Source organism: Heptranchias perlo, chromosome 14 (genome assembly GCF_035084215.1).
Source record: "Heptranchias perlo isolate sHepPer1 chromosome 14, sHepPer1.hap1, whole genome shotgun sequence".
Lineage (NCBI taxonomy): Eukaryota > Metazoa > Chordata > Chondrichthyes > Hexanchiformes > Hexanchidae > Heptranchias > Heptranchias perlo.
Window position 1 is genome coordinate 73,777,397 of NC_090338.1, and position 71,323 is coordinate 73,848,719.

The following is a 71,323-nucleotide window of genomic DNA, read 5'->3' on the forward strand; positions in this document are numbered from 1 at the left end:
GCGGCTCACCACCACCTTCTCGAGGGCAATTAGGGATGGGCAATAAATGCCGGCCTCGCCAGTGGTGCCCACATCCCATGAACGAATATAAAGAAATGCTGAGAGGCTGTTTCCCCTGGCTGGAGAGTCTAGAACTAGGGGTCATAGTCTCAAGATAAGGGGTCGGCCATTTAGGACTGAGATGAGGCAAAATCTCTTCGCTCAGAGTTTTCAATCTTTGGAATTCTCTACCCCAGAGGGCTGTGGATGCTCAGTCGTTGAGTATATTCAAGACTGAGATTGATAGATTTTTGGACACGAAGGGAATGAAGGAATATGGGGATAGGGCGGGCAAGTGGAATTGAGGTCAAAGATCAGCCATGATCTGATTGAATGGCGGAGCAGGCTCGAGGGGCCGTATGGCCTACTCCTGCTCCTATTTCTTCTGTTCTTTCCTGTTGATGTAGTTTGATGGGATTGATGAAGGGAGTGCGCGTAGGACTCCTTGCGCCTTGGGCAGTCCTGGCACCAATTGCAATTCCTATTCCTACTGGTGACTGGTGTCCAAGGTGAAGCTGATGTCCGCTCAAGGGAGCCAGTGCAACATATCTTTCATTTGTTCTTGGGACGTGAGCAACGAGAACGAGTCTGCATTCATTGCCCATCTCTAGTGCACCGAGAAGGTGGCGGTGGGCCTTCTCCTTGAACCACCGCAGTCCTTGTGGTGAAAGGTGTTGAGTGGGGAACGTCAAGATTCTGACCCAGCGACGATGAAGGAACGGCGCTGTACATCCAAGTCAGAGCAGTGTGTGACTTGGAGGGGAACTTGGAGGTGATGGTGATCCCATGACATTGCCTGTTGTCCTTCTCGGCGGTAGAGGTCACAGGAGAAGGAGGTGCTGTTGAAGTGACCTTGTTGAGTTGCTGCAGTGCACCCTGTAGATTGTACTCACTTCATCCACAGTGCACCAAAGATGGAGGGGTTGGATTTTCAAACTCGCTTGATACATCAGTGCACAGCTGATTGACGAATGTTGCTGATGCCCCTGCCCTCACCATCCCCACCTCCCCCCCCCAAACCCCGACCTCCATGAATCATCCTGGTGCCTGGGCTGGAGGTGGGCTATAAGTTGGGTTGCAGCATGTGACATATCTCCGTGATGGCTTCCCTTGTGAATTTGATCCCCCAGTAGCACCGGTCCTGGGTCAGCAAGAAATAGAAGCTCCTGGGTCTGTATATGGAATCATAGAAAGGTTACAGCACGGAAGGAGGCCATTCGGCCCATCGAGTCCGCGCCGGCTCAACGCAAGAGTAATCCAGCTAGTCCCCACTCCCCCGCCCTTTCCCCGTAACCCTGCACATTTTTTTCCTTTCAAGTATTTATCCAGTTCCCTTTTGAAGGCCATGATTGAATCTGCCTCCACCACCCCCTCAGGCAGTGCATTCCAGATCCTAAACACTCGCTGTGAAAAAAAGTTTTCCTCATGTATATTCAGGGATTGGGGGTGTACGTGTGTGGGTTCCATACCCCACTTATACTGCCTGACCAGCCTGAGCTCTGTGCCCTCCTCCATCCCCCATCTCCCTCCCCCACACCCACCCCATCTCCCTCCCCCACCCCCCTCCCTCCACCCCCACCCTACACCCTCCCCTTGCCCCCCTCCAAGGCCCCTCCACCCCACACCCGCCACCTCCCAGCCCCCTTCGCCCTCCTCCACACCCCCGCTCTCCCTCGCCCTCCTCCACCCCCCTGCTCCCCCTCGCCCTCTTCCACCCCCCCGCTCTCCCTGGCCCTCCTCCACCCCCCCGCTCTCCCTGGCCCTCCTCCACCCCCCCGCTCTCCCTGGCCCTCCTCCACCCCCCCGCTCTTCCTCGCCCTCCTCCACCCCCCGCTCTCCCTCGCCCTCCTCCACCCCCCCGCTCTCCCTCGCCCTCCTCCACCCCCCCGCTCTTCCTCGCCCTCCTCCACTCCCCCGCTCTCCCTCGCCCTCCTCCACCCCCCTGCTCCCCCTCGCCCTCCTCCACCCCCCCGCTCTCCCTCGCCCTCCTCCACCCCCCCGCTCTCCCTCGCCCTCTTCCACCCCCCCGCTCTCCCTCGCCCTCCTCCACCCCCCCCCGCTCTTCCTCGCCCTCCTCCACCCCCCCGCTCTCCCTCGCCCTCCTCCACCCCCCCGCTCTCCCTCGCCCTCTTCCACCCCCCCGCTCTCCCTCGCCCTCCTCCACCCCGCTCCCTCCTCCAACCCCCGCCCCCCCTCCAACCCCCGCCCCCCCAGCCCCCCTCGCCCACCTCTAGCCCCCGCCCCAAAGCCCCCCTCGCCTACCTCCAGCCCACGCCCCCCAGCCCCCCTCGCCCACCTCCAACCCCAGCCCCCAGCCCCCCTCGCCCACCTCCAACCCCCGCCCCCAGCCCCCCTCGCCCACCTCCAACCCTCATCCCCCCTCCGCCCCCCACCCCCCTCGCCCTCCTCCGCCCCCCTCGTCCCCTCGCCCTCCTCCGCCCCCCACCCCCCCCACCTCCCCTCGCCCTCCTCTGCCCCCCTCGCCCTCCTCCGCCCCCCACCCCCTCCTCCGCCCCCCCCACCCCCTCCTCCGCCCCCACCCCCCTCGCCCTCCTCCGCCCCTCCAACCCCCCTCGCCCTCCTCCGCCCCTCCAACCCCCATCTTCCTCTTCCTCCCCAGAGTAGATAGAGAAGGATCCTGATTACAGGGGTAATTGACACCGATGCGGCCAGGGCCACAATGTGGTGAGCAGATTGGCCGCCTGTTACAGACCACGGCGGATTATTATTTCTGTTGAAATCAATGGGGTGAACATCAGGCGGTTCTACAATGGGCCAACGTTCTGTGGAAATGACCCCGTGGTCTTTTGGCTCTCCATGGCCTCACCCCCGAGGAGAACTGATTCATCAGCTGAGGGACTCCTCCAGGCTCCTCCATCACTATCCCTGGGTATGTCCTGTCCCACCGGCAGGACAGACCGACCAGAGATGGCGGTACAGTGATATACAGTCAGGAGGGAGTGGCCCTGGGAGTCCTCAACATTGACTCTGGACACCATGAAATCTCATGGCATCAGGTCAAACATGGGCAAGGAAACCTCCTGCTGATTACCACCTACCGCCCTCCCTCAGCTGATGAATCAGTCCTCCTCCATGTTGAACACCACTTGGAGGAAGCACTGAGGGTAGCAAGGGCACAGAATGTATTCTGGGTGGGGGACTTCAATGTCCATCACCAAGAGTGGCTCGGTAGCACCACTACTGACCGAGCTGGCCAAGTCCTGAAGGACATAGCTGCCAGACTGGGCCTGTGGTAGCTGGTGGGAGAACCAACACGAGGGAAAAACCTACTTGACCTCGTCCTCACCAATCTACCTGTCGCAAATGCAACTGTCCATGACAGTATTGGTAGGAGTGACCACCACACAGTCCTCGTGGAGATGAAGTCCCGTCTTCGCACTGAGGACACCATCCAACGTGTTGTGTGGCACTATCATCGTGCTAAATGGGATAGATTCAGAACAGATCTAGCAGCTCAAAACTGGGCATCCATGAGGTGCTGTGGGCCATCAGCAGCAGCAGAATTGTATTCCAGCACAATCTGTAACCTCATGGCCCGGCATATTCCTCACTCTACCATCACCAACAAGCCAGGGGATCAACTCCTGGTTCAATGAGGAGTGTAGAAGAGCATGTCAGGAGCACCACCAGGCGTACCTAAAAATGAGATGCCGACCTGGTGAAGCTGCAACACAGGACTACATGCACGCTAAACAGCGGAAGCAGCATGCTTTGACAGAGGTAAGCAATTCCACAACCAACAGATCAGATCAAAGCTCTGCCACATCCAGTCAGCATAACACAATGGAGCCAGATATCAAAGTCATTAATAAATATAGTGAATATTTGAGGCCCCAGCACAGATCCTTGTGGGACACTAATAGTCACTTCCTTCCAATTCAAGCACATATCCTTTAGAAACATATCATAGAACCATAGAATGATTCTAGCACAGAAGGAGGCCATTCGGCCCATCAAGCCTGTGCCAGCTCTCTGCAAGAGCAATCCGGTTCGTCCCACCTCCCCGTACTTTCCCCGTAGCCCTGCAAATATTTTCCCTTCAAGTACTTATCCAATTCCCTTTTGAAAGTCACGACTGAATCTGCCTCTACCTCCCCCTCAGGCAGCGCATTCCAGATCATAACCACTCGCTGCGTAAAAAAGTTTTCCTCATGTTGCCTTTGGTTCTTTTGCCAATCACCTTAAATCTATGTCCTCTGGTTCTTGACCCTTCCACCAATGGGAACAGATTCTCTATCTACTCTGTCTGGACCACGCATGATTCTGAATACCTCTATCAAATCTCCTCGCAACCGTCTCTGCTCAGCTTCTCCAATCTATCCATGTAACTGAAGTCCTTCATTCGTGGAACTATTCTAGTAAATCTTTTCTGCACCCTCTCTAAGACCGTCATATCCTGCCTAAAGTGTGGTGCCCAGAATTGGACACAATACTGTTGGGCAGGGGCTGCAGAAAGTAACCTGAGATTCCCCAGCTGCTGACACACAGGCAAGAACAACTTTTGAACTGAAGTAACCTGAGTTCAGTCGCTGGCCTGAGCTGGCTGGAACCGGTTTGAATTAGCTAAGTTTTGTGAAAGACAAAGGAGATGTGATAAGACACAAGTCCTTATTTAGAAAAGGAGCAATGAGGTAATGCTGCCTAAGTCCTTGGGACAGAGCCAATGAGGAGAAGACACAGGGTAACCGAGAAAACATAAACCAACGAAAGAGAGAGACAGCACAGCTTGAAGAGATAAGATTCGGAATAAGAATAAAGGATCTGGGGCGTGGAGCCAGAGCGAAGACTCCGGAGACCAACCATCGCGGAAGGGGAAGACCCTACGTTAGGGACGTAGAGACGATGTCGAGAGAGAGAGAGAGAACGGAACGCCTGGGCAGCGTCAGCTCTCCTTTTCGGGTATTATTCTTTGTATTCTGTGACCACTCAGGGAGTGTCAGAGAAACCTAGTGGGTGTGCGTTTAGATCCTAGTTTGGGTATAAAACTGTATAACCTGCTGTAAACTGCATGTCTATATCTAACCAGACGTATAAACTATATGTATATGATCTAACGGCGTGAATAAAGTGAATTGAGAGCTAAGAGATAATTGACTCTTCTCCTCTTTGTACTAAGCCAATAACCGTAACCGGTGACCTCCGGTCAACAATACTCCAGTTGTGGCCGAAACAGTATTTTGTAAAGATTCATTATAACTTCCTTGCTTTTGTACTCTAAGCCTCTATTTATAAAGCCCAGGATCCCGTATGCTTTTCTTAAAAAAAAAAGCACTTTCTCAACCTGCCCTGCCAACTTCAACGATTTGGGCACATATACCCCCAGGTCTCTCTGTTCCTGTACCCCTTTAGAATCGTACCATTTAGTTTACATTGCTGCTCCTCATTCTTCCAACCAAAATGTCTCACTTGGCACATCTGTTAAATTTCATCTGCCACGTGTCCACCCATTCCACCAGCCTGTCTATGTCCGTTTGAAGTCTGTCACTATCCTCCTCACTGTTCACTACACTTCCAAGTTTTGTGTCATCTGCAAATTTTGAAATTGTGCCCTGTACAATTTATTAATATATATCAAGAAAGGCAGTGGTCCTAATACCGACCCCTGGGGAACACCACTGTACACCTCCCTCCAGTCCGAAAAACAACCGTTCACCACTACTCTCTGTTTCCTGTCACTTACCCAATTCTGTATCCCTGGAACTGCCCCCTTTATCCCATGGGCTTCAACTTTGCTGACAAGACTATTATATGGCACTTTATCAAACGCCGTTTGGAAGTCCATATACACCACATGGACCGCATTGCCCTCGTCAACCCTCTCTGTTACCTCATCAAAAAACACAATCAATTAGTTAAACGCGATTTGCCTTTAACAAATCTGCGCTGGCTTTCCCTAATCAATCCACAATTGTCCAAGTGACTGTTAATTCTGTCCTGGATTATCGTCTCTAAAAGTTTCCCCACCACCGAAGTTAAACTGACTGGCCTATAGTTGCTGGGTTTATCCTTACACCCTTTTTTGAACAAGGGTGAAACATTTGCAATTCTCCAGTCCTCTGGCACCACCCCCTTATCTAAAGGATGTTTGGAAGATTGTGGCCAGCACCTCTGCAATTTCCACCCTAACTTCCCTCAGCAACCTAGGATGCATCCCATATGGACAGGGTAACTTATCTACTTTATGTACAGCCTGCCTTTCTAGTACCTCCTCTATCAATTTTTAGCCCATCCAGTATCTCAACTACCTCTTCACTTACTGTGACTTTGGCAGCATCTTCTTCCTTGGTAAAGACAGATGCAAAGTACTCATTTAGTACCTCGGCCATCCCCTCTGCCTCCATACGTAGGTCTCCTTTTTGGTCCCTAATTGGCCCCACCCCTCCTCTTACTACCCATTCACACACTTCAGAAATTCCTCCCCCTCTCTGCCCTTTACACTATTACTATCCCAGTCTAAATTAGGATCGTTGAAGTCTCCCAATATCACCGCTCTATGGTTCTTGCACCTCTAATTTCCCTGCAAATTTGCCCCTCTATATCCTTCCCACTAGTTGGTGGCCTATAGGATACACCCAGTAGTGTAATGGCACCTCTATTGTTTCTTAACACTAGCCAAATAGATTCTGTCCTTGCCCCCTCCAGCACATCCTCTCTCTCCACCACTACAATATTCTCCTCAATCAATACTGCCACCCCACCTCCTATCTTTCCTGAACACCTTATACCCAGGAATATTTAATACCCAATCCTGCCCATTTTTAAGCCAGGTCTCCATTATTGCCATGACATCATACTCCCGTGTGACTATTTGCACCTGCAGCTCACCGACCTTGTTTACCACACTTCGTGAGTTTACACACATGCACTGTAAACCTATCTTAGACCTTCTTGTACTCTCTCTTAGACTGATCCCACCTAAATCCATACTATTTCTTGCTCTATTGCTGTCTGTCTCCCCCAATAATTTATGCCCCTTGTTTCTCCTTTCCAATGCTATATCCTGGTGCCCACCCCCCTGCCAAATTAATGTAAACCCTCTCCCACGGCACTAGTGAACCTCCCCGCGAGGACATTGGTCCCAGCTCTGTCCCTACTCTGTCTTCTACCGCCTAACCAATCTCCTAACCAGGTCAATAACTTGCCTTCAATTCCATGAGCTTTAATTTTAGCTAACAGTCTCTTATGTGGAACCGTATCAAATGCATTCTGGAAGTCCATATAAACTACATCCGTAGACATTCCCCTGTCTACTTCTTCAGTTAAATCCTCAAAAAATTCAATTAAGTTCGTTAGACATGACCTACCCTTTACAAATCCATGTTTGCTCTCTCGAATCAGCTCAAATTTCTCTAAGTGTTCAGTCACTCTGTCCTTAATTATAGATTCCAATAACTTCCCCAAAACAGACGTTAGATTAACAGGTCTCTAATTTCCTGTGTGATGGGGACAGGGGACTGAACATCCCAGCAGCCCAGAGACATCAAACCGTGCTGCCCAAGAGCATCTGCTTCCGGTGGGTTTGTTTTCAGGAGCCTGTGGGATTTAGCCTGGAAGAAGTTATTCGACCTCCAGCAGCTGCCTCACGGCTGCCGTGAACTCTGATTTTAATCTGAAGCGGGCAAGAGGGTGCCAAATCCACCCCCCCCCCCCTACCCACGGCAGCATGTGGCCTGGCCGATTTTAACTCGAGGGCCTCATCTGCATCTCCAACGCCCCCCTCCCATCCAGGAGCCCGCCCAAAACTGGCGAGAAGCAACAACTGGCTGGCAGGCAGGAGGCCGCACAGGGAGGGCAAAGTAAATTTACCTTAAACGGCCTCTTCTGGTCCCAGACCCACTTCTCATTGTCTTCAGCCTGGTGGGAAAATCCACCACAATTCCCCACCACCCCCCCCCCAACTCAGGCCAGGGATCAGTCAATCCCGATGACGTCATCAGACGCCGCTCTGCATATTTAAACAAAAGCAAAATACTGCAGATGCTGGAAATCTGAAATAAAAACAGAAAATGCTAGAACTACTCAGCAGGCCAGGCAGCATCTGTTGGAGAGAGAGAAACAATTAACGTTTCAGGTCGATGGCCTTTCATTGGAACTGCAAGCAGTTAAAGATTTAACAGTTGATCAGCAAGTACAGAGTATGGGGGAAGGGGGTGAAGGGGAGAGGAGGAAAGAACAAAAAGGGAAGGTCTGTGATAGGGTGGAGGGCAGGAGTGATTAAATGACAGAGGGATGTTGGTGCAAGGCAAGGAGGGTGGGAATGGGACAGGTGAAGAAACAAAAGATGGGTCTAGAGTAGCTGTAAATGGCAACATCAGAACCATTACCGGCACCTGCTGTCCGAGAAAATGGAGGGCATCCTTGCCACCTGCTTAGAAGGTGGTTAAAATTAACAACAGCGGGATCATGCGGGATATTGGAGGATATAAGTCTCCCAGACGATTAAAACCGTTTGGGCCTCTCAGTCCAGGCGCCTGGCTCTTACACAGTGCCGAGCCTGGGCCTGAAATCCAGTCGAGTCTGACAGGTGCCGAGTCTGCAGATACTCCATTGTGTGTCTGTGTGACCAAACCTGCAAAATACATCACCATCTGTAAACAAAACATCCCTTTGTCATCCCAGCATCAGATCAGTGAGAGTCCCTCCTGCTGCAGGGAGTGCCAGTCTATAGGAAGCCTCTTGTCGTCAATTCTCACTCTGCATCTGAGCTTTCTGGCCGTGTTGGAAATTATTTTTAGGTTTGCTGTCTTCTTAAACTGCACTGCATGATCAGTGGAGAATTCCCTAATCACAGAGAGACCCTAAACACACCAAGACACAAAACTGTGTGTGTTTCAGATACCCAGGGAGCTGCCACAACACTCTACCATCCCCCACTGTTCGACCCTGTGAGAGTCACCATATCCCTCAATCCTACCTACCCACATTCTCCCCATATCCCTCAATCCCACCTACCCACCTTCTCACCATATCCCTCAATCCCACCTACCCACATTCTCCCCATATCCCTCAATCCCACCTACCCACATTCTCCCCATATCCCTCAATCCCACCTACCCACATTCTCCCCATATCCCTCAATCCCACCTACCCACATTCTCCCCATATCCCTCAATCCCACCTACCCACATTCTCCCCATATCCCTCAATCCCACCTACCCACATTCTCCCCATATCCCTCAATCCCACCTACCCACATTCTCACCATATCCCTCAATCCCACCTACCCACCTTCTCACCATATCCCTCAATCCCACCTTCTCACCATATCCCTCAATCCCAGCTACCCACCATCTCACCATATCCCTCAATCCCACCTACCCACATTCTCACCATATCCCTCAATCCCACCTACCCACCTTCTCACCATATCCCTCAAACCCACCTACCCACCTTCTCACCATATCCCTCAATCCCACCTACCCACATTCTCCCTATATCCCTCAATCCCACCTACCCACATTCTCCCCATATCCCTCAATCCCACCTACCCACATTCTCCCCATATCCCTCAATCCCACCTACCCACCTTCTCACCATATCCCTCAATCCCACCTTCTCACCATATCCCTCAATCCCAGCTACCCACCATCTCACCATATCCCTCAATCCCACCTACCCACATTCTCACCATATCCCTCAATCCCACCTACCCACCTTCTCACCATATCCCTCAATCCCACCTACCCACCTTCTCACCATATCCCTCAATCCCACCTACCCACATTCTCCCTATATCCCTCAACCCCACCTACCCACATTCTCCCCATATCCCTCAATCCCACCTACCCACATTCTCCTCATATCCCTCAACCCCACCTACCCACATTCTCCCTATATCCCTCAACCCCACCTACCCACATTCTCCCCATATCCCTCAATCCCACCTACCCACATTCTCCCCATATCCCTCAATCCCACCTACCCACATTCTCCCCATATCCCTCAATCCCACCTACCCACATTCTCCCCATATCCCTCAATCCCACCTACTCACATTCTCCCCATATCCCTCAATCCCACCTACCCACATTCTCCCCATATCCCTCAATCCCACCTACCCACATTCTCCCCATATCCCTCAATCCCACCTACCCACATTCTCCCCATATCCCTCAATCCCACCTACCCACATTCTCCCCATATCCCTCAATCCCACCTACCCACATTCTCCCTATATCCCTCAATCCCACCTACCCACATTCTCCCCATATCCCTCAATCCCACCTACCCACATTCTCCCCATATCCCTCAATCCCACCTACCCACATTCTCCCCATATCCCTCAATCCCACCTACCCACATTCTCCCCATATCCCTCAATCCCACCATCCCTCCTCTTGCTGTAGTGCCCATCTGTTTGTCTCCCTTGGATTGTCATTGTTCTGTACCTTGTCTCTGTCGTCGAACATTCAGCTTCTGTGTGTAGGGTTTTGGCTCACTTCTGAATGCTGCAAAAATCTAATCTCTGCCGAGCTATTGACTCGGACCAGAAACCATAAATAACTGATGGGTTAGTGAGCTCCATTTAATAGAGGGGAACCTGAGCCTGTGCCCAGGGCTGACTACTTCTTTTATTTCAATCACTTTCAGGATAAGACCATAAAAACCATTGAAATCAATGAAAATAGATTCATAATGGACCCAATGTCTTTTTAAACTGATTTGATTGTGCAGAACTGATGTAATTTTTTTTTTCAGTAGCCTTGAGGAAAAGTTGCTGTCAGCGCTCAGTAGATGGGTCGGCGTCGCTGAAGAGAACTGAGGTCCTTATAGAGAGCAGCAACAGGCAGCTGCACATAAAGCAGATAGACAACAGGGAATAAGGTAAATCCAAGTGGGCGCTAAATTGGACCGTGTAGAGCCCATTGTTTCGGTGCTACACGGGCTCTCTGACATCCAAGATGGCGACTTGGATGCGCAGCCATGTTTCCAGCGTGACGTGCGCCGGACGCCATCTTGGTATAGGAGTTAGCGCGTGCGCAAATACCGAACGCTGGAAGCCATGTAAAGTCGGGAGAAAATGCGTGCAATCAGTGTGCAACGCTGATTTAAAGTGATAGACACCATTTTCAACCTTGACGCTCAACTCAACGCACAGTCTTAACCCTGACCATCTAAACGTTTCTTACAGTGCCTGAAGGGCCCCCCCAACCAGAGCTATTTAAAAGGGCCATGCAGGTGTTGCAGGTTAGTTGCTGGATTATTGCTTCTGGCTGCTGGTGGAGTAGGAAGTGTTTTTTGAAGCTCCCTGTTCTTACTGAGAGTTCCTGGGCTATTTTTGAGAGTGCTTTGGCAGGTACTACCTTGCAGGTCAGAAAGTTACATCCGTGGTTGAACAACATTCCTGCCAACCATGGCCGGTCTGCTAGGGCTCCCGCTGTACATTGAGCATGATTGGGAGCATGCAGAGAGGCCACACACAGCTGTGAGGAGACGGAGGACGAGGAGGCGCAGGGCACTGAGCAGGAGGCCCTACCCAATGAGGGCCTTCCGGGACCAATTCTCTTACCTCAACATGACCGAGGAGGATTGCATCCGACGCCTGAGGTTCACCAAGGAAGCCGTCACCAAGATCTGTCAACTGGTGCGGCCACAACTGCAGCCTCAGAGCAGGACGAGGACAGCATTGCCTGTGGCTATGAAGGTCACCATGGCCCTAAATTTCTAAGGCTCAGGAACATTTCAGGCCTCTGCTGGCGACATGTGCAACATCTCACAGTATGCAGTGCACTGCTGCATAAGGGAGGTCACAGACGCACTGTACCAGATGAGGAACAGGTTCATCACCTTCCCTCTCCACAGAGACAATCAGAACGAGAGAGCATCGGGGTTCGCCCGCATTGCTGGCTTCCCCATGGTGCAGGGTGCCAAGGACTGCACACATATTGCCCTGCGTGCCCCACACATCAACTCAGCTGTCTTCGTCAACCGAAAGGGCTTCCACTCCCTCAACGTGCAGCTGGTGTACGACCACACGCATCGAATCATGGAGGTCGATGCCCGCTACCCTAGGAGCAGTCACGATGCCTTTGTCATGCGGCACTCCAACGTACCAGCTATCTTTCACCCGACTCCGCAAGTCAAAGGCTGGCTACTGGGCGACAAGGGTTATCCCCTCACACCATGGCTGATGACACCGGTCAGGAACCCACACACACGTGCACAGCAGGCCTATAATGAGAGCCATGCTGCCACATGCAACATCGTGGAGCACACCATAGGCCTCCTCAAACAACGCTTCCGCTGCCTGGCGCGGTCTGGAGGAGCCCTGCAGTACTCCCCTGAGTGGGTGGGCAGATTTGTGGTGGTCTGCTGCATGCTGCACAACCTCGCCATCATGAGGGATCAGCCTTTGCCACCAATGATTGGAGAAGACCCTGAGCCAGAGGTGGAGGAAGAGGAGGCTGAAGAGGAAGAGACTGAGGAGGAGAGGAGGAAGCGGCTGAGGAGGAGGAGGAGGGGGTGGAGCCAAAAGAGGAAGTGGAGGAAGATGCAAGGGTGCAACAGGAACCACACGCCTTGTCTATCAATAATTGCAATAATGCAAATGCAGCAGTCAGACCTTGGATGGCAGATGCTTGTGCTGCAATGGAAGCTGTGACATCGGCCATCAGATGCTGCATCATGGTAGGTTCCACAGGTGCGCTGATGGAGGTGACCCACCCGTACCATGTGGGAAAGGATGGGCTCCAAGCTCTGCACAAAACCCTGTGCCAAGTTGCAGCTGGACTCCTCCATGCCCCTACTCGTTGTACGCAGGCTTTCCAGTGCCCCTAGCATTTGTTGGTCTTCTGTAGCCTGGCCCATTGAAGTCCTCATCTGATTCCTCTGCAGCAGAACCAGTGAGCGACCTCGTCCTCTGGTGAGCTGGCACCTGTGGTATCCGTTCCCTCCGTCCCAGCTCCTGGGCACTTGTGCTCGGTGTCTCACCATGTGCAGATCCCTCCTCTAAACTAGCCTCTAAAGGACGCGCAGTGTCAGTCTCTGAGCTGGTGGATGCAAGTGTCAGATTGAGTGACGGTGTGGCTTTTTGTTTAATTCGTTCATGACATTTTGGCATCGCTGGCGAGGGTAGCATTTATTACCCATCCCTAATTGCCCTTGAGAAGGTGGTGGTGAGCCGCCTTCTTGAACCGCTGCAGTCCGTGTGGTGAAGGTTCTCCCACAGTGCTGTTGGGAAGGGAGTTCCAGGATTTTGACCCAGCAACAATGAAGGAACGGCGATATATTTCCAAGTCGGGATGGTGTGTGACTTGGAGGGGAACGTGCAGGTGGTGTTGTTCCCATGCGCCTGCTGCTCTTGTCCTTCTAGGTGGTAGAGGTCACGGGTTTGGGAGGTGCTGTCGAAGAAGCCTTGGCAAGTTGCTGCAGTGCATCCTGTGGATGGTACTCACTGCAGCCACAGTGCGCCGGTGGTGAAGGGAGTGAATGTTTAGGGTGGTGGATGGGGTGCCAATCAAGTGGGCTGCTTTGTCCTGGATGGTGTCGAGCTTCTTGAGTGTTGTTGGAGCTGCACTCATCCAGGCAAGTGGAGAGTATTCCATCACACTCCTGACTTGTACCTTGTAGATGGTGGAAAGGCTTTGGGGAGTCAGGAGGTGAGTCACTCGCCGCAGAATACCCAGCCTCTGACCTGCTCTTGTAGCCGCAGTATTTATATGGCTGGCCCAGTTAAGTTTCTGGTCAATGGTGACCCCAAGGAAGTTGATGGTGGGGGATTCGGCGATGGTAATGCCATTGAATGTCAAGGGGAGGTGGTTAGACTCTCTGTTGTTGGAGATGGTCATTTCCTGGCACTTGTCTGGCGCAAATGTTACTTGCCACTTATCAGCCTAAGCCTGGATGTTGTCCAGGTCTTGCTGCATGCAGGCACAGACTGCTTCATTATTTGAGGGGTTGCGAATGGAACTGAACACTATGCAATCATCAGCGAACATCCCCATTTCTGACCTTATGATGGAGGGAAGGTCATTGATGAAGCAGCTGAAGATGGTTGGGCTGAGGACAATGCCCTGAGGAACTCCTGCAGCAATGTCCTGGAGCTGAGATTATTGGCCTCCAACAACCACTACCATCTTCCTTTGTGCTAGGTATGACTCCAGCCACTGGAGAGTTTTCCCCCTGATTCCCATTGACTTCAATTTTACGAGGGCTCCTTGGTGCCACACTCGGTCAAATGCTGCCTTGATGTCAAGGGCAGAAACTCTCACCTCACCTCTGGAATTCAGCTCTTTTGTCCATGTTTGGACCAAAGCTGTAATGAGGTCTGGAGCCAAGTGGTCCTGGTGGAACCCAAACATCAGTGTCCTCCTCCCCCTCCTCCTCCTCGGACGGTGCCGTCACGTGTTCTTGGGTATCTGCAATGACAAAAGGAAACAGGTTGAGTTGTGGAGTGGGGAGAGGAGCAAGTAAGACGTGTGTGCTGACAGCATCTACAGCACGTGAGTCAGAAAAGATTATGGGAGGAGGGAGATGTGGAAAAGGACAAGGAGCATTAGATATGCAGAGACCCCCTTCACCGGGACCTCCAGCGCGGCATGTTATGACGGCTGAAGCGACGGCCCGCCCAATGATCCGAAGCACTGTCTGCTCTAGGGGGGTGAGGATGTGTAAACGTGCCCGTCCATCCTCAGGTCCCTCCTGCTGCTGGCGGTTATGCACCACCTTCTCCGGCAAGACAGAGGACAGTGTGTCAGTGAGTATCCTGCAAGGTGTGTGGGTGATGTGCCTGTCATGGTCGAATAGCTGCCCGTTTGTGTGACTTGCGAGTGGTGGTTGAGTGGCCTGCAAGTGTGGTACTACGTGCGGGCGAGATGCAGCATGCTGAGTGCAGCATTGCGTATGGATGGGCAGTGTTTATTGGTGGGTGGGTGATGGGGAGTGCGATGCATGGAGCAGTGGTGCAGTTGGTTGGATGTACCACTTGACACTTGCATTCACTCACCTTGACCACTCGTGTCAAATCATTGAACTTCTTTTGGCACTGCACCCATTTGCGTGGTGCAATGCTCCTGGTGTTTACTTTCTGCGCCACAGCCTGCCAATGCCTGCGGAGTTGCAGTCTGGAGGGTCTCCTGCCACCCTGCGGGTACATGTTGGCCCTCCTTTCATCCATGCCTTCCACCAGGGCCTCCAGAGCATCATCAGAGAAGCGTGGAGCCCTCTCTCGTGCCGGTCCTGCCATCCTCGTGGCCATCTTTCCCTCCTGCAAGTAAGCCGTGTACCTGCCATTTGAAATGAGCAAGGTGTCCACCTCCCTGCCTGTTTTTGTTCGCCCAAGCACCCAAAAATCACTCCTCTGATGAAGATTTCCACTGATGCTGTTTCGATCCTGTATTTATTATAAAGCAGAGGTGCAGGCTGCTGATGACGTGCGCTGAGCACGCCCCATTTCCAACTTCCTCATTCTCTGTGCAGCCTCTCAGCAGCGCAGGTAGCACTGGTGGCACGGAGATATCATGGTAAGTAGCAGGCAGCACGAAGTTCACACGCTGCCTGTGTCGGGGTCCGTCGGGTACGGGGTATTCGTGCATCATGCTACCCCCACCCAAAAATGACCCTTAACAAATTTATCCCCCAGTGTGTTAAATGAAAGAGAAATTCCTCACAGTAACAAGTGACAATTTCTCAGGTTAGCAAGACCATTTATCCAGTTTATACCTTTACTGTCCAGAGGGCACTGGCTTGAACTGGGGTACGGGTTCTATGGGTTCTGGACTGTAAGATTCTCAAAATTCACAGATCCCCCAAAACTCAGAGAAAAACCCTAAAGAAAAGGACTTTGGACTCTGTTCTAACCATTTCAGGGTGATGAAATATTGGGCCGACTCACACACGCAACGCACCAGGAAGCATCAACCAGGGAAAAGTACTACTCGAGGAATCCACGTCCTTTAAGGGACTCGCTTCCTCGTAGGGGCAACTGTAAGAATTCTGGGAATTCCACCTTTTCCCTGAGTATGTAAAACTTTGGCCATTGACCAAAATCCTAAGATGGAAGGATAGGTGAGAGGTCACCAGATGAAATCAACAACACACACAGTGGAATGTGGGAGAATTACTGCTTCAGACATGTCCCTGTTTTAATGCAAAACCTACAGCAGGTGGTCAACACTCAGCACTAATTCGAAAGGCAGTCGGCCATTGAAAGAGGTAACTGCTCCAGACATGGTGGGGCCATGTCTTTGTTTTAAAGCAAAACCGATCAATACCTAGGACGTTGGATACAAAGGGAAGCCTTGTGTGACAAGCTCTAAAAATCGGAATTAACAATGACCCATCGGGAGAAGCAATTGCAACATGATGAGGGACCATCAAAAAGCCATCAAAGATTCTTAAGGACTTTGTAAGAACTGTTTAAACAGACGTGAAGTGTTTTTTTTTAAAGTGTCGAAGACCATTGTAAGAGAGGGATACACAAGTGGAAACTCGAAACCCCTCGCTCTCTCTCTCTCTGGTTCTTGCTGGCGCTTGTGTGCTGCTTGTCTTGGTTCTGCCTGTGCCTGGGAGGAAGAGCAGCTTCCAGTGAACAACAAGCAACAGGAAAGCAGTTCGACAGGGAAGGTCAGCAGCTCTAGAAGCAGGCCGACACATAAGAAGAAACCAGAGCAACAGTCCCAGTGACCATCAGACACCTCGCGGCAACAAGGGCCTTACAAAACAATCAACCGAATATTACCACCAACCAACCGGGTAATATTGAGCCACCGCGACCAAAGAAAACCAACTCGGGAGAAAACCGAAGATCCGCAAAGTTTCCACTCTACAATCTATTTCTGACTTACCTCTGGGTGAATTACTGTCAAAGATTCGTTTGGTGAGCATTATCTCTGGCCCTTTAGAGTCCAACCTAGCTAGTACAGTGGGATTGGGAGGGGTGAGGTATCTTTCTACTGTAATTTCCCTCGCGTGTACTGAAGTGTTCCCCATTTTATTAGAGTGTTAAGATTGTTGTGTTGTATTTCCTCTCTTGAATTAAGGTCAAAGTTTATTGCACCAAAACCAGTTGTCTGCTGCTCTTTGTCACAACCCCCAAATAAGTCCAAGGTCCAGAACCAAGGGAGTGGGAGCAATTCGGACCGCTCAGAAGTCAGAGGCAAAGCTGACACACACCACCACCCCCGACAACATTCCCGAGTTCAGAGAACACACAGCGCTGACACTCCCGAGTTCAGAGAACACACAGCGCGAACACTCCCGAGTTCACAGAACGCACAGCGCTGACACTCCCGAGTTCAGAGAACGCACAGCGCTGACACTCCCGAGTTCAGAGAACGCACAGCGCTGACACTCCCGAGTTCAGAGAACGCACAGCGCTGACACTCCCGAGTTCAGAGAACGCACAGCGCTGACACTCCCGAGTTCAGAGAACGCACAGCGCTGACACTCCCGAGTTCAGAGAACGCACAGCGTCAACACTCCCGAGTTCAGAGAACACACAGCGTCAACACTCCCGAGTTCAGAGAACGCACAGCGCTGACACTCCCGAGTTCAGAGAACACACAGCGCTGACACTCCCGGGTTCAGAGAACACACAGCGCTGACACTCCCGAGTTCAGAGAACGCACAGCGCTGACACTCCCGGGTTCAGAGAACGCACAGCGCTGACACTCCCGAGTTCAGAGAACACACAGCGCGAACACTCCCGAGTTCAGAGAACGCACAGCGCTGACACTCCCGAGTTCAGAGAACACACAGCGCTGACACTCCCGAGTTCAGAGAACGCACAGCGCTGACACTACCGAGTTCAGAGAACACACAGCGCTGACACTCCCGAGTTCAGAGAACACACAGCGCTGACACTCCCGAGTTCAGAGAACACACAACGCTGACACTCCCGAGTTCAGAGCACGCACAGCGCTGACACTCCCGAGCTCAGAGAACGCACAGCGCTGACACTACCGAGTTCAGAGAACACACAGCGCTGACACTCCCGAGTTCAGAGAACGCACAGCGCTGACACTCCCGAGTTCAGAGAACGCACAGCGCTGACACTCCCGAGTTCAGAGAACACACAGCGCTGACACTCCCGAGTTCAGAGAACGCACAGCGCTGACACTCCCGAGTTCAGAGAACACACAACGCTGACACTCCCGAGTTCCGATTGGAAGGGGTGAGGCCGTGGAGGGATTTCAACATGAGGATGAGAATTTTAAAATCAAGGTGTTGCTGGACCGGGAGCCAATGTAGGTCAGTGAGCACAGGGGCGATGGGTGAACAAGACTTGCTGCGAGTTAGGATACGGGCAGCAGAGTTTTGGGTGAGCTCAAGTATATTGAGGGTGGAAGATGGGAGGCCGGCCAGGAGAGCATTGGAATAGTCAAGTCTCGAGATAACAAAGGCATGGATGAGGGTTTCAGGAGCAGCAGATGAGCTGAGGCAGGGGCGGAGACGGGAGATGTTACAGAGGTGGAAGTAGACGGTCTCAGTGATGGACCGGATATGTGGTGAGAAGCTCATCTCAGGGTCAATAGGAGGCCAAGGTTGTGAACGGTCTGGTTCAGCCTCAGACAGTGGCCAGGGAGAGGGATGGAGTCGGTGACTGGGGAATGGAGTTTGTGGCAGGGACCGAAGACAATGGCTTCAGTCTTCCCAATATTACATCGGAGGAAATTTTTGATGCAAGTTCAGGGCGAGGGCACGGGGAACCATAGGGGAAGTTTGGCTTGGTGGGCTGGGAGGAGGGAGGGAAGCAGCAGAGGCAGCTGAACGGATGGTCTCAGCCTTAGTGATGAAGAAGTCCATGAGCTCCTCGCACTTGTTGTTGGAGTTGAGGGTAGAGGAGGCGGAGAGAGGGGTTTAAGAAGACGGTTTGTAGTGGAGAAGAGAAGCCGGGAGTTATCTTTGCATTCCAGGATGATCCTGGAAATTGAGCAGTTTTGTCAGAGGAGAGCAGGACCCGATAGTGCTTTATGTGGTCCAGCCAGATCTGGCGATGAATGGCTAAACCAGTTGTCCACCATAAACGTCCCTTGGACTGAAGGGAGTAGAGATGAGGGACGTCCCAAGAGGAACAACCAGGCAGGGTGAGAGAGAGTAATGGTTTTAATGGGGACAATGGCATCAAAGGGGAGGTGAAGATGTGATTTAGCAGATCAGTAGCTGCAGAAATGTCGTGGTGAATGGAGGGCCAAAGGATAGACAGTTGGGAATTAGAAAGTGCCGTTGTGACTTGGGGGAGAGTTTTTTCCAGGGGTGGGCACGGAAGGAAGTAGGATTGGGAGGGGAAAAGGGGATTTGGGAGGAGAGGGATACAAGGAAGTGATCAGAAATGGCATTATCCATGATTGAGATGGTGGGAGTAGGGAGGCCACGTGAGATGGTAAGGTCGATGGGGTGGCCGTGAATATGGGTCAGGGAGTTTATATGGAGGGAGAGATCAAGGGAGGATAGGAGGGCAGTGAACTCAGAGGGGAGAGGGCACGATGAGTTGAGGTGGAGGTTGAAATCACAGAGTACAGAGGCTGAGGGAGGAAAGCAGTGAAGACATTTCTGTGCCTGCAATTCAGGATAGCAAGTGGGTGGCCATCCGAGAGGGTGAGTAGAGGCAGGCAGTGCAGGAATCTTCTGGGTGTGTGCCACTCTCAAACCGGTATTCAGCATTGAATACCAGAGAGGGTGACGACACCTCGAGGAGTGCAGTCCTGAGCATGGCACCATGGGGCAAAGGACTGCACAGGGGGGCACAGTGAAGTGTAGAAATGCAGTGGTCATAGAGAATTCGATAGTCAGGGGGACAGACAGGTGTTTCTGTGACCACCGACCTGAGTTCTGCATGGTGTGTCACCTCCCTGGTGTCAGGGTAAAGGACATCACAGAGAGGGTGCAGAACATTCTGCGGGGGGGGGGGTCTAAGATAGGTTTAGAGTGCAGGGCCCTGATTTTAGAATGGAGGGGGGATGGCAGCCGGGGGTGAATGGGTGCGTGGGTAATCCGACCAATAAAATATCTCCGTTTCCCACCGATCACAAGTGAATCGGTGCCACTTAACGAGGCGCCCGGGTTTGCCGTCCGAGAGCTGCGCAGCGGGCGGACTGCGCACCCACATCACAGGCTGTCAGCTGGAGGAGCTCTATTTAAAGGGACATTCCTCCAATGGGTTTTGCTGCAGGAAAGACCAGAAAACACACAATATGGAGCAGCACAGGGGCGAGGCTGCTCCGAGATTCAGCGATGTCTCACTGCAGCAGCTACTGGACGGGGTGAGGAGGAGGAGGGAAGTCTTTTACCCCCCAGAGGGGAGGAAGTGCCCTGTCTCTGCCACCAAGAAGGCCTGGCTCGAGGAAGCGCTTCAATGACCTAACTGGGTCAGCGAAAGTGAGTACACTCACTGATTCTCCTACACTCCGTCTTCCACATCACCGCCCCCACCCCCAACTCATTCTGCACTGTCAACACTACTTCATCACATCACTCCTCACTCCCACTTAAAGCTCATCCTCAACTTACCTTCACTTCCTCAGCACTTCCTCACCTCCCCATTAGTCCCCCCACCACTACCACTCACCCCAATCCTCATCCAATGTGATGTCTCTGTCTGATACTCACCCTCTGATGCACCTCTTTCACGGTCAGCCTCACCCAAAGCAATGCATTCATTGGCTGACCACTTCACCCTCACTCACTCACACGTCTGTACTTTCTCCCCTTCGAGAAGAAAGAGCAAAATGCACGGGAGAGGGTGAGGACTGGAGGGGGGGCCACAACTCATAGTGGTCCTCACAGAGGTGGAGGAGGAGGCCCTGCAGATCAGACGCACCCTCGAGTGCCTGTCCATCGGGGACGGCGAGACTGGCCCCCCACAAACATCTGGTGACACAACTTTAACATTCATCACACACAACATGAATTGATGTTAACAATGATTGGCATGTTGAACACCTCAGTGTGCTCATCGCAACATGACACATCTGTGATGATGCTTAATATTGCCTTCTGTTCTCTCACAGGCCCTTCAACGACCGAAGTGATGGCAGAGGGCGATTCCTCAGAGGAGCTCCCGGCCTCTGAGGGTGCACCGTCACATCTTAGTGAGCCATCCACCAGCACAGATACTCACACCTCGATGGTCCCAGTAGTGAGTTCGTTGGGTTGGCACCTGGTGAGTCACCAAACACAAGTGAGCACGAGCAGACACTGGTGGCAGAGGCAGCTGTGGAGAGTCCGTGTCGGTGGGAGCACTCCTCTCCAGGCTCTGCTCAGCTGGACGCAGATGCTGAGCCCTGGGGGCCATCTTTTAAAAGGAAAATGATCGAGGGATGGCAGCACATTTCCGAGATACTAGAACAGGTGTCATGAGCACTCTCCACAATAGCGGAGAGGATGGAGGAGTCCAACTCCTGCATTAGTGGAATGGTGGCACAGATACAGGAGGGAATCTCTGAGACAGTGTCGCAGGTAAGTGTGGGAATGTCTGCGATGGACAGAAGGCGAGCCTCTGTTGAGCTTCAAGCACGGCTCACAAATGAGTCCATTCAGGCCCTGACAACGGTCATTCGGACTCAGGGTGAACAACATTCTGCCGCCTGTCAATGCACTGGGTTCAATTAAATAATAAACTGTTCCACATCGAAAACATTTCAGGAGCAGTATTTCCATTTTCTGTTTAAAACAGCCACTATCTCCCCCCTGTCACCCCCAGAATGTAGTATTTTCGGTGTTTCAGATATTGCCTACAGCTCAAAAGAATGGAAGGAATTGGTACAGTGCCTATTTGCTGCAAGAGTTGCCTCTGAGAGTCTCTTGTGAAAGTTTTCCCACCTCACTCTCTGAGCTCTCGTCATATTCTCTGTGTCTTTCTCTCTTTTCTCTTTCTCTGTATCCACTCCCTGTCTCCAACTCTTCCTCTGTCAATGTCTTCTCTCCCTCTCCAAGACTTCTATCCTCTCCCACTCTGCTGGTTCGGTCTATTCTAATCACAATGAGGAAAATTAATTTTGAGTTTTTTCGCTCAGGATCATCGGTTGAGACTGCCGTACCTAGAATCATAGAATGGTACAGCACAGAATGAGGCCATTCGGCCCCTCATGTCTGTGCTGGCTCTTTGAAAGAGCTCCCCAATTAGTCCCACTGCAATGCTCTTTCCTCAGAGTCCTGCAAATCTCTCCTTTACAAGTTTATATCCAATTCCCTTCCCTTGGGCCGGTGTCAGGAGCGGTGGGGCAGCGATGGGATTGTTTGCCTTCTACCAATGATGTTAAGTAGTTGTAAACATTTACAGCAACTGGAGTGAGGCCCAGTAAACATTGGTAACTGGTTCCCACCTTCCAGACTACCTATGAGCAATGCCATGGGAGATCTACCAATGATAAGTTGTTGTCTACATTTACAGAACAGGGAGTGAGCACCAAACTCAAGGACTGGGAGCAGCCGGCCAGTGAGGGACAACAGGGAGGGAGGGACCTGAGAGTGGGGCTCAGTCACCAGCAGTAACCAGGCTCCAGGCCCCAGACTACCTAATGAGCAACGCCATGGAAGATCCTTTAGTGACATTACATTGAACTATTCCACCCGACTGTGCATCAATATTACTGGGTCTGTTAAACTGTCCATATTACTCGTTGTGACTTTCACAAATAATGATACAAGATAAACACGTTGAGACAAACCTTTCAATGACCACAACCTTCTGTCTAATTGATGATGTTTCCATGTGTTCTCTTCACAAAGTAAACCTGTTCAGATCCTCTACCCGACCCCATTCACTCTGAGATAGATCAGCCAGTTAGTCCCAGTCAGTGCAGCTCCCTTTCCTTCACTTAAACTGGTTGTCCAGCCTCCTGCCTCAAATTGACCCAGTTTACAAACCTCTTGTGATGTCTGATCTCACTGTGATGCTCAGTGTGAGGGTGAGGCTCGCTCTGTGACCTCACGGTGTGACCCGTCCAGTTAAAGGGGCCTCACCTTTGATGAAATGGTGTTTGGCAAAAACCCTTGGTCTTCATTTAGGTTACAATGACTTGATGGGATTGTTTGCCTTCTCCCAGTGATGTTGAGTAGCTGTATACATTTACAGCAACAGGAGGAGGCCATTCAGCCCCACGAGGCTATTCCGCCATTCAATTGGATGATGGCTGATCTGTATCATAATTCCACTTACTCACCAATAACCTGCTCACCGATGCTCAGTTTTAGTTCCGCCAGGACCACTCGGCTCCAGACCTCATCACAGCCTTGGTCCAAACATGGACAAAAGAGCTGAATTCCAGAGGTGAGGTGAGAGTGACTGCCCTTGTCATTAAGGCAGCATTTGACCGAGTGTGGCACCAAGGAGCCCTAGTAAAATTGAAGTCAATGGGAATCGGGGGAAAAGTCTCCAGTGGCTGGAGTCATACCTAGCACAAAGGAAGATGGTAGTGGTTGTTGGAGGCCAATCATCTCAGTCCCAGGGCATTGCTGCAGGAGTTCCTCAGGGCAGTGTCCTAGGCCCAACCATCTTCAGCTGCTTCATCAATGACCTTCCCTCCATCATAATGTCAGAAATGGGGATGTTCGCTGATGATTGCACAGTGTTCAGTTCCATTCGCAACCCCTCAGATAGTGAAGCAGTCTGTGCTCGCATGCAGCAAGACCTGGATAACATCCAGGCTTGGGCTGATAAGTGGCAAGGAACATTCACGCCAGACAAGTGCCAGGCAATGACTATCTCCAACAAGAGAGAGTCTAACCACCTCCCCTTGACATTCAACGGGCATTACCATCACCGAATCCCCCACCATCAACATCCTGGGGGTCACCATTCACCAGAAACTTAACTGGACCAGCCATATAAATACTGTGACTACAAGAGCAGGTCAGAGGCTGGGTATTCTGCGGCGAGTGACTCACCTCCTGACTCCCCAAAGCCTTTCCACCATCTACAAGGTACAAGTCAGGAGTGTGATGGAATACTCTCCACTTGCCTGCACGAGTGCAGCTCCAACAACACTCAAGAAGCTCGACACCATCCAGGACAAAGCAGCCCGCTTGATTGGCACCCCATCCACCACCCTAAACATTCACACCCTTCACCACCGGCGCACTGTGGCTGCAGTGTGTACCATCCACAGGATGCACTGCAGCAACTCGCCAAGGCTTCTTCCACAGCACCTCCCAAACCCACGACCTTTACCACCTAGAAGGACAAGGGCAGCAGGCACATGGGAACAACACCACCTGCACGTTCCCCTCCAAGTCACACACCATCCCAACTTGGAAATATATGTAAGGAATCTTACAACACCAGGTTATAGTCCAACAGTTTTATTTGAAAATCACAAGCTTTCGGAGGCTTTCTCCTTCGTCAGCTGAATTGTGGGATTCCTTGAAAGTTACAGCATTTATAGTCAGAGAACAATGCCTGGTGATTGCAGATAATCTGTCCAAATGCCCGTTGTCAAGGCAATCAAAGTGTTCAGACAGAGAGACATTACGTACAGGACCGAGTATACAAACGGCCAGAACAAAAGACAGAGAGAGAGAGAGAGAGAAACATCCGAAAGGAAGAGATAGAGAGAGAATGACCCGTTGTATTAAAAACAGATAACTTTTTTTCGCTGGTGGGGTTACATGTAGCGTGACATGAACCCAAGATCCCGGTTGAGGCCGTCCTCATGGGTGCGGAACTTGGCTATCAATTTCTGCTCGACGATTTTGCGTTGTCGTGTGTCTCGAAGGCCGCTTTGGAGAACGCTTACTCGAAGATCGGTGCTGAATGTCCTTGACTGCTGAAGTGTTCCCCGACTGGGAGGAACGGGCACTGCAAGATCACGGGGAGGGGGGCGGGGGGGGCTGTAACCGTATCTCTGAGGCTGAATTTGACAAATCTACAGCATTGACTATTTGACATAATCTGAGCTGCAAGGTTGGTTTAGTGAGGGCGCATTTCATTCACCGAGAACGGGTGAGGGTGACATCATTGGAAGTGATGTCACTGGCCGATCAAATACTGGAAATCCCCAGACTGTCACTAATCAGTCCGTCAAACTAAACACTGTGGGAGAGAGCTGGGGAGAGTGATGGGGCATCGTGTGTGGGCCATGGATTGGCTCGCTGACGTTCATGGTCAAGAGCGACATCGAGGTCTAATTGGGGGGAGGAGAGTGAGATCGAGGTCTAATGGGGGGAGGAGAGTGAGATCGAGGTCTAATGGGGGGAGGAGGAGAGTGAGATCGAGGTCTAATGGGGGGAGGAGGAGAGTGAGATTGAGGTCTAATGGGGGGAGGAGGAGAGTGAGATCAAGGTCTAATGGGGGGAGGAGAGTGAGATCGAGGTCTAATGGGGGGAGGAGGAGAGTGAGATCGAGGTCTAATGGGGGGAGGAGAGTGAGATTGAGATCTAATGGGGGGAGGAGAGTGAGATCGAGGTCTAATGGGGGGAGGAGGAGAGTGAGATCGAGGTCTAATGGGGGGAGGAGGAGAGTGAGATCGAGGTCTAATGGTGGGGGAGGAGGAGAGTGAGATCGAGGTCTAATGGGAGGAGGAGGAGAGTGAGATCGAGGTCTAATGGAGGAGGAGGAGAGTGAGATTGAGGTCTAATGGGGGGAGGAGGAGAGTGAGATCGAGGTCTAATGGGGGGAGGAGGAGAGTGAGATCGAGGTCTAATGGGGGGAGGAGAGTGAGATTGAGATCTAATGGGGGGAGGAGAGTGAGATCGAGGTCTAATGGGGGGAGGAGGAGAGTGAGATCGAGGTCTAATGGGGGGAGGAGGAGAGTGAGATCGAGGTCTAATGGTGGGGGAGGAGGAGAGTGAGATCGAGGTCTAATGGGAGGAGGAGGAGAGTGAGATCGAGGTCTAATGGAGGAGGAGGAGAGTGAGATCGAGGTCTAATGGGGGGAGGAGGAGAGTGAGATCGAGGTCTAATGGGGGAGGAGGAGAGTGAGATTGAGGTCTAATGGGGGGGAGGAGGAGAGTGAGATCGAGGTCTAATGGGGGGGAGGAGAGTGAGATCGAGGTCTAATGGGGGTAGGAGGAGAGTGAGATCGAGGTCTAATGGAGGAGGAGGAGAGTGAGATCGAGGTCTAATGGGGGGGGGAGGAGAGTGAGATCGAGGTCTAATGGGGGAGGAGGAGAGTGAGATCGAGGTCTAATGGGGGGGGGAGGAGAGTGAGATCGAGGTCTAATGGGGGGGAGGAGAGTGAGATTGAGGTCTAATGGGGAGAGGAGGAGAGTGAGATCGAGGTCTAATGGGGGAGGAGGAGAGTGAGATCGAGGTCTAATGGGGGGGGGAGGAGAGTGAGATCGAGGTCTAATGGGGGGGAGGAGAGTGAGATTGAGGTCTAATGGTGGGTGAGGAGAGTGAGATTGAGGTCTAATGGGGGGAGGAGGAGAGTGAGATCGAGGTCTAATGGGGGAGGAGGAGAGTGAGATCGAGGTCTAATGGGGGGAGGAGGAGAGTGAGATCGAGGTCTAATGGGGGGGAGGAGAGTGAGATCGAGGTCTAATGGGGGAGGAGGAGAGTGAGATCGAGGTCTAATGGGGGGAGGAGGAGAGTGAGATCGAGGTCTAATGGGGGGAGGAGGAGAGTGAGATCGAGGTCTAATGGGGGAGGAGGAGAGTTAGATCGAGGTCTAATGGGGGGAGGGGGAGAGTGAGATCGAGGTCTAATGGGGGGAGGAGGAGAGTGAGATCGAGGTCTAATGGGGGGGGAGGAGAGTGAGATCGAGGTCTAATGGGGGGAGGAGGAGAGTGAGATCGAGGTCTAATGGGGGAGGAGGAGAGTGAGATCGAGGTCTAATGGAGGGGAGGAGAGTGAGATCCAGGTCTAATGGAGGAGGAGGAGAGTGAGATCGAGGTCTAATGGGGGGAGGAGGAGAGTGAGATCGAGGTCTAATGGGAGAGGAGGAGAGTGAGATCAAGGTCTAATGGGGGGAGGAGGAGAGTGAGATCGAGGTCTAATGGGGGGAGGAGGAGAGTGAGATCGAGGTCTAATGGGGGGGAGGAGAGTGAGATCGAGGTCTAATGGGGGGGAGGAGAGTGAGATCGAGGTCTAATGGGGGAGGAGGAGAGTGAGATCGAGGTCTAATGGGGGAGGAGGAGAGTGAGATCGAGGTCTAATGGGGGGAGGAGGAGAGTGAGATCGAGGTCTAATGGGGGGAGGAGGAGAGTGAGATCGAGGTCTAATGGGGGGAGGAGGAGAGTGAGATCGAGGTCTAATGGGGGGGGAGGAGAGTGAGATCGAGGTCTAATGGGGGAGGAGGAGAGTGAGATCGAGGTCTAATGGGGGGAGGAGGAGAGTGAGATCGAGGTCTAATGGGGGGAGGAGGAGAGTGAGATCGAGGTCTAATGGGGGAGGAGGAGAGTTAGATCGAGGTCTAATGGGGGGAGGGGGAGAGTGAGATCGAGGTCTAATGGGGGGAGGAGGAGAGTGAGATCGAGGTCTAATGGGGGGGGAGGAGAGTGAGATCGAGGTCTAATGGGGGGAGGAGGAGAGTGAGATCGAGGTCTAATGGGGGAGGAGGAGAGTGAGATCGAGGTCTAATGGAGGGGAGGAGAGTGAGATCCAGGTCTAATGGAGGAGGAGGAGAGTGAGATCGAGGTCTAATGGGGGGAGGAGGAGAGTGAGATCGAGGTCTAATGGGAGAGGAGGAGAGTGAGATCGAGGTCTAATGGGGGAGGAGGAGAGTGAGATCCCAGTCTAATGGGGGGAGGAGGAGAGTGAGATCGAGGTCTAATGGGGGGAGGAGGAGAGTGAGATCGAGGTCTAATGGGGGGAGGAGGAGAGTGAGATCGAGGTCTAATGGGGAGGTTCCCTCCCTGCCCCCTGTTTCTGCTCCTCCCCCGCTGATTCTGCTCCCCTCCCCCCTCATGACGACCTGCATCGGCTGCATTTTTGGTGCTCGTCCTCCAGTCCGCGATTTTACTGACCGGCAGCGAGGGCAGTCGGTGACATACAATGAGCACGGTCGGCCAGATTGACGTCCCGCACATGGGCGTCATTGGAAGAGGAAACACTCAATCCCTGGCGATAGTCACAGTGTTGTTTTTTGGCAAGTCATGAGGTGAATAGTACAGATACATTTAAGGGAAGTAGATAAGCAAACCAGGGAGAAAGGAATAGAAGGATATGCTGATCGGGTTCGATGATGTGGGGAGGGAGGAGGCTCGTGTGGAGCATAAACACCGGCATAGACCAGTTGGGCCGAATGGCCTGTTTCTGTGCTGTGGACTCGATGAGCGCTAAATTGGGCCGTGTAGCACCCGTTGTTTCGGCGCTACGTGGCTTTCCGAATGTCCAAGATGGTTTCCGGGATGTGCACGCACGCTTCTAGCGTGACGTGCGCCGGACGCCATCTTGGTAAAGGGTTTCGCGCCTGCGCAAATAACGAGTGCCGGCATCGTGTAAAGTGGGGAGAATATGCGTTCGATCAGTGTGCAACGCTGAATTCGAGGGACAGACACCATTTTGGCATTTAACGCTCCACTCAACGCACTGTCTTAACCACGACTAGCTGAACACGTCTTAGACGGCCTGGAGGACCCCCCACCAGCGCTATTTAAAGGGACCGTGCAGGATTTACAGGTTAGTGGCTGGATTATTGCTTCTGGCTGCTGATGCATTTGTAACTGTTTTTGGAGGTCTCCTATATTTGAATACTGGGATGAGGGGACACAGTCTAACATTTAGAGCCAGGATGTGCAGGAGTGAAGTTCAGAAACTCTTCTCCACGCAAAGGGTGGGAGAGGTTTGGAACACTCTTCTGTAAATGGCAGTTGATGCTCCCTCAATTGTGAATTTCAAATCTGAGATTGATAGGTTTCTGTGAACCAAGGGTATTATGGGATGTGGGGCTAAGGTGGGTATATGGAGTTAGGTCACAGACCAACGATGATCTCATTGAATGGTGGAACAGGCTCGAGGGACGAAATGCCACGGCCACTTGCTGCCTCCTGTAATGCTCCACCGTTTCCTGCAAGGAAGCGAGAAGTGTGTCTGGGTGATGTGCCTGTCATGGTTGAATAGCTACCAGTGTGTGTCCTATGAGTTGTGGGTGTGCGGCTTGCAACAGTGGTGATGTGTGAGGGTGAGAGGAAGCATCTGATTGTAAGAGATGAGTACTGATGGAAAGAGTTTGTTGGTATGTGGGTGATGGGGGTGTAGTGGGTGGAGCAGTTGGTCGGAGATGCCAAGGACAATTGACCTCACTCATCTTGACCACTCAGGGCAAAGCATTGAACTTCTTCCTGCACTGCATCCATGTTCATGGTGCTGTGAGCCTGGCATTGACTTCGTCCCCCGCTGACCCCCACTGCCTTTTGAGCATATGTCTGGAGGGCCTCTTGTCCTATCGCTACTCCCACCCGCGGATAAAGAATGACCCTCCTTTATAATAGACTCCAGCATTTTCCCTACGACTGATGTTAGGCTAACCGGTCTGTCGGTCCCTGTTTTCTCTCTCCCTTTTTTAAAATAGTGGGATTACATTTGCCATCCTCCAATCTGCAGGAACTGTTCCATAATCTATAGAATTTTGGAAGATGACAATTAATGCATCCACTATTTCCATGGCTACCTCTTTTATTACTCTGGGATGCAGATTATCAGGTCCTGGGGATTTATCGACTTTCAGTACCATTAATTTCTCCAGCACTTCTTTTTTTACGAATACTAATTTCCTTTAATTCCTAATTAATAAATGCAAGCACAGACCAGTTGGGCCGAATGGCCTGTTTCTGTGCTGTGGACTCGATGTAATTCCATATAATCACTGCACCACACTTCACTAAACATCCTTCTCCCCATCCTCACACACTCAGCACTGTCACAAACTTCACTGACCCACAACTCACATCTCACACACACTCAGCTATTCCACCATGACAGCCATATTCTCCAAACACCTTCATTTCTTGCAGGAGAATTAGGCCCATTAGTCTAACGTCTGTTGTGGGGAAGTTACGAGAATCTGTTATTAGGGACAGAGTGACTGGAGGGTTTTTAATTTACTCTTTAGGGTAATCAGAGGTAAGATCAAACAAGGCTTTAAACTTTTCTAACCAATTGGTTTTATTAACATTAAAATACCAGTTTTACAGATAGAGATTGATACAAGCTTAATTAGGAGCACAACTCGAAACTCAGAATGGCCAATTCTTCTGCTTCGGGAGACAGAGAGGTTAATTCTCCATCACCATCCTGTGCTGTGATCTTCTGGTCTGTCTCTGGTCTCTCTCGTGGACTGTCTCCTTCGATCTCACTAAAATGGCTGGTTTTAGACCCTTCTTGCTGCTCAAAACACATTGTTGTTCCTTTTCCCACTCTCTCTCTTTCCCATGGTTTAAAACAAGTTGATACGACAGCATCTGATGTTTACAACAGCTTCTCACAGACTTTCAAGGCCTCACAGCTGTCTTATCTTTAACCGTCCAGACAGTCTGCTGAATAAGACTTTTCCAATGTGACCAACCTTCCCAGCATGCTGCCTTGAACAGTCAGTTTAACAGTTCCTTTGTTGAATTAATACTTTTAACCAAACTCAGCTCCTTTAGCAGGCAAGTAATAACTGGGATTGAAAAGTCCAAAATCCTTCAGTGAGTGTGAGCGATCGAACAACTGACTTTAAATCATTCAATGAATCTGAATTGCACTCACCACAGATAAGGTTAAAAATTGTTGTTACAAGAAGTTTAATCACCGTGACATCGACACAAAAGTTCTTTCAAATACAACAAATGAAAGAAAAGTGTTCCAATCATAACAAGCTGTATAATAACAAAAAGTATAGACATGATTTTCACCCAAGGATGCTGTCCCACATTATAGACGACCTCCCACCATTCATGATTCCCAAGGGGAGAGGTCCCCTTTTCAATCTCAGCATTACGTTGTTTCATGTGCACTGTCAGTCTATCAATATTAGGGGTTTTAAACTACAGAAGTAATCGAAGAAAGTGCTTTCCCTTCTTACTTCTCAGTCTCAATATTCAACAGCCCCTCCCTCCCCCTCCTTTGTGGGATCCTGGGGGCCATTATCACCCACGATCACCTGGGACACTGATTGTAGACCCCAATTGGTGGGGCAATTTTCCTGTTTATACCTCACACACTCAGTCACTTCCTCGTGTCTAATTCAGTTAAACATCCCATAATATTACCATTTCATGTTGGTCGGGAGCACTGGAGGAACCTTACTGTCCAATAAACTAAAAATCATTACCCCATAAACCATAGATTAAAAGTTCCCAGTCTGGTCCAATCTATCAATACATTGACTGAGTTTAGGACAGATGTGTTACCCCCCTGGGCAGTCCCAGAAGCTCTCAGCGATGCCCAGGAGACCCCGGGGGTGGAATTAGTCTCTGATGTTAGTGCAACACGGGCGATAGTGAATGGACAGCCCATTTTACAACCCGCACGATTTTCCTTTCCACTGAAGTCAGTGTAACTCGGGCTGTCGATTCACCATCGCTGTTTTGAGCTACGGCCAAAGAACAATTTCAACCCCAGCCTCAGATTTTCAGATGTAAGGAATCTTACTACACCAGGTTATAGTCCAACAGTTTTATTTGAAAATCACAAGCTTTCGGAGGCTTTCTCCTTCGTCAGGTGAGATCGTCACACTCACCTGACGGAGGAGAAAGCCTCCGAAAGCTTGTGATTTTCAAATAAAACTGTTGGACTATAACCTGGTGTTGTAAGATTCCTGACATTTGTCCACCCCAGTCCATCACCGGCATCTCCACATCAGATTTTCAGAGCAGCTCTTTAAAGGGAACGTGACCTGTCACTACTATCATTCACTACTGAGATTAATAGTCACACCTGTCACTACTATCACTCACTGCTGAGATTAACACTGTCACACCTGACATTTCTATGATTCATTACTGAGATTAATACCACGACAATTATGGAACTAAAGTAGTAAAATTCTACAACTGAAGTGGACAATCAATTGTAACACCACGAATTACAAGCAAACTCACCTAAAGTTACTATTTTTAGTGTTAGTGACAGACCCGCACAAAGAAAAGCACAAAGACCCCACGGATCCTTAAAAACAGCAAAGCTTCTGAGCTCCTGACATCATCCGAGGGCTGACCCGGGAGTGACATCATCCGAGGGCTGACCCGGGAGTGACATCATCCGAGGGCTGACCCGGGAGTGACATCATCCGAGGGCTGACCCGGGAGTGACATCATCCGAGGGCTGACCCGGGAGTGATACAATCACATCCAGCAACCCAGAAATAACTTCTTTCAAGTGGCAGATCCGGGAGTGATGTCAACAGAATCTCAGATTAATTTAACAGTTTTAGGGATTTGTTCCCACAATAAAATGCTGGAAACACGGGTTCAGTGAATGTGGTTTGAAATGTGTGTAAATGTCTCAGTGAGTCAGTGACCCGGTGAAATGACAGAGTCCCGGCCTCGTAGTCTAACTGAACTCGGATCCTGCTGATTGACCAGTTCAATGGGAGGACAGTGAACTCGGAATTGTGATAGGCTCTGAGAGGAGAATCATCATAAAAATCCAAACACCAGGATTTCCTGCTGAGCCTAAGATTAGACTCGTCCCCCTCCCTCTCTACACTCCCACACACAATCCCTATTCCCCAATCCTTCCCATCAGTCTCCACATCCCAGGAATGGGATCCTGAGGAGAAACTCTGGGAGCAGAGGACTTGGGGACAGTCTTTAAACCTCTCTGGGTGAGGTGGTTTGGGCTGTTCCCATTCAGTCCATGTTACTGATCTCAGATCATCAGACAGAACCAAGTTCCAGTTTACTGTCTTTGGATCCAGGCTCATCGGTGACCTTTGCCCTGGAGAGGAGAGAAGAGAAGAGATTGGTCAGACAGGGTTATTCCACTCAGATCAATGATTGACAGCTGCAGGGTGGGAGTGTCAGTATTTCCCAGACAGTGTCAGCCCCATATTACCTCTTACACTGGATTCATCCCATGTTAAATCAATGGCCTTCAATCAGAATCCCTGTTAAATAGCAGTGTGTGGGTCCCAGTGCTGTACACTCAGTGCAAACACTGCAGTGGAGACACACAGTAGCAGTCAGTTTAATCACACAAGCCCCTGGCACTGTGCTCACGTTCTCCCAGACACAATGGAGGGGATTCACCGGCACACAACACATCCCACAGACTCACAGTTCCAGCCCCACAATCTCAGCACCGGCTGTACTGGGAACACACAGCTCACAGGAGGGAGGATTCAGTGGGGAATTGAGGGGAATCTGATCTCCCTTCTGTACATTAAACTGTTGCTCCCTGTTCACTCTGAATTCACCAACACTCCCTCCGGACCCGGGTCTGAGACTCGGACCAATTCCGAGCTGTGAGGAGGGAACAGGAGCAGGAACTCGACCCTCGAATCCCTCGCACTGAAGAAACAGCACCGGGAAATAAAGGGTCAAATCAACAAATAAAGGGTCAAATCAACAAATAAAGGGTCAAATCATCAAATAAAGGGTTAAATAGAAATTAATGATCCCCGTTTAAGATTATAAACACACCTTGGAATATTCCCGCTCTCCCCCTGATCCCAGTCCCCTGCTCGATGACGATCCCTGGGACAGGGGCTGCCCCTGTTGAGCTGATTCTGCCTCCTCCCCAGAGCACAGATACTGACAGCCCTGTGAGGGACGGTGTCCCTTTAAGAGACACACTGATTGGCTGTGTGTAACTCCGATGTTAGCGAAGGGTTAATCAAATGGGACTGTTATTGATTCCTCTTTATATTAATGTAACTGTGTTCAGTAACTTTTCAATTGGAACTGATCTGACCAGCAGTTTGATTCTCCCTTTGATATGGACAGACCCTGTAACAAGACCTTCGGAGGCGTGTCGGTGCGAGTGGAACGGCATCTTGTAAACTCTTCGTCTTTGCACTTCACAGGGACATGAGAGAGGTGGGAATGGTGGTTCGTTGTCTGTAATGTTGAAGCTGGTTGTATTGATACATAAACAGCTGTCTGTAAAGGCCCCCCTGGAAGGAGAGACCCGTCGAAAGGAATACGGCCCAGTGTGAGGAACAGCAACACGTGCACTGGAGGGTTAGAATGTCTTTGATGGTTCTGTAACTGACCTCATCCTAAGGATTTGATTGACAGATCAATCAGGATGTGGAAATCATTGACAGGGGACATGAAAGGAACAAGAGGTAATACTAAAACATAACAGGATTGGGAAAAACGATAAACAGTCATAGTGGGAATAGAGAGCTCAGAATCTGATGGGGCCTGACCAGCCGACCATTTCACTGTTAACGTGTGGATTCTCCGGGTTAAAAACTCCTGAGTGCTGTTGTTGTGTGTGTTTAATTATTGTCAATAATAGTTATCATATGCTTAATAAACCTGTGACTATCCACCCGTATCATAGAATCGTTACAGCACAGGAGGAGGCCAATCGGCCCATCGAGCCTGTGCTGGCTCTTTGTCAGGACAATCCAGTTAGTCCCATTCCCCGGTCTCTCCCTGTAGCCCTGCAAATTTTTTCTCTTCAAATATTGATCAAATTCCGTTTTGAAAGCCACGATTGAATCTGCCTCCACCACCCCCTGGCAGTGTATTCCAGATCCCAACCTCTCGTCGCCATTGGTTCTTTTGCCAATCACCTTAAATCTGTGTCCTCTGGTTCTCGACCCTTCCACCAATGGGAACAGTGTCTCTTTATTTACTTTATCTAAACCCGTCATGATTTGAAACACTTCTATCCAATCTCCTCTTGTCCACGTGACTATTAAGTCACTGACCAGAGCGGAGCGGACCCCGAGGTGAGAGACCCGAGAGCGGGGATAAAAGGAGGGGCGACCCAAGACCCGAGAACAGAGCGGCGGCAGACCTGAGAGGGACCAGAGCCAGGACCATAGCGCCATGGGTGACTCGGCTGTACAGGGGGGGGGGGGGCGGGGGGAGAAGGTCAGGAGAGCAACAGTGATAGGGGATTCTACAGTTATGGGAACAGGCAGGCATTTCTGCAGCCACGGACGCGAGTCCAGGATGGTATGTGGCCTCCATGGCACCATGGTCAAGGATGTCACTGAGCGTCAGCAGACCATTCTGGAGGGGGAGGGTGAACTTCCAGAAGTCGTAGTCCATATCAGTATCGACGACATAGGGAGAAAGAGGGATGAGGTCCTGCAGACAGATTTTAAGGAGTTAGGAAAGAGATTAAGAAGCAGGACATCAAAGGTAGTAATCTCCGGATTACTCCCAGTGTCATGCGCCAGTGAGTATAGAAATCGGAAAATAGAGCAGATAAATGTGTGGCTGGAGAGATGGTGCAGGAGGGAGGGCTTTAGATACCTGGGGCATTGGGACTCGTGTTGGGGGAGGTGGGACCTGTACAGGCCAGAGGGGTTGCACCTCAATGGAGCTGGGACCAATGTCCTCGCGGGGAGGTACACGAGTGCTGTGGGGGGCGGTGGGTTTAAATTAATTTGGCAGGGGGATGGGCACCAGGATGTAGCATTAGAAAAGAGAAACAAGGGGCACAAAGGATTGGGAGAGACAGACAGCAATAGAGCAAGAAATAGTACAGTATTAGGTGGGATCGGACTAGGAGAGAGGAGAAGAAAGTCTAAGACTGGTTTGCAGTGTATGTGTGTAATCACACGAAGTGTGGTAAACAAGGTCAGTGAACTGCAGGCACAAATAGTCACAATTAGAATATGATGTCATGGCGATAACAGAGACCTGGCTCAAAAAGGGCAGGATTGGATACTAAATATTCCTGGTTACAAGGTCATCAGTGGAAGAGAGGGAAGGAAAGAAAGGAATGGGGGGGGGGAGGCAGTATTGATTAAGGTGAATAATGCAATGCTGGAGAGAGGATGTCCTGGAGGGGGCAAGGACAGAATCTATTTGGTTAGTTAAGAAACAATAGAGGTGCCATTACACTACTGGGAGTATTCTATAGGCCACCAACTAGTGGGAACAATATAGAGGAGCAAATTTGCAAGGAAATTACAGAGCGGTGCAAAAGCTATAGAGTAGTGATAATGGGGGACTTCAACTATCCCAATATAGTCCAGGATAATAATAATATAAGGGGCAAAGAGGGGGAGGAATTTTTGAAATGTGTTCAGGAGAACTTTCTTGATCAGTACGTATCCAGCTCAATGAGGAAGGAGACATTGCTGGACTTGGTTCTAGGGAATGAGGCGGGCCAAGTGGAGCAAGTGTCAGTGGGGGAGCATTTAGGGAACAGCAATCATAATATCATAAGGTTTAGAATAGCTATGGAAAAGGGCACGCACCACTCTAAAGTAAAAATACTCAATTGGAGGAGGGCCAATTTCAGTGGGATGAGAACAGATCTGGCCCAGGTAAACTGGAATCAAAGATTGGCAGGCAAAACTGTAATTGAACAGTGGGCAGCTTTGAAGGAGGAGATGGTTCGGGTACAGTCTAGGTACATTCCCACGAGGGAGAAAGGTAGGGCAACTAAAGCCAGAGCTCCCTCGATGACAAAAGAGATGGAGAGTAAGTTGAAACGGAAAAAAGGGGCGTATGGCAGATGTCAAGTGAGAACCAGGCAGAATACAGAAAGTTCAGAGGGCAAGTGAAAAAGGAAATAAGAGGGGCAAAGCCAGAGTATGAGAATAGACCGGCCAAAAAAAAATGGAGTCATAAAACTGAACAGACCACCCGGCATTGGACCACGAGGCACCGGACACGACAAAGGCAAACCAAGCCCAGTTGACCTTGCAAAGTCTTCCTCACTAACATCTGGGGACTTGTGCCAAAATTGGGAGAGCTGTCCCACGGACGAGTCAAGCAACAACCTGACAAAGCCATACACTCAGAATAATCCCTTCAGCCAACGTCCCAAACTCTTCCATCACCATCCCTGGGTATGTCCTGTCCCACCGGCAGGACAGACCGACCAGAGGTGGCGGTACAGTGATATACAGCAAGGAGGGAGTGGCCCTGGGAGTCCTCAACATTGACTCTGGACCCCATGAAATCTCATGGCATCAGGTCAAACATGGGCAAGGAAACCTCCTGCTGATTACCACCTACCGCCCTCCCTCAGCTGATGAATCAGTCCTCCTCCATGTTGAGCACCATTTGGAGGAAGCACTGAGAGTAGCAAGGGCACAGAATGTATTCTGGGTGGGGGACTTCAATGTCCATCACCAAGAATGGCTCGGTAGCACCACTACTGACTGAACTGGCCGAGTCCTGAAGGACATAGCTGCTAGACTGGGCCTGCGGCAGGCGGTGAGCGAACCAACATGAGGGAAAAACCTACTTGACCTCGTCCTCACCAATCTACCTGTCCATGACAGTATTGGTGGGAGTGACCACCGCACAGTCCTTGTGGAGATGAAGTCTCGTCTTCACACTGAGGACACCAAGCATCGTGTTATGTGCACTACCACCGTGCTAAATGGGATAGATTCAGAACAGAACTAGCAGCCCAAAACTGGGCATCCACGAGGCGCTGTGGGCCATCAGCAGCAGCAGAATTGTATTCCAGCACAATCTGTAACCTCATGGCCCAGCATATTCCTCACTCTACCATTACCAACAAGCCAGGCGATCAACCCTGTTTCAATGAGGAGTGCAGAAGAGCTTGCCAGGAGCAGTACCGGGCATACCTAAAAATGAGGTGCCAACCTGGTGAAGCTACAACACAGGACTACATGCATGCTAAACAGCGGAAGCAACATGCTATAGACAGAGCTAAGCGATTCCACAACCAATAGATCAGATCAAAGCTCTGCAGTCCTGCCACATCCAGTCGTGAACGGTGATGGAAAATTAAACAACTAATGGGAGGAAGAGGCTCTCTGAACATCCCCATCCTCAATGATGGCAGAGTCCAGCACGTGAGTGCAAAAGACAAGGCTGAAGCGTTTGCAACCATCTTCAGCCAGAAGTGCCGAGTGGATGATCCATCTTGGCCTCCGCCCGATATCCCCACCATCACAAAAGCCAGTCTTCAACCAATTCGATTCATTCCACGTGATATCAAGAAACGGTTGAGTGCACTGGATACAGCAAAGGCTACGGGCCCTGACAACAACCCGGCTGTAATGCTGAAAACTTGTGCTCCAGAACTCGCCGTGCCTCTATCCAAACTGTTCCAGCACAGCTATAACACTGGCATCTACCCGACAATGTGGAAAATTGCCCAGGTATGTCCTGTCCACAAAAAGGAGGACAAATCCAATCCGGCCAGTTACCGCCCCATCAGTCTACTCTCAATCATCAGCAAAGTGATGAAAGGTGTCGTCAACAGTGCTATCAAGCGGCACTTACTCACCAATAACCTGCTCACCGATGCTCAGTTTGGGTTCCCCCAAGACCATTCGGCTCCAGGCCTCTTGGTCCAAACATGGACAAAAGAGCTGAATTCCAGAGGTGAGGTGAGAGTGACTGCCCTTGACATCAAGGCAGCATTTGACTGAGTGTGGCACCAAGGAGCCCGAGTAAAATTGAAGTCAATGGGAATCAGGGGGAAAACTCTCCAGTGGCTGGAGTCATACCGAGCACAAAGGAAGATGGTAGTGGTTGTTGGAGGCCAATCATCTCAGCCCCAGGGCATTGCTGCAGGAGTTCCTCAGGGCTGTGTCCAAGGCCCAACCATCTTCAGCTGCTTCATCAATGACCTTCCCTCCATCATAAGGTCAGAAATGGGGATGTTCGCTGGTGATTGCACAGTGTTCAGTTCCATTCGCAACCCCTCAGATAATGAAGCTGTCCGTGCCTGCAAGCAGCAAGACCTGGATAACATCCAGGCTTGGGCTCATAAGTGGCAAGTAACATTCGCGCCAGACAAGTGCCAGGCAATTACCGTCTCCAAAAAGAGAGAGTCTAACCACATCCCCTTGACATTCAACGGCATTACCATCACCGAATCCCCCACCATCAACATCCTGGGGGTCACCATTCACTAGAAACTTAACTGGACCAGCCACATAAATACTATGGCTACAAGAGCAGGTCAGAGGCTGGGTATAATGTGGAGAGTGACTCACCTCCTGACTCCCCAAAGTCTTTCCACCATCTACAAGTCACAAGTCAGGAGTGTGATGGAATACTCTCCACTTACCTGGATGAGTGCAGCTCCAAAAACACTCAAAAAGCTCGACACCATCCAGGACAAAGCAGCCCGCTTGATTGGCACCCCTTCAACCACCCTAAACATTCACACCCTTCACCACCAGCGCACAGTCGCTGCAGTGTGTACCATCCACAGGGTGCACTGCAGCAACTCGCCAAGGCTTCTTCGACAGCACCTCCCAAACCTGCGACCTCTACCACCTAGAAGGACAAGAGCAGCAGGCACATGGGAACAACACCACCTGCACGTTCCCCTCCAAGTCACACACCATCCCGACTTGGAAATATATCACCGTTCCTTCATCGTCACTGGGTCAAAATCCTGGAACTCCCTACCTAACAGCACTGTTGGAGAACCTTCACCACACGGACTGCAGCGGTTCAAGAAGGTGGCTCATCACCACCTTCTCAAGGGCAATTAGGGATGGGCAATAAATGTTGGCCTTGCCAGCGACGCCCACATCCCATGAACGAAGAGAAAAAATGAGGGCATGGCCAAGGTACTGAATGAGTACATTGCATCGATCTTTACCAAGGAAGAAGATGCTGCCAGAGTCTCAGTAAAGGAAGATAAAGTTGAGACACTGGATGGGCTAAAAATTGATAAAGAAGAGGTACTTGAAAAGCTCGCTGACTTAAAGTAGATAAGTCACCCACTCTGAATGGGATGCATCCTTGGATGCTGAGGGAAGTAAGGGTGGAAATTGTGGAGGTACTGGCCATAATCTTCCAAACAACCATAGATACAGGGGTGGTGCCAGAGGTCTGGAGAATTGCAAATGTTACACCCTTGTTCAAAAAAGGGTGTAAGGATAAACCCAGCAACTATAGGCCAGCCAGTTTAATCTCAATGATGCGGAAACTTTTAGAAACTATAATCCAGGACAGAATTAACAATCAGTTGGATGAGTGTGGATTGATTAGGGAAAGCCAGCACGGATCTGTTAAAGGCAAATCATGTTTAACTAACCTGATAGAGATTTTTGACGAGGTAACAGAGAGGGTAGATGAGGGCAATGCAGTGGATGTGGTGTATATGGACTTTCAAAAGGCATTTAATAAAGTGCCACATGGTAGGCTTATCATCAAGATTGCGGCCCGTGGAATAAAAGGGGCAGTGGCAACATGGATACAGAATTGGCTAAGTGACAGGAAACAAACAGCAGTGGTGAACGGTTGTTTTTCGGACTGGAGGGAGGTGTACAGTGGTGTTCCCCAGGGGTCGGTGCTGGGACCACTGCTTTTGTTGATATATATTAATGACTTGGGTGTACAGGGCACAATTTCAAAATTTGCAGTTGACACAAAACTTGAAGGGTAGTGAACAGTGAGGAGGATAGTGATAGACTTCAAGAGGATATAGACAGGCTGGTGGCATGGGCGGACATGTGGCAGATGAAATTTAATGCAGAAAAATGTAAAGTGATACATTTCAGTACGAAGAACGAGGAGAGGCAATATAAACTAGATGGCACAACTCATAAAGGGTACAGGAACGAGAGATCTGGTGGTATATGTGCACAATTCGTTGAAATTTGCAGAGCAGGTTGAGAACACGGTTAATAAAGCATACGAGATCCTTGGCTTTATAAATGGAGGCATAGAGTACAAAAGTATGGAAGTCATGATGAACCTTTATTAAACACTGGTTCGGCCACAACTGGAGTATTGTGTCCAGCTCTGGCCCTGCACTTCAGGAAAGACGTGAAGACCTTAGCGAGGGTGCAGAAGAGATTTACTCGAATGATTCCAGGGATGAGGGACTTCAGTTACGTGGATAGACTGGAAAAGCTGTGGTTGTTCTCCTTGGAACAGAGAAGAGTTGTGAGGAGATTTGATCGAGGTTTTCAAAATCATGAAGGGTCGAGACGGAGTAGATATGGAGAAACTGGTCCCATTGGGGGAAGGGTCAAGAACCAGAGGACATAGATTAAGGTGATTGGCCAAAGAACCAAAGGTGACATGAGGAAAAACATTTTCACACAAGTGGTCAGGATTTGGAATACACTGCCCGAGGGGGTGGTGGAGGCAGATTCAACCATGGCCTTCAAAAGGGAGCTGGATAAGTACTTGAAAGCAAAAAATTTGCAGGGTTACGGGGAAAGGGCGGGGGAGTGGGACTAGCTGGATTGCTCTTGCATATAGCAGGCACTGACTCGATGCGTCGAATGGCCTCCTTCCATGCTGGAACCTTTCTAGGATTCGATGAGAACCGACTGTTAATTTTGTCCCGGATTATCGTTTCTAAAAGATTCCCCACCATCGACGTTAAACTGACTGGCCTGTAGTTTCCGGATGTTTCCTTACACCCTTGTTCAAAAATTTGCAGTTGAATTTGCAATTCTCCAGTCCTCTGGCACCACCCCCTGATCTAATGAGGATTGGAAGATTAGGGCCAGTACCTCCGCAATTTCCACCCTTATTTACCTCAGCAACCTAGGATGCATCCCATCCGGACCGTGTGACTTATCTACTTTAAGTATAGCCAACCTTTCTAGTACCTCCTCTTTATCAAATTTCACCCCATCCATTATCTCAACTACCTCCCCTTTTATTGTGACTTTGGCAGCATCTTCTTCCTTGGTAAAGACAGATGCAAAGTATTCATTTAGTACCTCGCCCATGCCCTCTGCCTCCATGCGGAGGTCTCCTTTTACGTCCTTAATTGGCCCTTTACCCCTCCCCTTACCCCCCGTTTACTGTTTATATGCCGACAGAAGACTTTTGGATTCCCTTTTCTCTTAGCTGCCAGTCTATTCTCATACTCTCTCTTTGCCTCCCTCATTTCATTTTTCACTTCCCCTCTGTATTTTCTATTTTCAGACTGGTTCTCACTTGTATTATCAACCTGACATCTGTCACACACCCGCTTTTTCTGCTTCATCTTACTCTCTATCTCTTTTGTCATCCAGGGAGCTCTGGCTTTAGTTGCCCTACCTTTCCCCCTCGTGGGAATGTACCTGGACTGTACCCAAACTATCTCCTCTTTAAAGGCCGCCCATTGATCAATTACAGTTTTGCCTGCAAATCTTTGATTCCAATTTACCCGGGCCAGATCCGTTGTCAACCCACTGTAATACTGTCGACCCTATTATATTGAGCAGGAACTTATCAGTAAGAACATCGTTCCTCTAACCCGCCCCTCTCTGACCCATGGGGGGTGAAGCTCTGGCCCATTACAGTGAGGAATGTTTAAAGCAGGTGTGACTGGGGACTGAGGATTAATCTCAGGCTCCTGATCCACACACACAGGGACCTGATATTAAAGTTCGGGGATATTCCCAACTGTCTAAACACAACTAACCCGACCTGCTCTCAGTCCCTTATATTGGAGAAAAGCTGCACGTTCTTACCAATGATTCCCAGTATGTCTGAGTGATACTTTCCCGATCCATTCAGCCTCTTCTGGATAAGTTGAGATATATTGGACAGGTTCAGGGTGAGCGCTGGAACATCTGGGTCTGTGACTCTCTGAGTCTCAGTCACTCTGGAATGAGAGAGGAGAGAATGTTTTTATCAGTGGGGACATTTCAGATCCGAAACCCAAAGGGGAACGAGTGATCAGTGCAACAACCTGCACCCCTTCTAATGCTCGTACTGAGGCCCCGCAGCAACCCATCCTGAAAATGGCAGAATCCCGGGATTTGCAGTCTCCCTGCATTCACACTGATCTCCACACGTGCAGTGGGATCCTGGTTTGCTGCCACTTCAGCTCAGTTTGTGATTTTCAAAGCCGTCTGTGTTCAGTCCAGTTTTTCTGTACTGGAGCCCTCATCTTTCCATTATTAATAATTATCATTATCCCGAGGGTCTCCAGTCTGTGCTCCCCACTCTGTGCAGGATCACACTCTCTACAATCATGTGAAGTGAAGAGAGGAGAAGGAACAGCCTCCCAGGGACCTGGGATCAGTGGGATTCCCTCACTGAGGGTCCAGTCACACTGACATTACTGGGAAATCTCAGCACTGACTCATTTCTCTGTTAGTGGATAGAATGAGCCAATCACAACACATTTTACTGTCACTAACACTGGGACCTGCCCCTCTCCTCATTTCTCCATGGGCTGGTTGATAGGACAAGCCAATCACACAGCACTTACTGACCCAATGGAATAAAGCTGTCACTGACACACATGGAGCCTTTCGGAAGCCTCGGTTAGATACAGGTCACTGCAGGTTTCTCTCTCTCTCACTTGCTGTCGAACAGGTTCCTGAGAAGCTCGACACACCGATGGAACAGCACAGGTCACTCCCATTTCCCACAATCTGCCTGAGCCAATAACCCCTCAAACCACAGTTAAACATCACTCAATATTCCCACCATTTGAAAGCACCTTATCTGGGAAGGTATCCAAGCGGTGATTCTACTTTCACTCTTCTCCCAGATACAGGGGAAGGTTCCCTATCAGCAGCAGGTACTGTATGACTGAGAGGAACTTACCTGGAAAGGAGCTGCTTCGAGTTCTGTGAATAAAGAGAGGAGATCAAATCAGTCAACGAACAAATCAACAACCAATGGAACCAAAGAGTGAATTTGGGATTGAGAGTAAAGAGTTCAGTGTATAACAGTAGGTGGGGCCGGTCACAGGAATGGGCAATAATCCCACATTTCACTGCACTCCATCCTGGGGCAGCACCAACACTCTGAGGGCAGGGCTGAGGGGGCAGCGCCAACACAACCAGGGCAGGGCTGAGGGGGCAGCGCCAACACTCCCAGGGCAGGGCTGAGGGGGCAGCGCCAACACTCCCAGGGCAGGGCTGAGGGGGCAGCGCCAACACTCCCAGGGCAGGGCTGAGGGGGCAGCGCCAACACTCCCAGGGCAGGGCTGAGGGGGCAGCGCCAACACTCCCAGGGCAGGGCTGAGGGGGCAGCGCCAACACTCCCAGGGCAGGGCTGAGGGGGCAGCGCCAATGCTGGACCCACCAACAATCTTCAAACAATTCAGCCCTCTCACCAGCCTCACAGAAACGTCCCATTCCCCAGACATGGCCCTGTTTATATTGAAGATGCACCTGAATAAAGGAGAGAGGGTCCCTCTGTACCAGACTCTGGGTTTCTCTATCCATTAATTGAATCTGTTCCATCCCATTTAATGCTTCAGAACAGCTTCTAATCTGTGAGAGAGCTCGGAGCCCCTCCTCATCCATCAGTTTCAGTGCGTATTCTTCATCTTCTTCCAGCTCTTTCCTCCATTCAGAGAAGCTCTTCGATAGCTTTCCTTTCAACTCATTGATTCGTGTCTGAAACCCAAACCAACTCTCATTACAAACGGCCCTTCCACACAGCTCTTACCCTGAGCACACAGCACTTTCCAGGGACGGGACAGTTTGTTTCGATCACTACTCGATCACCCGTTAAAGATAGACAAGCAGTGGGGGAGGGTCCACTGGGAGAGAAAAGAGAGTTTAACGAGTGTTGCCTTGAGCCTTGAGTTTAATAGAAAGAGCACTGTATTTAGACTGTGTATGGCACTGCCACCTGGTCCATCCACACCTGGAGTGATGGGTCCAGTTTTGGTGTCCACACCTGGTGAAGGAGATTGAGACTCTGGAGAGGACGGTGGCCAGAATGGATTTTAGTTCTGAGGATCGGCTCCAAGAGGGAGGGTGATTTCCAGAAAGGCAGGCCGAGAGGGACATGATTGAGGTTTTTAAAATGATCGAGGGATTATTGGACTCACTCGTTGGGTGAGGTACTTGAGATGGATCGGGATGGTAGGACTAGAGGGCCTGTGTATAAAATCCATAGGCACAGAGTTTGGTTAGACCCCAGAGTCCTCGATCTCTGGAACAGACTCCCTCAACATGTCGGGGGTATGGAGTCACTCCCACCCTTTAAAAGGGAGCTGGGAAGGAATTTCCCAGAGTTTGTCCTGAATTGTCTGCAGGTGTTTTTTCTCTCTTCTGTTTGCCTTTCCCAGGTGAGTCCATGGTTCGGGGTGGATCAGTGGTGTGTGTGATTGAACCCTGTCTGCATGGGGCAGGCTCGCTGGGACTAATGGTCTTTTCTTCCTCTTCCTTTCTATGTTCATCTGATACAGGCTTCAGGGCAAGTCTCCAACTCCCAGCCTCTGACTGTGTCTGTTTCAGGAAATCCAGTGCCCAAGTGATGTAATAATATTCCCTGGGAGGTGCAGGGAGAGTTAAGCAGCTCCCCCTCACATCAAACACACGGGGAACTCAGTGTAATCAGTGACTCGGCCCCAACACAACCAGTCTGGTTTGGAAGGCCTGTTTCTGATGTGCTCATTGACTCAGCGGGGAGAGAAACCCTTTCTAAATCCAGTCCCACTTTACCCACCTTTATTTCAGCTTCTGATCTCTCCAAGTCTCGCTGTTTGCTGGAACCATTCTGCTGGACTCGAAGCTTCTCGATTTCTCTCTCCAATTCTTCCTGTAAAGGCAATTAGAAAGTCTTTAAAATAACAGGGCTTTGGTGAGACTACACCTGGAGTACCGTGTACAGTTTTGGTCTCCTTACCTAAGGAAGGATATACTTGCCTTAGAGGCAGTTTCACGAAGATTCACTGGATTGATTCCTGGGATGAGAGGGTTGTCCTATGAGGAGAGATTGAGTACAATGGGCCTATACTCTCTGGAGTTTAGAAGATTGATAGGTGATCTCATTGAAACATGTAAGATTCTGAGAGGGCTTGACAGGGTAGATGCTGAGAGGTTGTTTCCCCTGACCGGACAGTCTAGAATTTGGTGGCATAGTCTCAGGATAAGGGGTGGGCCAATTAGGACTGAGATGAGGAGAAATTTCTTCACTCAGAGGGTTGGAATTCTCTACCCCAGAGGGCTGTGGATGCTCAGTCGTTGAGTATGTTCGAGACTGAGATCTATAGATTTTTAGACTCTAAGGGAATGAAGGGGTATGGGGATCTGGCGGAAAAGTGGAGTTGAGGTCGAAGATCAGCCATGATCTTTTGTATGGCGGAGCAGGCTCGAGGGACCGTATGCTCCTTTTCCTTATGTTCTTATATCAACAACCTGCATTTATATCGCGCTTTTAACGTAGTAAAACCTCCCAAGGCTCTTCACAGGAGAGTCATCACACAAAAATTGACACCGAGCCAAAGAAGGAGACTTTAGCACAGGTGACAAAATGCTTGGTTAAAGAGGTAGGTTTTAAGGAGAGTCTTCGAGGAGGAGAGGGAGAGGTGGAGAGATGGAGAGGTTTGGGGAGGGAAATCCAGAGCTTAAGGCCGAGTCTGCTGAAGGCACGGCCGCCAATGGTGGGGCAAAGGAATTTGGGCATGCACAAGAGGCCAGAGTTGGAGGAACGCAGAGTTCTCGGAGGGTTGTAGGACTGGAGTAGGTTACAGAGATAGGAAGGGGTGAGGTCATGGGGGGATTTGAATTTTATAATTGAGGCGTTGCTGGACTGGGAGCCAATACAGGTCAGCGAGCACATGGGTGATGGGTGAATGGGACTTGGTACAAGTTGGGATATGGGCAGCAGAGTTTTGGATGAGCTCATATTTAAGGAGGGAGGTCGGCCAGGAAAGTATTGGAATAGTCAAGTCTGGAGATAACAAAAGCATGGATGAGGGTTTCAGTAGCTGATGGGCTGAGGCAGGGGTGGACACAGTCGATGTTCCAGAGGTGGAAGTAGGTGGTCTTAGTGATGGAGAGGATATGGGGTCGGAATCTCAGCTCGGTCAAATAGGACGCTGAGATTGCGATACGTCTGGTTTAGCCTGAGACAGTGGAAAGGGAGGGGGATGGAATAGGTGGCTCGGGAACGGAGTTTGTGGCCGGGGGCGGGGAGTGTCTCAGACAATGGCTTCAGTCTTCCCAATTAATTGGAGGAAATTTCGACTCATCCAGGACTTGATGTCGGACCATCAGTGTGAGAAATCAGAGGCAGTGGAGGGGTCGAGTGAGGTAGTGCTGAGGTAGAGCTGGGTGTCATCAGTCCAAGTGTGGAACCTCACAATGTGTTTTCAGATGATGCCGCCGTGGGGCAGCATGCAGATGAGAAATAGGAGGAGGTCAAGGATAGATCCATGGGGGACTCCAGAGGTATCGGGGGGGTGGGGAGAGAAGCCATTGTCGGAGATTCTTTGGCTACGACGGGATAGATCGGAATGGAACCGGGCGAGGGCAGTCCCACTCAGCTGGACAAAAGGACAGGCGTTGGAGGAGGATGGTGTGGTCAACCATGTCAAAGGCTGCAGACAGGTGGAGAAGGATGAGGAGGGATAGTTCACCACGGCCACAGTCACAAAGGATCTCATTTGTGACTTTTTAGTCGGGCCGTTTAAGTACAGTGGCAGAGGTGGAATCCTGATTGGAGAGGTTCAAACATGGAGTTGCGGGAAAGACTGCCACAGATTTGGGAGGTGACAACACGTACAAGGACTTGAGAGGAAAGGGAGATTGGAGATGAGGTGGTCGTCTGCAAGGACAGAGGGGTCTAGGGTGAGTTTTTTGAGGAGGGGGTGATGACAGCAGATTTGAAAGGGAGTGGGACAGTACCTGAAGAGAGGGAACTATTTACAATATCAGCTAGCATCGGGGCCAGGAAGGACATAAGAACATAAGAAATAGGAGCAGGAGTAGGCCATACGGCCCCTCGAGCCTGCTCCGCCATTCAATAAGATCATGGCTGATCTTCGACCTCAACTCCACTTGCCCGCCCTATCCCCACATCCCTTGATTCCCTTCGTGTCCAAAAATCTATCGATCTCAGTCTTGAATATACTCAATGACTGAGCATCCATAGCTCTCTGGGATAGAGAATTCCAAAGATTCACAACACTCAGTGAAGAAATGTTTCCTCATCTCGGTCCTAAATGGCCGACTAGGACTCCGAGTTCTAGACTCTCCAGCCAGGGGAAACAGTCTCTCAGCATCGACCCTGTCAAGCCCTCTAAGAACGTGATATGTTTCAATGCGATCATCTTTCATTCGACTCAATACCAGAGAGAATACAGGCCCATTCTACTCAAACTCTCCTCATTGGACAACCCTCTCATCCCAGGAATCAATCTAGTGAAACTCCTTTGCACCCAGTCAAAGGCAAGTATATCCTTCCTTAGATCAGGAGATTGAAACTGGACACAGTACTCCAGGTGTGGTCTCACCAGAGCCTTATATCATTGCAGCAAGACCTCCTTACTCGTATACTCCAACCCCCTTGCAATAAAGGCTAACATACCATTTGGGGAAGTTGGGTGGTCAGTAATTTACCGGGAATAGGGTCGAGAGAGCAGGAGGTGGGTCTCATGAACAAGGTGAGCATGGAGAGGGCATGAGGAGAGATAGGAGATAAATTAGAGCACAATGTGAGTTCAGGGCTAGGGCGGGGGGAACCTTGGGGGAAGTTTGGTTTGGTGGGCTAGGGGAAGGGAGGGAAGAGGCGGAGGCAGCTGAACGGATCACATAGAATGGACAGTACAGGAACAGGCCATTCGGCCCAACAGGTGTATGCCAGTGTTTATGCTCCACACGAGCCTCCTCCCATTTTACTTCATCTAACACCATCAACTTATCCTTCTATTCCTTTCTCCCTCATGTGTTTATCAGCCTCCCTGTAAATGGTATCTATGATATTCGCCTCAACTACTCCTTGTGGTAACACGTTCCACATTCAAACTACTCTCTGATAAAGAAGTTTCTCCTGAATTCCCTCTTGGATTTATTCGTGACAGTCTTATATTTATGGCCCCTTGTTGACCAAAGGACCAAGGATGGTCTCTCGAGAGGTGGATCAGGAATTCTAATATTTTAATCAGGTTGCCAGCCTCAGATTTTAGCTGCCATCTGGATTTAATGGCTGTGGGCCGGGATTTCCAGGGCTCGGGAAACCTGGCAGCTGAAGGGAAGCGGGAGCTGCCGGATCCAGCAGGTAAGTGCTTTTCCAGCACTGCTTGTGGGCCAGGAGGAGCAGGAGCGAGCTCTCCCCCGGACCTTCAAGCAATCCTGCCGCCATCTCTCCCCAACCCCCACGATCGGGCTACACACTTCGCTATCTGCCTCCCTCCCAACAATTGGCCAAACCCCCGCTGATCTCACAGCCCCTGGTGGTCTCTGTCCCCCCGCCATTTCATCCCCCGTAATCTCACACTCCCGGGTGTGATCTCACAATCCCCCGCTGAGTAAACCAATTCCATTGAGGTACTCCCTCCCCTCAAATAACGGACTCAGTATCCGGGCCCCGAGCAGAAATATTCCCTTCTGTGGCTCTCAGTAAAGAGGCGCTCCCTACCCTGTATAAACTGAGTAACCACACACACCGGCTTCTTTTCACACTGACTCACCATGTGCTGCCAGACTGGGCCTGCGGCAGGTGGTGAGCGGACCAACATGAGGGAAAGACCTACTTGACCTCGTTCTCACCAATCTACCTGTCGCAGGTGCATCTGTCCATGACAGTATTGGTAGGAGTGACCACCGCACAGTCCTCGTGGAGACGAAGTCCCGTCTTCGCACTGAGGACACCATCCAACATGTTGTGTGGCACTATCACCGTGCTAAATGGGATAGATTCAGAACAGATCGAGCAGCTCAAAACTGGGCATCCATGAGGCGCTGTGGGCCATCAGCAGCAGCAGAATTGTATTCCAGCACAATCTGTAACCTCATGGCCCGGCAAATTCCTCACTCTACCATTACCAACAAGCCAGGGGATCAACCCTGGTTCATTAAGGAGTGTAGAAGAGCATGTCAGGAGCACCACCAGGCGTACCTAAAAATGAGATGCCGCCCTGGTGAAGCTACAACTCAGGACTACATGCATGCTAAACAGCAGAAGCAACATGCTATAGACAGAGCTAAGCAATTCCACAACCAATGGATCAGATAAAAGCTCTGCAGTCCGACCACATCCAGTCTGAATGGTGGTGGAAAATTAAACAACTAATGGGAGGGGGAGGCTCTGTAAACATCCCCATCCTCAATGATGGCAGAGTCCAGCATGTGAGTGCAAAAGAAGAGGCTGAGGCATTGCAACCATCTTCAGCCACAAGTGCCGAGTGGATGATCCATCTCGGCCTCCTCCCGATATCCCCATCATCACAGAAGCCAGTCTTCAGCCAATTCGATTCACTCCACGTGATATCAAGAAACGGCTGAGTGCACTGGATACAACAGAGGCTATGGGCCCCGACAACATCCCGGCTGTAGTGCGAAAGACGTGTGCTCCAGAACTAGCCGCGCCTCTAGCCAAACTGTTCCAGTACAGCTACAACACTGGCATCTACCCGACAATGTGGAAAATTGCCCAGGTATGTCCTGTCCACAAAAAGGAGGACAAATCCAATCCGGCCAATTACCGCCCCATCAGTCTACTCTCAATCATCAGCAAAGTGATGGAAGGTGTCGTCGACAGTGCTATCAAGCGGCACTTACTCACCAATAACCTGCTCACCGATGCTCAGTTCGGGTTCTGCCGGGACCACTCGGCTTCAGACCTCGTTACAGCCTTGGTCCAAACATGGACTGAAGAGCTGAATTCCAGAGGTGAGGTGAGAGTGACTGCCCTTGACATCAAGGCAGCATTTCATCGAGTGTGGCACCAAGGAGCCCGAGTAAAATTGAAGTCAATGGGAATCAGGAGGAAAACTCTCCAGTGGCTGGAATCATACCTAGCACAAAGGAAGATGGTAGTGGTTGTTGGAGGCCAATCATCTCAGCCCCAGGACATTGCTGCAGGAGTTCCTCAGGGCAGTGTCCGAGGCCCAACCATCTTCAGCTGCTTCATCAATGACCTTCCCTCCATCATGTGGTCAGAAATGGGTATGTTTGCTGATGATTGCACAGTGTTCAGTTCCATTCGCAACCCCTCAGATAATGAAACAGTCCGTGCCTGCATGCAGCAAGACCTGCACAACATCCAGGCTTGGGCTGATAAGTGGCAAGTAACATTCGCACCAGATAAGTGCCAGGCAATGACCACCTCCACTTTACATTCAATGGCATTACCATCATCGAATCCCCCACCATCAACATCCTGGGGGTCATCATTGAACAGAAATTTAACTGGACCAGCCATATAAATACTGTGGCTACAAGAGCAGGTCAGAGGCTGGGTATTCTGTGGCGATTGACTCACCTCCTGACTCCCAAAGCCTTTCCATCATCAACAAGACACAAGTCAGGGGTGTGATGAAATACTCTCCACTTGCCTGGATGAGTGCAACTCCAACAACACTCAAAAAGCTCGACACCATCCAGGACAATGCAGCTCGCTTGATTGGCACCCCATACACCCTTCACCACCGGCGCACCATGGCTGCAGTGTGTACCATCCACAGAATGCACTGCAGCAACTCGCCAAGGCTTCTTCGACAACACCTCCCAAACCCACGACCTCTACCACCTGGAAGGACAACAGCAGCAGGCACATGGGAACACCACCACCTGCACGTTCCCCTCTAAGTCTCACACCATCCTGACTTGGAAATATATCGCCGTTCCTTCATCATCGTTGGATCTAAATCCTGGAACTCCCTACCTGACAGCACTGTGTGAGAACCTTCACCACACGGACTGCAACGGTTCAAGAAGGCGGCTCACCACCACCTTCCCAAGGGCAATTAGGGATGGGCAATAAATGCTGGCCTCGCCAGTGACGCCCACATCCCATGAACAAATAAAAAACAAATTTTCACACGGACTCAGCTCCTCCATTTCCAGGAATCAGCCGAGGGGAAAGGGAGACAGACTCAGTCACACCAGCATTTCTCAAACACCAATTCCCTCTTGTTGTGAGAAACAGTTTCTCCCCCCAGCCCCTGAGTCTCCCCCCGTGGGTGTCCCTCACTCCCCCCACCGGTGATGGTCCTCTCCCTGCTGGTCAGATGGCAGAATACCCCAGCGTTACACAGGGCTACAATATGCTCTGCTCTACAGCCCTATGCCATGGAGTGCCAGTTCTCACAGGTGCCCACACAGTGAATTACTGAGCTCTACAGTGCCCTCACCAGGAGGGGCTGAGTGTGGGTGAGGGGCAGTCACCCTGGGCCACTCTCACACCCTCCCAGAGCCCACCCTGTTCTCTCAGACTGTAAGAGAAAGGAGAGGGAGCAAATCTGACTGACAAACAGCTGTAAACCCAGACCCGGGGCAGCAAGAAAACACTGGGATAAATCAGCACTGTCTGCAATAAGTTCTAATTAATGTTGGTCATTAACAGGAAAATTCTCCCTCACTGTATTTAATATCGGGATTTGTGTCACTCACCTTAATTGCAGCTTGTGCCTGATCCAGGCTCAGCAGTGTGTGGGATTTATGTTTCCCTATTATTACACAAGAAACACACACACACTCTGCATCATCTTCACAGTAGTATTCAAGGATCTTCTTATGGTCAACGCACTGCCTGTCTTTAAGGTCAGCTACAGGCTCGATGAGGGTGTGTCCACTGAAGGCCTTGTTCAGCAGATGTGGTTTTAAATGATGGGAGCAAAGAGATATTTCACATTTCAGACACGTCTTCACAGCTGGGGATGGATTCTCGACACAGTAATCGCAGACGACACGGGCTGAATCAGCAGCAGGCTGTGGCCGCTTGTATTTTTCCACAATATTACACAGCGTAACGTTTCTCTCCAGACTGGGCCTGGGGTTGAATTTCCGGTGACACTGAGGACACTCAAACCCTTCTGGGCCTGGTGACTGGGCCCAAACTCCCTCAATACATTTCAAACAGAAACTGTGCTGACAGGACAACACCACCGGGTCCTGGTACACCTGGAGACACACAGCACAGGTTAATTCATCCTCGAAAGCTCCGGGCTCCATTCCTCCAGCTCCTGAAGCAGCACAAGAGAGAGCGAGGAACCAGAGCAGGAAGTGAAATTCTTATAAACACTCGGTGCCGGGAGTGACGGGGCAGCAAACTGGGCCCAGTGAACACAAACCGAAAATAATCAGCTCAGAACAGACCCAGAATGGTTCAAGAAACAAATTAAACCGGAGATAAAGAGGAAAAAATCCCCTTTCCAAACCCTGCAGAGAGGAAGGTGGAAAATAAACCCGGGAACCGCCTCTCTGCCTGACGCGCCTGCGCGGGGCTCCCCCCCCCCCCGGGGGCACTGGGCCCGGGCCGGAGCAGAGCGAGGGAGGGACGGGCAATGTGGAGCCTGGAGAGGCGGCTCCACCCCCCGGGGGAACCTGGGGCTCTTCCAGCACCAACAGGCCCGGACACTGCGGCCTCTCCACACAGAGCCGCAAACTACAGCGGCGCTGCTCGGACTCGGCCTTTGGGCTGAGCGGGGAGTCATCTCCCTGTGAGCGGGCTGATGAGAGCAGGAGCTGCGGGACTGTGGAATTGGACAGCAGCTTTCGGCACAATAATCTCCACTGGAAATGGTGGGGAGTGGGTTAGAGCCCAGAACAGGGGGGGAATGGAGAGAGAGAGAGTGTAGGGGGAGGGAATGGAGAAAGAGAGAGAGTGTAGGGGGAGGGAATGGAGAGAGAGAGAGTGTAGGGGGAGGGAATGGAGAGAGAGAGAGTGTAGGGGGAGGGAATGGAGAGAGAGAGAGAGTAGGGGGAGGGAATGGAGAGAGAGAGAGTGTAGGGGGAGGGAATGGAGAGAGAGAGAGTGTAGGGGGAGGGAATGGAGAGAGAGAGAGTGTAGGGGGAGGGAATGGAGAGAGAGAGTGTAGGGGGAGGGAATGGAGAGAGAGAGTGTAGGGGGAGGGAATGGAGAGAGAGAGAGTGTAGGGGGAGGGAATGGAGAGAGAGAGAGAATGTAGGGGGAGGGAATGGAGAGAGAGAGAGTAGGGGGAGGGAATGGAGAGAGAGAGAGAGTGTAGGGGGAGGGAATGGAGAGAGAGAGAGAGAGAGTAGGGGGAGGGAATGGAGAGAGAGAGAGTGTAGGGGGAGGGAATGGAGAGAGAGAGAGAATGTAGGGGGAGGGAATGGAGAGAGAGAGAGTAGGGGGAGGGAATGGAGAGAGAGAGAGAGTGTAGGGGGAGGGAATGGAGAGAGAGAGAGAGAGAGTAGGGGGAGGGAATGGAGAGAGAGAGAGAGTGTAGGGGGAGGGAATGGAGAGAGAGAGAGTGTAGGGGGAGGGAATGGAGAGAGAGAGAGTGTAGGGGGAGGGAATGGAGAGAGAGAGAGTGTAGGGGGAGGGAATGGAGAGAGAGAGAGTGTGTAGGGGGAGGGAATGGAGAGAGAGAGAGTGTAGGGGGAGGGAATGGAGAGAGAGAGAGAGTGTAGGGGGAGGGAATGGAGAGCGAGAGAGAGTGTAGGGGGAGGGAATGGAGAGAGAGAGAGAGTGTAGGGGGAGGGAATGGAGAGAGAGAGAGTGTAGGGAGAGGGAATGGAGAGAGAGAGAGTGTAGGGGGAGGGAATGGAGAGAGAGAGAGTGTAGGGGGAGGGAATGGGGAGAGAGAGAGTGTGTAGGGGGAGGGAATGGAGAGAGAGAGAGTGTAGGGGGAGGGAATGGAGAGAGAGAGAGTGTAGGGGGAGGGAATGGAGAGAGAGAGAGTGTAGGGGGAGGGAATGGAGAGAGAGAGAGTGCAGGGGGAGGGAATGGAGAGAGAGAGAGTGTCGGAGGGAATGGGGAGAGAGAGAGTGTGTAGGGGGAGGGAATGGAGAGAGAGAGAGTGTAGGGGGAGGGAATGGAGAGAGAGAGAGTGTAGGGGGAGGGAATGGAGAGAGAGAGAGTGTAGGGGGAGGGAATGGGGAGAGAGAGAGTGTGTAGGGGGAGGGAATGGAGAGAGAGAGAGTGTAGGGGGAGGGAATGGAGAGAGAGAGAGTGCAGGGGGAGGGAATGGAGAGAGAGAGAGTGTAGGGGGAGAGAATGGAGAGAGAGAGAGTGTAGGGGGAGGGAATGGAGAGAGAGAGAGTGTAGGGGGAGGGAATGGAGAGAGAGAGAGTGTAGGGGGAGGGAATGGAGAGAGAGAGAGTGTAGGGGGAGGGAATGGAGAGAGAGAGTGTGTAGGGGGAGGGAATGGAGAGAGAGAGAGAGTGTGTAGGGGGAGGGAATGGAGAGAGAGAGAGAGAGTGTCGGGGGAGGGAATGGAGAGAGAGAGAGAGTGCGGGGGGAGGGAATGGAGAGAGAGAGAGTGCGGGGGGAGGGAATGGAGAGAGAGAGAGTGTAGGGGGAGGGAATGGAGAGAGAGAGAGAGTGTCGGGGGAGGGAACGGAGAGAGAGAGAGTGTAGGGGGAGAGAATGGAGAGAGAGAGAGTGTAGGGGGAGGGAATGGAGAGAGAGAGAGTGTAGGGGGAGGGAATGGAGAGAGAGAGAGAGTGTAGGGGGAGGGAATGGAGAGAGAGAGAGAGAGAGTGTAGGGGGAGGGAACGGAGAGAGAGAGAGTGTAGGGGGAGGGAATGGAGAGAGAGAGAGTGCGGGGGGAGGGAATGGAGAGAGAGTGTAGGGGGAGGGAATGGAGAGAGAGAGAGAGAGAGTGTAGGGGGAGGGAATGGAGAGAGAGTGTAGGGGGAGGGAATGGAGAGAGAGAGAGTGTGTAGGGGGAGGGAATGGAGAGAGAGAGAGAGAGTGTAGGGGGAGGGAATGGAGAGAGAGAGAGAGAGTGTAGGGGGAGGGAATGGAGAGAGAGAGAGTGTAGGGGGAGGGAATGGAGAGAGAGAGAGAGAGAGTGTAGGGGGAGGGAATGGAGAGAGAGAGAGTGTAGGGGGAGGGAATGGAGAGAGAGAGAGAGAGTGTAGGGGGAGGGAATGGAGAGAGAGAGAGAGAGTGTAGGGGGAGGGAATGGAGAGAGAGAGAGTGCGGGGGGAGGGAATGGAGAGAGAGTGTAGGGGGAGGGAATGGAGAGAGAGAGAGAGAGAGTGTAGGGGGAGGGAATGGAGAGAGAGTGTAGGGGGAGGGAATGGAGAGAGAGAGAGTGTGTAGGGGGAGGGAATGGAGAGAGAGAGAGAGAGTGTAGGGGGAGGGAATGGAGAGAGAGAGAGAGAGTGTAGGGGGAGGGAATGGAGAGAGAGAGAGTGTAGGGGGAGGGAATGGAGAGAGAGAGAGAGAGAGTGTAGGGGGAGGGAATGGAGAGAGAGAGAGTGTAGGGGGAGGGAATGGAGAGAGAGAGAGAGAGTGTAGGGGGAGGGAATGGAGAGAGAGAGAGAGTGTAGGGGGAGGGAATGGAGAGAGAGAGAGAGAGTGTCGGGGGAGGGAATGGAGAGAGAGAGAGAGAGTGCGGGGGGAGGGAATGGAGAGAGAGAGAGAGAGTGCGGGGGGAGGGAATGGAGAGAGAGAGAGTGCGGGGGGAGGGAATCGAGAGAGAGAGAGTGTCGGGGGAGGGAACGGAGAGAGAGAGAGAGTGTCGGGGGAGGGAACGGAGAGAGAGAGAGTGTAGGGGGAGAGAATGGAGAGAGAGAGAGTGCGGGGGGAGGGAATGGAGAGAGAGAGAGTGCGGGGGGAGGGAATGGAGAGAGAGTGTAGGGGGAGGGAATGGAGAGAGAGAGAGAGTGTAGGGGGAGGGAATGGAGAGAGAGAGAGAGAGAGTGTAGGGGGAGGGAACGGAGAGAGAGAGAGTGTAGGGGGAGGGAATGGAGAGAGAGAGAGTGTAGGGGGAGGGAATGGAGAGAGAGAGAGTGTTGGGGGAGGGAATGGAGAGAGAGAGAGTGTTGGGGGAGGGAATGGAGAGAGAGAGAGAGAGTGTAGGGGGAGGGAATGGAGAGAGAGAGAGAGTGTCGGGGGAGGGAATGGAGAGAGAGAGAGTGCGGGGGGAGGGAATGGAGAGAGAGAGAGTGTCGGGGGAGGGAATGGAGAGAGAGAGAGAGTGTAGGGGGAGGGAATGGAGAGAGAGAGTGTAGGGGGAGGGAATGGAGAGAGAGAGAGAGAGAGAATGTAGGGGGAGGGAATGGAGAGAGAGAGAGAGAGAGAGTGTAGGGGGAGGGAATGGAGAGAGAGTGCAGGGGGAGGGAATGGAGAGAGAGAGAGAGTGTAGGGGGAGGGAATGGAGAGAGAGAGAGAGTGTAGGGGGAGGGAATGGAGAGAGAGAGAGAGTGTTTGGAGAGGGAATGGAGAGAGAGAGAGTGTAGGGGGAGGGAATGGAGAGAGAGAGAGAGTGTAGGGGGAGGGAATGGAGAGAGAGAGTGTAGGGGGAGGGAATGGAGAGAGAGAGAGAGAGAGAGTGTAGGGGGAGGGAATGGAGAGAGAGAGAGTGCGGGGGGAGGGAATGGAGAGAGAGAGAGAGTGTAGGGGGAGGGAATGGAGAGAGAGAGAGTGTAGGGGGAGGGAATGGAGAGAGAGAGAGTGCGGGGGGAGGGAATGGAGAGAGAGTGTAGGGGGAGGGAATGGAGAGAGAGAGAGAGAGAGAGTGTAGGGGGAGGGAATGGAGAGAGAGTGTAGGGGGAGGGAATGGAGAGAGAGAGAGAGTGTGTAGGGGGAGGGAATGGAGAGAGAGAGAGAGAGTGTAGGGGGAGGGAATGGAGAGAGAGAGAGAGAGTGTAGGGGGAGGGAATGGAGAGAGAGAGAGTGTAGGGGGAGGGAATGGAGAGAGAGAGAGAGAGAGAGTGTCGGGGGAGGGAATGGAGAGAGAGAGAGTGTAGGGGGAGGGAATGGAGAGAGAGAGAGAGAGTGTAGGGGGAGGGAATGGAGAGAGAGAGAGAGTGTAGGGGGAGGGAATGGAGAGAGAGAGAGAGTGTAGGGGGAGGGAATGGAGAGAGAGAGAGTGCGGGGGGAGGGAATGGAGAGATAGAGTGTAGGGGGAGGGAATGGAGAGAGTGTTTGGGGGGAGGGAATGGAGAGAGAGAGAGAGAGTGTAGGGGGAGGGAATAGAGAGAGAGAGTGTAGGGGGAGGGAATGGAGAGAGAGAGAGAGAGAGAGTGTAGGGGGAGGGAATGCAGAGAGAGAGAGTGCGGGGGGAGGGAATGGAGAGAGAGAGAGTGCGGGGGGAGGGAATGGAGAGAGAGAGAGTGCGGGGGGAGGGAATGGAGAGAGTGTTTGGGGGGAGGGAATGGAGAGAGAGAGTGTTTGGGGGGAGGGAATGGAGAGAGAGAGTGTTTGGGGGGAGGGAATGGAGAGAGAGAGTGTTTCGGGGGAGGGAATGGAGAGAGAGAGTGTTTCGGGGGAGGGAATGGAGAGAGAGTGTTTGGGGGGAGGGAATGGAGAGAGAGAGTGTTTCGGGGGAGGGAATGGAGAGAGAGAGTGTTTGGGGGGAGGGAATGGGGAGAGAGAGAGTGTGCGGGGGAAGGAATGGAGAGAGAGAGTGCTGGGGGAGGGAATGGAGAGAGAGAGTGTGGGGGGAGGGAATGGAGAGAGAGAGAGTGCGGGGGGAGGGAATGGAGAGAGAGAGAGTGCGGGGGGAGGGAATGGAGAGAGAGAGAGAGTGCGGGGGGAGGGAATGGAGAGAGAGAGAGAGTGCGGGGGGAGGGAATGGAGAGAGAGAGAGTGCGGGGGGGAATGGAGAGAGAGAGAGAGAGAGTGCGGGGGGAGGGAATGGAGAGAGAGTGCGGGGGGAGGGAACGGAGAGAGAGAGAGTGCGGGGGGACGGAACGGAGAGAGAGTGCGGGGGGAGGGAACGGAGAGAGAGAGTGCGGGGGGAGGGAACGGAGAGAGAGAGTGCGGGGGGAGGGAACGGAGAGTGAGTGTAGGGGGAGGGAACGGAGAGAGTGTGTAGGGGGAGGGAACGGAGAGAGAGTGTAGGGGGAGGGAACGGAGAGAGAGTGTCGGGGGAGGGAACGGAGAGAGAGTGTAGGGGGAGGGAACGGAGAGAGAGTGTCGGGGGAGGGAACGGAGAGAGAGTGTAGGGGGAGGGAACGGAGAGAGAGAGAGAGAGTGAGCGTTGGGGCAGGGAACGGGAAGAGAGGGAGATATTCTAACTGTTACCCACATAATGCAGCAGGAGCAGGGCTGCAAACATCACACAGAATCACCGTGGCACAGAGTAAAAGTGATTATTTTAATTATTCATATTTCTTAAATTATTAAAAACAAACTATGAAAATTGAACACCATTACACAGACTTTCCTATTGCCTGTTTAAAGATTAAACACCAGTGATAAGAACAAGATAGTCTAACCTACATAAACAGAGCCCACCTTTCAGAGCTTCCTTCGCCTCTAAACTACATTTGGACACATAATGGGGTAGAAATTGGTCTCGGGCTGTAGTGTGAAACGGGTGATCGCCAATCGGCCGCCCGTTTTTACACTCCGCCTGATTCTCTTTTCCATTCAAGTCAAAAATCAGAATCGTATCTCTGATTCGCTATTGGCCGTTTCACACCATCGTCCGAGGCTCATTCCCAGCCCCACAGGGAGGTGAAATCAGTCTCCGCTCATCGGGCTCGTCGCCAAATCGGCAGCCCCTTCTCCACCGCGGCAGAACGGGAAAGGAAACCGGGTGTGGTGTGAAACGGGCTGGTGATTCGCGATGAGCTCATTTCACACTCCCGGTGTAGATCAGTTTCACTCCTGCAGTACGTTCACATTTATAACAACGACATCTTGCATTCATATAGTGCCTTTAACGTAGTAAAACGTCCCAAGGTGCGTCACAGGGGCAATTATCAAACAAAATCTGACTCCGAACCACATAAAGGAGATATAAGGACAGGTGACCAAAAGCTTGGTCAAAGAGGTAGGTTTTAAGGAGCGACTGAATGGAGGAGACACGGAGGTGGAGGGTTTCAGGAGGGAATTCCAGAGCTTTGGGCCGAGGCAGCTGAAGGCACGGCCGCCAATGGTGGAGGTTTGAAAATCGGGGATGCGCAAGAGGCCAGAATTGGAGGAGCACAGAGATCTCGGAGGGTTGTCGGGCTGGAGGAGGTTGCAGAGATAGGGAGGGGCGAGGCCATGGAGGGTTTTGAAAACAAGAATAAAATGTTAAAATTGAGGCGTTCCTGGACCGAGAGCCAATGTAGGTCAGCGAGTACAGGGGCTGATGGGTGAACGGGACTTGGTGCGAGTATATACACATGTACACACACATGATGAGGTATTTTGGGGGGAGGGAGGGGTGCGGGAAAGAGTTTGTAGCAATTCAAGGTGTGAGAGGAGAGGGGAAGGACTTACTTCCCTCTGCATTCAATTACAATCAAAGGAACGCAGTATGAAAACCACAGTGTTCTGATTATACAGTGTTTAATAAATCTAGCACCAAGCCAACAAGTAATGAAATTTAAACAGAGCAACAACCGACACTGCGAGAACATAAGAAATAGGAGCAGGAGTAGGCCACATGGCCCCTTGCGCCTGCTCCACCATTCAATCAGATCAAGGCTGATCTTTGACCTCAACTCCACTTTCCTGCCCGATCCCCATATCCCTTGATTCCCCGAGAGTCCAGAAATCTGTCTATCTCAGTCTTGAATATATTCAACGACTCAGCATCCACAGCCCTCTGGGGCAGAGAATTCCAATGATTCACATCCCTCTGAGTGAAGAAATTCCTCCTCATCTCAGTCTTAAATGGCCGACCCCTTATCCTGAGATTGTGCCCCCTGGTTCTTAGACTCTCCAACCATGGGAAATAACCTCTCAGCATTTATCCTGTCAAGCCCCTTATAATCTGATATGTTTCAATGAGATCACCTCTCATTCTTCTAAACTCCAGAGAGTATAGGCCCATTCTACTCAGCCTCACCACGTATGACAACCCTCTCATCCCAGGAATTAATCTAGTGAACCTTTGCTGCACCGCCTCGAAGGCAAGTCTGTCCTTCCTTGGATAAGACCAAAACTGTACACATGACTCCAGGTGAGGTCTCACCAAAGCCCTGGACAATTTGAAAGCCCTGAGAAAAATTGATGTCCTTTTTTAAGTTCATCGAATCATAGAAAGGTTACAGCATGGAAGGAGGCCATTCGGCCCATTGAGTCCGAGCTGGCTCAATGCAAGGGTAATCCAGCTAGTCGCACTCCCCCACCCTGCAAATTTTTTCCTTTCAAGTACTTATCCAGTTCCCTTTTGAAGGCCATGATTGAATCTGCCTCCACCACCCCCTCAGGCAGTGCATTCCAGATCCTAACCACTCGCTGTGTAAAAGTTTTCCTCATGTCACCTTTGGTTCTTTTGCCAATCACCTGAAATCTAGGTCCTCTGGTCCTTGACCGCTCTGCCAATGGGAACAGTTTCTCTCAATCTGCTCTGTCTGGATCGCAACCATCTCAGTTCCAAGGAGAACAAGCTCAGCTTCTCCAGTTTATTCACATAACTAAAGTCCCACATCCCTGGAATCATTCTAGCAAATCTCTTCTGCACCCTCTCAAAGGCCTTCACGTCTTTCCTGAAGTGCAGTGCCCAGAACTGGACTCAATCCTCCAGTTGTGGCCGAACCAGTGTTTTATAAAGGTTCATCACGACTTCCATACTTTTGTACTCTATGCCTCTATTTATAAAGCCCAGGATCCCGTATGCTTATTTAACCGCTTTCTCAAACTGCTCTGCCACCTTCAACGATTTGTGCACATATACCACCAGAACTCTCGGTTCCTGTACCCCTTTTAGAGTTGTGCCCTCTAGATTATATTGCCTCTCCTCGTTCTTCCTAACGAAATGTATCACTTCACATTTTTCTACGTTAAATTTCATCTGCCACATGTCGGCCCTTGCCACCAGCCTCTTGAAGTCTATCACTATCCTCCTCACTGTTCACTACCCTTCTAAGTTTTGTGTCATCTGCAAATTTTGAAATTGTGTCCTGTACTCCCAGGTCCAAGCCATTAATATATATCAAGGAAAGCAGTGGTCCCAGCACCAACCCCTGGGGAAAACCACGATACACCTCCCTCCAGTCCAAAAAACAACCGTTCACCACTACTCTCTGTTTCCTGTCACTTACCCAATTCTGTATCGGTGTTGCTACTGCCCCTTTTATTCCATGGGCCATAATCTTAATAGCAAGCCTATTATGCAGCACTTTATCAAATGTCTTTTGAAAGTCCATACACACTACATCAACCGCATTGCCCTCATCAACCCTCTCTATTACCTCATCAAAAAACTCTATCAGGTTACTTAAACATAATTTACCTTTAACAAATCCATGCTGGCTTTCCCTAATCAATCCACAATTGTCCAAGTGACTGTTAATTCTGTCCTGGATTATCGTCTCTAAAAGTTTCCCCACCAACTGACTGGCCTGTAGCTGCTGGGTTTATCCTTACACTCGTTTTTGAACAAGGGTGCAACATTTGCAATTCTCCAGTCCTCTGGCACCACCCCTGTATCTACGGATGTTTGGAAGATTATGGCCAGCACCTCTCCAATTTCCATTATGGAGGTGCCTTCCCTCAGATGATGCTTTAAACTGCGGCCCTGCCGGCCTGTTCAGGTGGATGGTAAAGATCCCAGAGCATTATTTGAAGAGCAGGAACGTTTTGTGTCCCTAATAACATCCCTCCCTCTCGCAACACCAGGAAATTATTGGTTATTTATCTGAATGCTGGTTATGGGATCTTGCTGTGCACAAGGTGGTGGCTGTTTGTGACAAGTCATTGCTTCCACAGTAATTGATTGTAGGTGAAGCACTTTGAGACACACAGACAGGCACCGTATCGATGCAAGTCTTGCTGTGAATTTGCAGCGTTTCTGTGTGTTTGAGGTTTCTCCAGTTGTTGCCAGTTGTGGACACGGCTTTTCTCGGATTAGATTTTGAAATGCCGGTGTTTTGTATTTAAAGGCCGAGGAGGTGAGTCCGCCCTGAGTTTCTCTGCCCTGAGAATGGAGAAGAGCCGTGACTGTGTGCGGGAGGTGCGGACAGGCTGTGCGGATCTCCATCAGCAGCGACAAGGTGAAGGGGGCGACTCCCATCTTGTCTGATGGGCTCATTTCCCCCCCGAGCTCAGCCAGTCCCACATGTTGGAGCCGGGAAGCTGAAGCCCAATCGCTCACCGGCACTGAGTGAAAACGGCAACACCTGGAACTGGCGGCAGACCTGCCGGGCCCGGGATCGTCTCTAAACCCCGCCGTTCCCACACGGACTGTCCGGGCCGGGCCCGGGATCGTCTCTAAACCCCGCCGTTCCCACACGGACTGTCCGGGCCGGGCCCGGGATCGTCTCTAAACCCCGCCGTTCCCACACGGACTGTCCGGGCCGGGCCCGGGATCGTCTCTAAACCCCGCCGTTCCCACACGGACTGTCCGGGCCGGGCCCGCCCGCCATTTCCTCCTCTCGAGGGCGACAGTTGCTCTTTGAATCTCGGGAACCGCCTCTCTGACTGACGCGCATGCGCGGGGCTCCCCCCGGCCGGCCGCGCCTGCGCACCGCGCTGCCCTTCAGTGAGCGCGGCCTCGGGTTGTGTTTTTATTGAAAGCCCCGAGCCCCGCAGCGCTGAAGATCATTGATCCCCAACCATGGAGAGAGAGTGTGTAGGGGGAGGGAATGGAGAGAGAGAGAGTGTAGGGGGAGGGAATGGAGAGAGAGAGAGAGTGTAGGGGGAGGGAATGGAGAGAGAGAGAGTGTAGGGGGAGGGAATGGAGAGAGAGAGAGAGTAGGGGGAGGGAATGGAGAGAGAGAGAGAGAGAGTGTAGGGGGAGGGAATGGAGAGAGAGAGAGAGAGAGAGTGTAGGGGGAGGGAATGGAGAGAGAGAGAGTGTAGGGGGAGGGAATGGAGAGAGAGAGTGTAGGGAGAGGGAATGGAGAGAGAGAGTGTAGGGGGAGGGAATGGAGAGAGAGAGAGTGTAGGGGGAGGGAATGGAGAGAGAGAGTGTAGGGAGAGAATGGAGAGAGAGAGAGAGTGTAGGGGGAGGGAATGGAGAGAGAGAGTGTAGGGGGAGGGAATGGAGAGAGAGAGTGTAGGGGGAGGGAATGGAGAGAGAGAGTGTAGGGGGAGAGAATGGAGAGAGAGAGAGTGTAGGGGGAGGGAATGGAGAGAGAGAGTGTAGGGGGAGGGAATGGAGAGAGAGAGAGTGTAGGGGGAGAGAATGGAGAGAGAGAGTGTAGGGGGAGAGAATGGAGAGAGAGAGAGTGTAGGGGGAGGGAGGGGAGAGAGAGAGAGTGTAGGGGGAGGGAATGGAGAGAGAGAGTGTAGGGGGAGGGAATGGAGAGAGAGAGTGTAGGGGGAGGGAATGGAGAGAGAGAGTGTAGGGGGAGAGAATGGAGAGAGAGAGAGTGTAGGGGGAGGGAATGGAGAGAGAGAGAGTGTAGGGGGAGGGAATGGAGAGAGAGAGTGTAGGGGGAGGGAATGGAGAGAGAGAGTGTAGGGGGAGGGAATGGAGCGAGAGAGAGTGTAGGGGGAGGGAATGGAGAGAGAGAGTGTAGGGGGAGGGAATGGAGAGAGCGAGAGTGTAGGGGGAGGGAATGGAGAGAGAGAGAGAGTGTAGGGGGAGGGAATGGGGAGAGAGAGAGTGTCGGGGGAGGGAATGGAGAGAGAGCAGGGGGAGGGAATGGAGAGAGAGCAGGGGGAGGGAATGGAGAGAGAGCAGGGGGAGGGAATGGAGAGAGAGCAGGGGGAGGGAATGGAGAGAGAGAGTGTGTAGGGGAGGGAATGGAGAGTGTAGGGGGAGGGAATGGAGAGAGAGAGTGTAGGGGGAGGGAATGGAGAGAGAGAGAGTGTAGGGGGAGGGAATGGAGAGAGCGAGAGTGTAGGGGGAGGGAATGGAGAGAGAGAGAGTGTGTAGGGGGAGGGAATGGAGAGAGAGAGAGTGTCGGGGGAGGGAATGGAGAGAGAGCAGGGGGAGGGAATGGAGAGAGAGCAGGGGGAGGGAATGGAGAGAGAGCAGGGGGAGGGAATGGAGAGAGAGAGTGTGTAGGGGAGGGAATGGAGAGTGTAGGGGGAGGGAATGGAGAGAGAGAGTGTAGGGGGAGGGAATGGAGAGAGAGAGTGTGTAGGGGGAGGGAACGGAGGGAGAGAGAGAGTGTAGGGGGAGGGAATGGAGAGAGAGAGAGAGTGTAGGGGGAGGGAATGGAGAGAGAGAGAGAGTGTGCAGGGGGAGGGAACGGAGAGAGAGTGTGCAGGGGGAGGGAACGGAGAGAGAGAGTGCAGGGGGAGGGAACGGAGAGAGAGTGCAGGGGGAGGGAACAGAGGGAGAGAGATTGTGCAGGGGGAGGGAACGGAGAGAGAGAGTGCAGGGGGAGGGAACGGAGAGAGAGAGTGCAGGGGGAGGGAACGGTGAGAGTGAGTAGGGGGAGGGAACGGAGAGAGTGAGAGAGAGTGTAGGGGCAGGGAACGGAGAGAGAGCAGGGGCAGGGTCCGGAGAGAGAGCAGGGGCAGGGTCCGGAGAGAGAGCAGGGGCAGGGAACGGAGAGAGAGCAGGGGCAGGGTCCGGAGAGAGAGCAGGGGCAGGGAACGGAGAGAGAGCAGGGGCAGGGAACGGAGAGAGAGCAGGGGCAGGGAACGGAGAGAGAGCAGGGGCAGGGAACGGAGAGAGAGCAGGGGCAGGGAACGGAGAGAGAGCAGGGGCAGGGAACGGAGAGAGAGCAGGGGCAGGGAACGGAGAGAGAGCAGGGGCAGGGAACGGAGAGAGTGTAGGGGGAGGGAATGGAGAGAGAGAGAGTGTAGGGGGAGGGAATGGAGAGAGAGAGAGTGTAGGGGGAGGGAATGGAGAGAGAGAGTGTAGGGGGAGGGAATGGAGAGAGAGAGTGTGTAGGGGGAGGGAACGGAGGGAGAGAGAGAGTGTAGGGGGAGGGAATGGAGAGAGAGAGAGAGTGTAGGGGGAGGGAATGGAGAGAGAGAGAGAGTGTGCAGGGGGAGGGAACGGAGAGAGAGTGTGCAGGGGGAGGGAACGGAGAGAGAGAGTGCAGGGGGAGGGAACGGAGAGAGAGTGCAGGGGGAGGGAACAGAGGGAGAGAGATTGTGCAGGGGGAGGGAACGGAGAGAGAGAGTGCAGGGGGAGGGAACGGAGAGAGAGAGTGCAGGGGGAGGGAACGGTGAGAGTGAGTAGGGGGAGGGAACGGAGAGAGTGAGAGAGAGTGTAGGGGCAGGGAACGGAGAGAGAGCAGGGGCAGGGTCCGGAGAGAGAGCAGGGGCAGGGTCCGGAGAGAGAGCAGGGGCAGGGAACGGAGAGAGAGCAGGGGCAGGGTCCGGAGAGAGAGCAGGGGCAGGGAACGGAGAGAGAGCAGGGGCAGGGAACGGAGAGAGAGCAGGGGCAGGGAACGGAGAGAGAGCAGGGGCAGGGTCCGGAGAGAGAGCAGGGGCAGGGAACGGAGAGAGAGCAGGGGCAGGGAACGGAGAGAGTGCGAGTGTAGGGGGAGGGAACGGTGAGAGTGAGAGTGAGTGTAGGGGGAGGGAACGGAGAGAGTGAGAGAGAGTGTAGGGGCAGGGAACGGTGAGAGAGTGAGAGAGAGTGTAGGGGCAGGGAACGGTGAGAGAGAGTGTAGGGGGAGGGAACGGAGAGAGAGTGAGAGAGAGTGTAGGGGGAGGGAACGGAGAGAGAGAGTGCCGGGGGAGGGAACAATTTGCAGGGCTATGGGGAAAAAGCAGGGGAATGGGACTAACTGGATTGCTCAAACAAAGAGCAGGCATAGGCTCGATGGGACGAATGGCCTGTTTCTGTGCTGTAACCATTCTATGATTCTATGAGCTCAAACTCCGAGCCCCAGCAAGTCCCACAACTCTCTCGTCACAGAATGGAACATGGTACCAACTGAGCTCCGCACAGGTCAGTCAGCATCTGAGGATCAATGGTTTGGGTGGGATCCTGAGTCAGTTCTGCTGTGTATTGTCAGCAATTTATTTTATTCAAAGTACAGAGGCTATTTTGTCAACATTTCTGAAATTTAAAACTGAAAAACAGTGTACACACACACATAAGGAATTTAAGGTGAAATATTAGTGAGCATTCCTGACACATTGTGTCAAGGACTATCTGGAAAAAATATACAGCTGGATACCCAGACAAGAATAATCTCCACCGTGTGGAACAAGAGGAGAGGGAGGCATTTCAATGTGTTTACTTGGGCAGGTGAGTATTTGATGCAGTGAAACCAATCACCATGTTTAAGAGTCTCCAAACCAAACTGAGAAATCCATAAGAGATAGGAGCAGGAGTAGGCCATTCGACCCCTCGAGCTTGCTCCGCCATTTAATGAGATCAAGGCTGATCTGATTTTTACCTCAACTCCACTTTCCCACCCTTTCCCCATATCCTTTGACTCCCTTGCTAATCAAAAGTTTGTCAAACTCAGCTTTGAATGTATTCAATGACTCAGCCTCCACAGCTTTTTGGGGTAAAGAATTTCAAAGATTCACGACCCTCTGAGAGAAGAAATTCCTCTTAATTTCCATCTTAAACAGGCAACCCCTTATTCTAAGATTATGCCCCCTCGTTTTAGATTCCCCCATGAGGGGTAACATCCTCTCAGCATCTACCCTATCAAGTCCCCTCAGAATCTTGTATGTTTCAATAAGATCTCCTCTCATTCTTCTAAACTCCAATGAGTATAGACCCAACTTGTTCAATCTTTCCTCAAAAGACAACCCTTCCATACCCGCAATCAACCGAGTGAACCTTCTCTGAACTGCCTCCAATACAAGTACGTCCTTCCTTAAATAAGGGCACCAGAACTGTACGCAGTACTCTAAATGTGGTCTCACCAGCACTCTGTCCTGTTGTAGCATGACTTCCCTGCTTTTATACTCCATCACCGTAGAAATAAAGGCCAATATTCCGTTTGCCTTCCGGATTACCTCTGCACCTCTATGTTGACTTTTAGTGTTTCATGTATGAGGACACCCAGATCCCTCTGTACTGCAGCATTTTGTGGTATTTCTCTATTCAAATAATATTTTGCTTTTTTATTTTTCCTCCCAAAGTGGATGACTTCACATTTTCCCACATTATATTCCATCTGCCAATTTTTTGCCCATTCACTTAACCTCAATATCCCTTTGCAGACACTTTGTGTCCTCATCACAACTTGCTTTTCTATTCAAGTGGGCTTTTTGAAGAGACAGTAATATTCACACGGGCTTTTTGAAGAGACAGTAATATTCACACAGGCTTTTTAAAGAGACAAATGTAAGGAATCTTACAACACCAGGTTGTAGTCCAACAGTTTTATTTGAAAATCACAAGCTTTCGGAGGCTTTCTCCTTCACTCACCTGACGAAGGAGAAAGCCTCCGAAAGCTTGTGATTTTCAAATAAAACTGTTGGACCATAACCTGGTGTTGTAAGATTCCTTACATTTGTCCACCCCAGTCCATCACCGGCATCTCCACATCATTTTTAAAGAGACAGTAATATTCACATAGGCTTTTTAAAAAGACACTAATATTCACACAGGCTTTTTAAAGAGACAGTAATATTCACACAGGCTTTTTAAAGAGACAGTAATATTCACATAGGCTTTTTAAAAAGACAGTAATATTCACACGGGCTTTTTAAAGAGACAGTAATATTCACACGGGCTTTTTAAAGAGACAGTAATATTCACAGGGGCTTTTGAAAGAGACAGTAATATTCACACAGGCTTTTTAAAGAGACAGTAATATTCACACAGACACTGTGCTCATTTTTTTTTATTCGTTCACGGGATGTGGGCGTCGCTGGCAAGGCCGGCATTTATTGCCCATCCCTAATTGCCGTCGAGAAGGTGGTGGTGAGCCGCCTTCTTGAACCGCTGCAGTCCGTGTGGTGACGGTTCTCCCACTGTGCTGTTAGGAAGGGAGTTCCAGGATTTTGACCCAGCGACAATGAAGGAACGGCGATATATTTCCAAGTCGGGATGGTGTGTGATTTGGAGGGGAACATGCAGGTGGTGTTGTTCCCATGCGCCTGCTGCCCTTGTCCTTCTAGGTGGTAGAGGTCGCGGGTTTGGGAGGTGCTGTTGAAGAAGCCTTGGCGAGTTGCTGCAGTGCATCCTGTGGATGGTGCACACTGCAGCCACAGTGCGCCGGTGGTGAAGGGAGTGAATGTTTAGGGTGGTGGATGGGGTGCCAATCAAGCGGGCTGCTTTGTCCTGGATGGTGTCGAGCTTCTTGAGTGTTGTTGGAGCTGCACTCATCCAGGCAAGTGGAGAGTATTCCATCACACTCCTGACTTGTGCCTTGTAGATGGTGGAAAGGCTTTGGGGAGTCAGGAGGTGAGTCACTCGCCGCAGAATACCCAGCCTCTGACCTGCTCTCGTAGCCACAGTATTTATATGGCTGGTCCAGTTAAGTTTCTGGTCAATGGTGACCCCCAGGATGTTGATGGTGGGGGATTCGGCGATGGTAATGCCGTTGAATGTCAAGGGGAGGTGGTTAGACTCTCTCGTGTTGGAGATGGTCATTGCCTGGCACTTATCTGGCGCGAATGTTACTTGCCACTTATGACCCCAAGCCTGGATGTTGTCCAGGTCTTGCTGCATGCAGGCTCGGACTGCTTCATTATCTGAGGGGTTGCGAATGGAACTGAACACTGTGCAGTCATCAGCGAACATCCCCATTTCTGACCTTATGATGGAGGGAAGGTCATTGATGAAGCAGCTGAAGATGGTTGGGCCTAGGACACTGCCCTGAGGAACTCCTGCAGCAATGTCCTGGGGCTGAGATGATTGGCCTCCAACAACCACGACCATCTTCCTTTGTGCTCAGTATGACTCCAGCCACTGGAGAGCTTTCCCCCTGATTCCCATTGACTTCAATTTTACTAGGGCTCCTTGGTGCCACACTCGGTCAAATGCTGCCTTGATGTCAAGGGCAGTCACTCTCACCTCACCTCTGGAATTCAGCTCTTTTGTCCATGTTTGGACCAAGGCTGTAATGAGGTCTGGAGCCGAGTGGTCCTGGCGGAACCCAAACTGAGCATCGGTGAGCAGGTTATTGGTGAGTAAGTGCCGCTTGATAGAACTGTCGACGACACCTTCCATCACTTTGCTGATGATTGAGAGTAGACTGATGGGGCGGTAATTGGCCGGATTGGATTTGTCCTGCTTTTTGTGGACAGGAAATACCTGGGCAATTTTCCACATTGTCGGGTGGATGCCAGTGTTGTAGCTGTACTGGAACAGCTTGGCTAGAGGCGCAGCTAGTTCTGGAGCACAAGTCTTCAGCACTACAGCTGGGATGTTGTCGGGGCCCATAGCCTTTGCTGTATCCAGTCCACTCAGCCGTTTCTTGATATCACGTGGAGTGAATCGAATTGGCCGAAGACTGGCTTCCGTGATGGTGGGGATATCGGGAGGAGGCTGAGATGGATGATCCACTCGGCACTTCTGGCTGAAGATGGTTGCAAACGCTTCAGCCTTGTCTTTTGCACTCACGTGCTGGACTCCGCCATCATTGAGAATGGGGATGTTTGCAGAGCCTCCTCCTCCCGTTAGTTGTTTAATCGTCCACCACCATTCACGACTGGATGTGGCAGGACTGCAGAGCTTTGATCTGATCCGTTGGTTGTGGAATCGCTTAGCTCTGTCGACAGCATGTTGCTTCCACTGTTTAGCATGCATGTAGTCCTGAGTTGTAGCTTCACCAGGTTGGCACCTCATTTTTCGGTACGCCTGGTGCTGCTCCTGGCATGCTCTTCTACACTCCTCATTGAACCAGGGTTGATCCCCTGGCTTGTTGGTAATGGTAGAGTGAGGAATATGCCGGGCCATGAGGTTACAGATTGTGCTGGAATACAATTCTGCTGCTGCTGATGGCCCACAGCGCCTCATGGATGCCCAGTTTTGAGCTGCTAGATCTGTTCTGAATCTATCCCATTTAGCACGGTGGTAGTGCCACACAACACGTTGGATGGTGTCCTCAGTGCGAAGACGGGACTTCATCTCCACGAGGACTGTTCTCCCAGCCCCAATGGAGGGGATTCACCGGCACACAACACATCCCACAGACTCACAGTTCCAGCCCCACAATCTCAGCACCGGCTGTACTGGGAACACACAGCTCACAGGAAGGAGGATTCAGTGGGGAATTGAGGGGAATCTGATCTCCCTTCTGGACATTAAACTGTTTCTCCCTGTTCACTCTGAATTCACCAACACTCCCTCCGGACCCGGGTCTGAGACTCGGACCAATTCCGAGCTGTGAGGAGGGAACAGGAGCAGGAACTCGACCCTCGAATCCCTCACACTGAACCCGGACTGAAGAAACAGCACCGGGAAATAAAGGGTCAAATCATCAAATAAAGGGTCAAATCATCAAATAAAGGGTCAAATCATCAAATAAAGGGTCAAATCAACAAATAAAGGGTCAAATCATCAAATAAAGGGTCAAATCATCAAATAAAGGGTCAAATCATCAAATAAAGGGTCAAATCAACAAATAAAGGGTCAAATCATCAAATAAAGGGTCAAATCATCAAATAAAGGGTCAAATAGAAATTCCTGATCCCGGTTTAAGATTATAAACAAACCTGGGAATATTCCCGCTCTCCCCCTGATCACAGTCCGCTGCTCGATGGCGGCGCGCGGTGAGCGGGCGGTGAGCGGGAGCGCGCGGGGAGAGCGGGGTGAGCGGGGCGGGGGGTGAGC

The 71,323-nt window shown here is 51.3% G+C and overlaps 1 protein-coding gene across 1 annotated transcript; it reads right to left on the bottom strand.

The window, feature by feature from the left end:
- Positions 1–31,646: 31,646 nt before the first annotated feature.
- Positions 31,647–53,462, bottom strand: LOC137332608 (E3 ubiquitin/ISG15 ligase TRIM25-like). Its single transcript, XM_067996568.1, has 6 exons — positions 52,257–53,462; positions 45,367–45,459; positions 44,079–44,306; positions 43,507–43,529; positions 42,420–42,553; positions 31,647–32,800 (listed from the first exon to the last, which is right to left on the bottom strand). The coding sequence occupies exons 1-6, from the start codon at positions 52,815–52,817 to the stop codon at positions 32,277–32,279; spliced, it is 1,563 nt and encodes a 520-aa protein (XP_067852669.1). The 5' UTR covers positions 52,818–53,462; the 3' UTR covers positions 31,647–32,276.
- Positions 53,463–71,323: the final 17,861 nt, after the last annotated feature.

Excerpts from the sequence above, each read along its gene's own strand:
- LOC137332608 (XM_067996568.1), bottom strand. The coding sequence starts at position 52,817 with ATGGAGCCCGGAGCTTTCGAGGATGAATTAACCTGTGCTGTGTGTCTC. Across the intron at positions 44,307-45,366 it reads GATCAGAAGCTGAAATAAAG|ACACGAATCAATGAGTTGAA; the intron begins GTGGGTAAAGTG and ends TTTGGGTTTCAG. Across the intron at positions 32,801-42,419 it reads AGACATACTGGGAATCATTG|GGCAAAGGTCACCGATGAGC; the intron begins GTAAGAACGTGC and ends TCTCCTCTCCAG.